This window comes from Leuresthes tenuis, unplaced genomic scaffold (assembly GCF_036924035.1).
Source record: "Leuresthes tenuis unplaced genomic scaffold, fLeuTen1.0.hap1 SCAF_13, whole genome shotgun sequence".
Classification (NCBI taxonomy): domain Eukaryota; kingdom Metazoa; phylum Chordata; class Actinopteri; order Atheriniformes; family Atherinopsidae; genus Leuresthes; species Leuresthes tenuis.
The window spans coordinates 12,335,100-12,407,188 of record NW_027325367.1 but is presented as its reverse complement, the minus strand read 5'-3'; the positions used below and the strand labels follow the sequence as shown (position 1 = coordinate 12,407,188).

General features: G+C 42.0%; 1 protein-coding gene and 1 long non-coding RNA gene across 3 annotated transcripts; one reads left to right on the top strand and one right to left on the bottom strand.

Annotated features, from left to right (window-relative positions):
- Window positions 1-35,168: 35,168 nt before the first annotated feature.
- Window positions 35,169-39,290, bottom strand: LOC140266728 (uncharacterized). Its single transcript, XR_011907168.1, has 2 exons — window positions 38,422-39,290; window positions 35,169-37,979 (listed from the first exon to the last, which is right to left on the bottom strand). It is a non-coding gene; the product is annotated as an uncharacterized lncRNA (long non-coding RNA).
- A 436-nt stretch (window positions 39,291-39,726) lies between these two features.
- LOC140266726 (prospero homeobox protein 1-like) lies at window positions 39,727-70,833 on the top strand. 2 transcript variants are annotated; one of them, XM_072361813.1, is made up of 5 exons: window positions 39,727-40,126; window positions 43,079-45,132; window positions 48,885-48,992; window positions 53,883-54,077; window positions 66,064-70,833. In XM_072361813.1, the coding sequence occupies exons 2-5, from the start codon at window positions 43,147-43,149 to the stop codon at window positions 66,247-66,249; spliced, it is 2,475 nt and encodes an 824-aa protein (XP_072217914.1). In that variant the 5' UTR covers window positions 39,727-40,126; window positions 43,079-43,146; the 3' UTR covers window positions 66,250-70,833. The 2 variants fall into 2 exon arrangements, with proteins under 2 accessions (XP_072217914.1, XP_072217915.1); XM_072361814.1 differs by lacking the exon at window positions 39,727-40,126 and adding an exon at window positions 40,325-40,416.
- The last annotated feature ends 1,256 nt before the right edge of the window (window positions 70,834-72,089 follow it).

Here is a 72,089-nt window from a genome sequence, read left to right as displayed (position 1 = left end):
GCGTTCGGAGTTTGTAGGCATCCTGAGAAATGAGAGGTGTATGCAAAATGCAATATGGAGGTGACCTGTAGAGGCAGTGTAGGGTCAGAAGGATACCAGATACATCATGTCTTTGATTTGGGGGCCCTAAATACCATTTACAACTCTGCAACATTAAAAAAAGAAGAAATAAAACGATTTTTTTTTAATAGATTTTATGAACATTTTTTTTTATATCGGACAGCTCTGAAAATTCTGTACAGTCTGAGTTTGAATGTATGCCCCCTGGAGAAATCCTTCAGTAAGCCGTGTATGCACAATTCCGCTGACAACTGAGACTGTTTCCATCGGTAGACATTTTTCTGTTAGAGATTCAACTGTGTCATCACACAAAAATTCCTACAATGAGGAGAAATTATTATACACCAGGACACACTAATGCATGTGTCAGTATATCTAGAGGATATAATACCCAGAGATTCCTTCAAGAAGTGTTTTAGAACTTGGTAAGTTTGACACATAATCACAAACTTCGTGACTGCAACAATAAAAAGTTGTACCTGATTTAAAATTTGACAAGATCATTTTCAAAGTTCAGTAATATGTACAGCACCCTCATTGCTCTGACCACACTTGTTATGCTTAATTAAACTGACACAACCATCCAGCTGAGGACCATTCTTGGGGACAAGATACACACACAGACACACATATATATGCAATCTAGTGACATAACAGCCATCAACATATGAGGGGCCAGCAGTTTTCAAAACCAAGGAAGGTACATCTTATTAGGATAACAATGAACAGCATCCTTGATACGTGGTCATATTCAAATCAGATATAGTATTTGCTCTTTCAGGTGTGAAGGTTTAAAAGCTAAGCTTCTATCCATTTACAATGCAAGAATAGTTACAGCAAAAACTGGACACACACTCTAGTAACTAGTGTGTCTGTGTGTGTCTGTGCTCTTGTGTGTGAAAGAAAGACAATGGTGTATCTCTGAGGGATCTGTTGTAGATGACGGCAGCTGGATCTGATCAATAATGAATGAGTGACACATGCCAACCACTGTATCCCTTCCACTCTGGAGAGACACAAGTGAGTCCAACGTGTGTGTGTATAAGAACAAAATGTGTGAAAGCAACAGAGAGACCCCTCTGAGACAATTCAAAGCAAAGTGAAAAAGAGAAAAGTAATAGAGAGATAGATCCTTTGACAGGCAGAAGGAAGGAGGGAGGGTGAGAGACAGGGATGGGGACGGGGGGTGCTTTTCCCATCAGGTGTGGAAGTCAAAGCCAACTCGTTTTGGTGTAGCAGAGACTGGAACAATGACTTCAAGAGCAGCACGCAGCAAAACCACATTAATTATTAGAGAGAAGCGATCAAAGCACAACTGTGACATGAAATAAATGAATTAAAGCTGGAAAAAAATATCGCCATCTGGATGAAGGGTTTCACCTCCCAAAAACAACTCACCGCTCAGATGCCTGCCTTTGTTTTGGTTTTTTTAGAAAAGAATTATTCAGTTTTTACTTGTTCATTGAAAATGTCTGCAGCATGTAGGCTAAACTAGATTCAACAATAGTATTTATTTCTCTCATTATTTAAAATGTTTTACTGCTTGTTACTTTCATAAATGAAATAGAATTGATGCATTTGAACAATGATCAGCTGTCAAACCGTTTGGTATATATTAGTTGAGCTTTAGATAAAATTATTAAAAATGATTCTGGACACTGCCAGCCAAGTATGGCATACAGAAAAGCAGGTGAAAACATGGTATTTACACAAATGTACAGATGTACAAATAAGAGTTTGGAATTTAATTTTTTTTTTTTTTTTTAAGAGAGGCAGTCAAGCCAGCTTTTGCTGATTCCAGTATTCCCACCACATGGAACTAAATCAGTCTTAATTCCAGGTTGATCCAATATTGCACTGACCAAAGGAATGAGCAGCTGTCTTCACTTCACTATTTTTCAATAACTAGAAATGGACTTTTCAAGGAAATTATCTTAAAGAGACAGGAGCTCAAATAGAGTTTTTAAGAAAAAAGATGGCTAAACCTTCTGAAACAAAGCACAATATAAGAACGATGTGTTATTTGAACAGCAGAGAAAGCATTTATTCATACTAGCAGACCACAAAAACTAAGATTTGAACCTGAACATAAGCACAATATAGGATCTTTAAGATCATGTACAGGAGGTAGCAGTGTAGCAGAGGCATGTCACTATAGATTGTATGTTTGGTAACATGGATGGCCCCTTTTTCTGTTTGTCTGCAGCTCTGGCAGCCTACACTGGTGTGATGTTTTCTTCCTGTTTCAGCTCCTCTACTTGATTCTGGCTTTTGTCCCTCGTCTATCTGTTTCCAACTATCTCACTCCCGTCCTGACTCTCTTTTCTCTCTGTGTGTCTTTCCAGTCCTCTCTCTGTCTCTCTCACTGACACTGGGCACTGCTTCCCTCCCTGACCATCTGGGCCTCTCCTCCACGAAAGTGTGTGTACGTGTGTTTGTGCGCACAAGCTGACAGGATGTGTGAAGCAGAGTTAGAGAGCAGTTTCTCCTCGAGAGGGCATATATGTGTATGTCTCTGTTAGTGTGTCTGTGTTTGCATGTGTGAGAGTGATCTGTTTGTGTGTCTATGTCAGTAGAAGGGTCTTCCTTCGCCAGGTGGACAGCTGCTACTTAGTAGCCTTACAGCCCAGCCAGCAAAGTCAGGGAGAGAGATGGTGCAGTTAACCCGTAATATGCCAATAGAATGCTTTACGTGGAAGACACACTGGCGTGCGTGTGTGCTCATGTGTTATTATTAAGCATACTGATGTGCCTTGTCAGTATTACTTTGGTCACTAATACTTCAAACTAGTAAATTAAGTGCTCAGAAAACAGCCAGAGTAACCAGCATTGTAAATCTCCATGTAATAACATTCAGGTGATTCTTTAAGTCCATCGAGTTCTCCTATCAAAATTATTAAATTGGTTGTTTGTTGATTAAATACAAGCCATAATGGCGTCCTCTAAAGTATCCTTCTTTACAATAGGCAGGAGGGAAATATGGCTTGTGAGCATTTCCTCATCCGAGCAAATGTCATTTTCAAAATGCATTATTTTTACAACGTGACTGCCATCCTCATGGGCGCCATTTTGCTGGTTGTCTTCAAAACACATCTACACAACAACACCATAGGACAAAACTTTGTCACTTCTAGGTTGGGTTTAGGCAATAACATCACATGGTTAGGGTTAGAAATCAAAACTACTTGGAGGTAAGAGCTAAATTCAAATATTTTACAACCCATTCATCACCCTCAGGGACGCCATTTTTACATTTCACATGCATTTGCCGTCATCACCACAAGAGGTCCCATAGTCTTTGAACATCATTGTAGGTCATTGTGGTCTACATGAGTGAATGATTACAAGTTATTTTTTGGCAGGAGGACAGTCTGATTCAGTTGATTTTTATTTCTCCACAATATAAGTCATGACAGGGCACTTGACACAGAAGGATCAAGACATTACAATATCATGGAAAGAAACCCAGGAATTCAATTTGATGAAACAAAAGATAAACTCCCATTTAACAAGAAGGAACTGGGCTCAGAAAGAGCAGCCATCTGTTTCGAGTAGTCGACATACACGTTGTACAATCACTGACTGGCTGTGTGTGAGTATATAGATTGTGTATGATCTACATCTGTGTGTTTCTAAGCCTGGCAGTCAGATTTAATACTCTTATCCATCCCCACGGTCCTGCCTTTGTCTCGTCCTTAAATGGAGGTTAAGTCTCTCCAGCGCAGGCCTGGCTGGATGAGCTTAATCAAACCATTAGGGTCCTGAGCTCTGAGGAGCATCTCACCACCTCCTACTGAGATCTGCTTTAAGACTTGGTGGCAGTAGCAAACACTCAAACCACTGGATTAGATAAGCTCTCAACGACTTAGTGGCGTCCCTCTTGCTTCATCTCCTTTCTGCGCTCTCTGTCAAGCTTTATCTGTCTGTCGAACTAAAAGCACTTTCTTTAGAGGCGTTTTAAAAGTCTTAGAGTAAATGCAAGCAAACAACTCCAAAGTGCAAACATAGACTTACAGCACTGGACAGCTCCAGTTATTACTGGTAAAAACAGTTTTTTACAGAATAAATACTGAACCTTTGAATCACTTATGATACCAACTCTTCCCATGACTAAACTGGACTAAAATGTAGCCAAATTTAAAGGTGAGGGATGTATAATGGACAACTTGTTGTGTTGTAATGGCCTCCAAAAAAAACTTCTGCCGTGTCCTTGAATGTTCAAAATCCCTCACTCCAAAAATGTGGAAGTCGTTTATGGTCATCGAACACAGAGTCTCCCTCAGAGTGGCACTTTACTCTGGTTTTCCATAGGCTCCATCCTTAATTGATTTCACATATGACATACAACAGTGGATTGTCGCTCCGAAATGTTTCTCTAAGGCCACTGTGCAAATGATGAGCAGTGACAATGCTTGCTTTGTCCCTGGCCTCTTTTCTTGGCTGCTTGTGTGTCATTGCTCCTGCTTTGATAAGCAGTATCGGAACACATTCCTTCTTGCCCTCAGAGGATGATGGGTATTAGTGTTTTCTGATGAGTCTGGAGTCCACTTCCTTCTCATCCTAGGGAAACAAGCGTATCAAAAATACTTCCCCTTAGTCCGACTGATACTTCATGTTAGGAGATTAGAAACAGTGGCTTAATTTGAAGGGAGAGCTTTGGTAATATCAAGAAGAGGCCACCCTCCCCTGTGTTCTCTTGTAGGAAGTGGATGGAGATATCCTCCATTGTAATTCTTTCACTGTGACATTTGTTTGGGAAAAAAAAGGGAACGGGAGAAAGAAGGAAATAGGACATATTCTAAAGCCTTTCTGTTTTGCAGGAATTAAGCAAACGCAAAAAAGGGATAAAATCGGCTTAGACTGTTGAGACAAGTGCATCTAAGAGAATGCACAAAAGGAGGGGTGTAAACGGCGGATTCTTCCCAGCTAAAAACTTATCAAGCACAGGCTTTGTGCTCAATCCATTTAAGTGAGTCTCTAACACGCCCCTATTGTATGCCTTTAATGGTCGAAAAGTGACTTGTGCAGGGCTATCGCCTCTTCATGGGGATTACAGCTAAGTGCTTAAGTTGTAGTGAAACCCGGATTTACTGATGGCAAAGAGAGAAGGGTGAGGGAGGGAGGGCGGAAAAAGGACCCTTACCAAGGATTTGTGTCAGGATCGCACTGTTCCCCTCATCTGCCTATGGCAGCAGAGGACAACTGGCATTCACACACAAGCCAGCACACAGACACACACACAAAGGAAACTTTTGCACAACATCCTTTTATAGTGAGTGTTTGTATTTCCTTGTCATCCCTTTCCTTGTATCCCTCTATCTCTGTCTCGCCCCTGTCTCTTTCTCTTCTGCCCTCTCTCACTCTCATCCCATTTTAATTAATTTCTAGCTGTGCTGCCGTATGAGACTTGGCCCTAGAAGTGTCTGCTCCTGCAATTTTATCCCTCATATCCCGCAGCTGTGAGAAAATGACTCAATGCTCCTTGCATTTTAAGAAGAGGGGGTTGAAGGCCATAGAAAAAAACAAACAAACAATGTTAATCGCTAAACTGTGCACAATAATTTGATAAGATTGCTTTTGGCTTATTCGTCTTGCTTGACCATCATCAACTGCTCAGAAACTGTCTCAATGCCCTCATTCAGTTTAAAGAGTTTTAGTTTTTGTGTCCATTAAGTTGGGGGATTTGTAAAGGTAGAGATATGGAATGCTTGAACCAGAAAAGAAAATGCAATTTTTTTGTCTGACACATGTCTAGTGACTAAAGTGAAAGATGTTCTGAACGGACCTATCTCAACGCAAGCAAAAACGACACGTGACATGTTTTCTACACTTATAGTGTTGCTCTTTCAGACAATTTGCCAAACCAAAATCTTGATAGTTGAGATTTTTTTGCAAATGTTATTGTTGGTTGGTTTCTTTGTTTTGCTTTTTAAATTATCTTCTGTCTAGAAAACCCCAGAAGGAAGACGTGCACATCAACTTGTCCATTGGACTGGGTCCTGGACTAAATAAACAGTGAATAGAAAGAAAATGGATCGATCCACAAAGATTTTGTTAGCTGTCGTTCATGACATTTCGAGTTCCGGTCCCTTCTTCAGACTCTTGCTGTTCATATCCCACCTTATGCACAGTGGTATAAGATAACATCAAGTTTCAGATATATGCATACTGTATATTTTCTTTCTGCATGTTGCTATTTATATGGATCTTGAACTATAGTCTAGTTGCTGTTACTAACAACAAGAACTTGATGTTAGACTGATATAATTATTTTGATTTGTTTCTATTTTCTATTACATACAACTATGGTTGTCAACATTTGCATATGGCCTTACTTAATATATGTAATGTGTGGGGGTGTTGAAAGGATACATCTGTAAAGAAGGGTTCTGCTGATGCAGATTGCTCAGACCAGGCTCAAATAATTTGTTTCTCAGATCAGTTCTATTTGCTCACAAAGGCATTTTCCTCTTTCCAAGCACAAAAAAAATTGAATATTCTTAAACATTAGAAAGTTCTGTCCGGACCAAGTGAAGACAATTGTGTCAAAATTAGTCTTGAAATTCAAACCAGCAACTCTCACTTTAAATGTTGAATCAAATAAGCTGATTTAATCGGGGAGCATGGTGCGCTCTATGTGCATCAACACAGGAAGTGGATGCTTGTCATCAGTGGAAAGCTGTGAAAGCACTAGCACTTCCAGACGTGTGCAACATGATACACATTAATTTCAAAATTAATACATCATGATGCCACAGATGACAGACTGGTGTACAAGTGTCATAGAGAATGCGCTTCTCCTTGAGCGTTGTGTGTTTGTATGTCTTTTCTCTAAGCTAACAAACTGCACGAAGGTAAACTCAGGAGCACCTGCTCCTTTTGTCATGCTCTCACCCACCCACACTAGCACACCTTTCCCTTCAGCATACAACACCCAATACTGAGTAAAGATGAAGAAAGGGGCCAAGCCCTGCGTGAAGCAAAGGCTATCTATTCATATAAAGACAGTAAACCTTCTGTCTTTTCTCTCACTAAGCCTTGATATGTTCCTCAAAGCCACTGAGGCCCATTGTGTGCCTCTACCTTTGTTGTCTTGTGTTTAAGCAGGCTGATTATAAAGATGACGATGATGGTAATGATGACGGCGATGGCAGTGGCTTAAGGAGAAGCAGCTGCTGAGGGGTTGAGAGAAGCCCAGACAATCGGTCTGTTTACTCAAGAAAAGGTACACTTCGGATCATCAAAGTGGCGGCTGCTGAATGGTGATTGACTTGCGTGTGCATGTGTATGTGTGAGCGTCTTTGTGTCCATCTTACAGTTTTTAATTATAGCTTAAGGCTGATTTCTTTACTCATGTATGGTTGAACAATAATAGAAAAAATAATTATATCACAACAACTTAATAACACAAAGGGGGTTATTTAGATGTGTTAATACATTTATGTATAAAGTTCCCAGGGTATCAGGCGTTTAACTATGCTGTGGTGAGATGTCTAATTGTTTATTTACACGCTCATCAAGGATGGAGCAATATTCGGATTCTTTTAGGTTTGCAAGACTCCCAAACCCAGATTTCGCCCTGGACCTGTACAGGTTGGGTCCCGTTCCATTACCACATATTTCTGTTCATATTTCTGTTTATTATATGCAATGCATGACATATCATGTATATGTTACTTTTTGTTGTCAGAAGCCTTAAAATATGTAAGGCTGATGTTTATGGAGACATAACAACTATAAGATCCTGTAGTTTAGTTGTTTTTCTATTTTTTTCAAAGCAAAGGTTCATGCCGACTAAAACGTTAATCAGCCTGCTGTGTCTGCTACTTCCTCATCGCATGACCTGCTCCCCCATCTTGTAGCCTGTTTCCAGGATTTGCTGTCCATTCGCGGAGGCATCAGTGATATTTTTGCCCTACTTAAGCTCCAGATGCTGAGAAGCTCCTTCTACTGGCACTGCTACAAGAGGGCCAGAAAGGTTAATGCACCCGGGAAGGGAGAAGCAACCAGCTGTTGGCCTTCTAATGTTTGAAACATGTGCTCCTTCCATTCATCCTATTCTTTCTCCCTCCCTCCACCCCTCAAAGAAAGTAAGCGAGGGCAATACAAGTACTCAAACAGTGAAACATCTGCTGGCAGCATTTCAGTACAGCCAAGACCGTCTTAAGTCCTCCTGAGCAACAATACAAGGCCATTCGCTGTGAAGGGGTGACAGGGACTTAGAAAGAGATAAGAGGAGATAATAGCTGGAGGATGACTTTGAGGCTGCAAATGCACAATCAGGAGGTCTGCACGGAGATGGGGATAGGAAGGGAGGGATGGGGGAGAGAGGAGGCGGGAGGAGGAGGATCTAGGAGGCCAGGGGAAAGTGGTTTGGTAAACAATGGCTTTGCATTAGCATGATAATCTGAAACATGCCTTTATTTAGATAAAGATGTAGGTTATACTGGGGGAGGAGTACATGCAGGAGGGAACGCATGTATGTTTGATTGTAAGTATGAGTATGCATGTTAAAGACATGAGAAATGTAAAACAATGTGCAAAGGGGTTCTTGTTCATGGATGTATGGACATGCGATCACAACATAGTAAGTCTGCTTACGTCATGTTATTACAGCCTTTTTCAGTGCTTTACAGTAAAACATTTATGAACAGACTGATTTAAAGTGTCCACAGGGTGAGTTAAAAAACAGGATTTGTGAGATGACAAGTGTGGGAGAGACCTACAAACAACCTTCTTTGTATAAGGACCCCACATTTTAGCTATAACATTGTTTTCTAAGATAAACTAATGATTTCATTGCAAATGTAATACCTGACATACACAAACAAAACTCTACCAAGAGACGTCTTTTTTGGAGTCTCTGTTGACTCTCCTTAGAAGTCGTCTGTCTGATGCAGATTTTATGGTAACATGGTGAAATGTTAGGGCATAGTTTTACTGTCATGAAAGAATCATTGTCCTTAATGTTAAAGTTAGACACACAAGTGCTGTTTGAAAATTTGTGAAACTTGTAGAATGATCTATATCTCTGCATATATATGCCTTAAAACATCACTGATTTTTTTACATCGTAAAGGCTGATGAAGAGAAGACCAATAAATGAGACAAAAATATAATTTACAGGTTAATGTAAATTAACCTGTTGGATTAGCAATGGATTTTACGGTGAAATTCAGGTGTTTTCAAGTAAAACCTGTGGGACATGTAATCACATATTGTGCATCAGATCTTAATGGGTTGAAGCAGTCCATTTTTTGTTTTCAACTGTTCTTTAGTTGGATGTGTTCTTGGGGCTGATGTCTTGCTGAAAAAAACATGAATGTAGTTTCTATGACACTGGGTAGCACATTTTGCTCAAAAATGCCTCGGTGACCTTCTGACTTCGGCATTCTTTTGAAACATTTATTGCCTCCAGCATCAAAGAGAGTAAAACAGCCCCACAGCATGAAAGCTCCTCCGCCATGCTTTTCCTTATGAGCTTCATTCCAACTGTAAAAAAAACTCTCTTGTTTTCATGACCATATAAATGCAATTGGGAATAATCGTTGTTTATTGTGTAGGAAAACCAAATTTATCGATTAATTCAGGTCATGTTGAAACTGCAAATTAAGCACAAGGGAGTCTTTGTTTATTTTGACCAAAAAAAGTATGAACTTTTCAGCAATCTAGTGATAAATATGAAGTTAATGTATGATGAATTAGTACCTTGATCATTTCAGGTTCATTCCACAAAATTTGCAATAAATATCAAAACGACTGTATCTTTAAAAATATATAAAGTCGCAAAAGCAAAAGAATGTCATAAGCTCAGACAGAGGAGCAAAAGTAGCAAAGACGCAATTACACTGGTTGTACTGTTCATTAAAATGCTTCAAGAGGACACACTCATGCACTGCTGTTGTATGTCCTCATCACATGCTCTTGTCATGTTCACTGAAAATGATAAGGAGCAACAGCTGGGTTCCCCACTGCAACTGGACAAGACCTGGAGGTGAGAGTTTGTGTGAGCTGTTGCTGGTCGGCTTTCTTTTATGATAATATCTTAGACATCTACTTACACGCCTGTACAGTGCATATGTGAGTGGGTGTACTGTATGTGTAGATAGATTCTAATTTAAAGCATTTGCTTCACATGTGAATGTGTGAGCAGTGCGAAACACACTCGTGCACATGTCTAGGCGCCACTCGCCCTGATAAAAGCCCTTTGACACTCAGCTGTTTAACAGCTCAAACAGTCTTTGCACAGTGGATTAATCACACATGCACACTGACACACACACAGCTTCAGTGACCTCCACGGCACCTCCGATACACCCCTCCCCAATTTAACAAAGAATAACTCGTGAGTATGAGTGTTCACATGTGTTTATATGTGGGTGTACGAATAGAAGCATTTCCACACATGTCCAGTGGCCTGCTGAGGGCGTCCTTCTCCATACGGCCCTTCTCCTCTGCATTTTAACACTGCTGCGACAGGTGGTGGTCCAACAGACAATAGAGCTACTCCAGAGCTGGCAGCCAGCTCACCAGAGAGACACAGAAACAGAAGAGGGTTTGGTAATTGTGTGCAAAAGTGAAGAAAAAGAGAGATTTTTTAAATCTATTATTCTCCCCAGTTTGGCCTGAATTCAAAGGTGAGAGTAAGAGGTTTTTCAAAAAAAAGTGAGAAAGGAGTTTAAGATATTGTCAAGATGAGAAATGGAGTAAGTGAATATGAGAGCCACAAAGAAAAGGAGGGTTACATATAAAAGGAGCGTGAAAGACATGGAGCTACACCCTGCTCACAGTTCTTTCAGCTCAAAAGGAGACTAAAAGAACTGTTGAAAGTTTTCAGCAAGTCTTTGATTCCACCAGTTTGCAATGTGACTCCTAAAGAGCACAAAAAGGAGATGTCAGATCTTTTTTCTTTCTTTTTTTTATTTTCACGCACCAGCCACACAATACAAACCCCTGCTGCCAAAATGGATTTGGTACAACATGTTTGATGGTTTCTGTCACTATATTTTTAGAAAGCGTGTAATGTACTTTATGTTTCCTGGGTGAGAGCATACACAAATAAAAAGATTCATCTGGCCTGTGCTCTGCTTCTGAATAAAGTTCAGAGATATAAACAGCCCCTTCCAAATTCTTAGAAAGCATTACAAATGTACTGGAGTCGCTTAATGAGTGTATTTGTTAGTGTGTGTGCGTGCGCCAGATTTTGATTCCCACAGGGTTTAGTAATCATATTAACATTTCCCAACACTGATAACGGTTTTTTAAGTTCAGTATCACTCTCTTTAAGAGGGCTACTTTAACTTCTTACACCACCTGCATCCTCTGACCTTAATTCACCACCAGCTATTTTAAATCTCCCAAAAGCCAGCAGCTAAACTTATTTTTACAAACCTCACCCTAGAACTCAGATATACAACATATATTATTTACCTTTATCAAGTTTCTCATTACTTTTAAAACTTCATTAACTCACAAAAAAGTGTCGCTTCAGTTTTTGCAGATTTGCAGATGTCAATTTGACAAACAATGTCTGAAATCACTTCACACCCACAGACAAACACCACTGAAAATGGAGGTGTGTCTTACAATTTTTGCAAGTTTCATGTTACCATTTCCTGCAGTTTTTCTTCAGTTGCTGGCAACCGATTTGTCAGCAGTTGATTAGTAATTAATTAATTAAGGATACCAATATACAAGATTCAGTGGAAGGCTGCTAAGTGGCTCACTCGCTAAAAAAGTTTTCCAAGCTTTCACCTTGAGATATCCAATGATCCATAGGCCCTTGTACATTGGGGCACAGAAAACATGCACATTAACCACAAAGGTGCCTGTATCATTTTAAGAGCCAGGGGGTTAAAAACTAAGTAAATAAAAAAAAGACCAAGATCAGGAATCCTACTTTGAATCTTCAAGTTATGGGGCGATATTTCAGCTTTACGCAATTTGTATTTAGTGTAAAACATTTTTATGTGGCATGCTATGACATGAAAGTTATGTTTTTTGTTGGTTAATGATGTAGAAACTATGGCCAGTAATTAAAAATATATACATATATATATACAGCTTGTCCATTGTGGTATTTCATTGGTCTCAAAAGCCAAGTATAGAACAAATGTGTGAGCACAGGGCATGGACATGCACACCCTCTATCCTGCCTTTGCACTTGCTACTGCTTAATGCTACTTAAAGCTTGAGCTTGTCTTTAGACTTTAAACATTCTTTTGGTAGTAACACCTGCAGTAACTTTAATATAATGTGTTCTATAAGTTATTGCATGCTAATTCAGTAGTGGTAGCAATAGTAGTATCAGTATTTTGACCTGTGGTTGTAACAGTGCTCAGTAATAGTATAGAAGCTGTTAATGTAGTTAATTTAGTAGTTAAAAAAGTTTTAGTACTATTTGCAACAGCAGCAGCCATAGCGGTGTTGGTAATATTAGTTCACTCTAAAGTCTTAAACGTCAATCTGACAAATGAGTGGCTGAAGTGCAAACTTGAGCATTCTTTTATGCTTCCAGATACTACTCTCTGGGATGGTATGCTATGTACACACCTGTTTTTTATGTGTGTGTGTTTTGAGAAAAATAAAATGCCTCAGTTACACAAACAGGTTAAAAAAAAGAAAGAAACAGATTCACATAACATTTTTTAATTACATAAACCAGTTAACTCTTAAATAGTCTTCTCGTTCAATAATCAGCTCTGTTTGACATAGAGTGAAATGGCAACCCATGCCTAAAAGAATGTTGGCCCGGGGTGTAAACTAGCAAATGGCTTCTTGTCCCTCTACTTTTGGTGCCCTTGATTAATGGCATTAATAAAATGGGACCTACATCGAGCCCATGCAGAGCACATGTGGCTGGACTCTCAAGTTACTTTCACAGGCTTAAGTGAAATAATAATACAGCTGTTCTTGACTTGCTATCATACTGGAAAAATTCTGTTAATAAAAAAAGGGGGATTTCATGGAGTTTATAAAGCTCAGATAAAAAAATTAAATCCACTGCTTTACAGCCACCAGCTTGATGTGATTATTTCAGAGGTGATAGTAACAGAGGAATGCTTAAATTAAGTGATAAATTTGATTAGTCTTTCCAGAAAATTCAAAAGAAAATATTCTTAAATTTCAGACCGGTACAATAAAATAAAAAATAATCAAATGTCTTATGTTTACACTTTCCAAATCAAAAGTTCAAATTCAAAAGTAAAAAAAAAAAATTTGTTTAATCTATTAAAGTGTCATATGTCGAGTGTTTGATGTTTGGGCTCATCTTGTGATGTTGAATAAGGTTTGTATGAGTGTCCGTTTGGGGTGGGTACCAAAATGTGTGCTTGGCATATCAAAGGGGCCAGGTGGAAGGCTGGGTCATAATCACGAGCATGGGTTCTGCTCAGGATAAACAAGGTCTCTTTCTTATCTCTCCAGGGGCCACTGTTTCCTGGTACTCTTTGTAATGGGAGGAACACGACATATCAACAACAGAGAGGATCAAACAGTGTTCGTTCGCTGAGTCAGGATTAAGAAATACCACCGGTCGATTAAAAAAAATGCGTGACTAAGGAGGGTTATTCAGCAGCACAAGTTGTTAGAAGAGGGCAGCAAATCACTCTACTTTAAACACCTGGTTTAGTTAATTTCCTTAGTTTTGAACAAATGCTGTCCAAACAGTTTAGACATTTTTTTAATTCCAATAAATTTACTTATTCTAGGTGTTCTTTTGCAACTGCACCCCTCAAAAACATTGTCATTGATTTACTGGCCTCCCTTTCATTATCTGTTTAACCATCTAACATGAAAAGTCTTTATTTTTTTTCTCTTCAGAATTCCCCCTTCAGCCTGTGATAACTTGCCGTCCATCCCCAATCCCCCCCCCCCTCCCGCTGCCTGGTGGGGCAGGAAGTGGAGCAGCTCAGACGTACTGTATGGTCCCTCGCGTCTGGGCCGGAACCAGGATGTGTTGCTAGGCGCAGGGATGATTGTGTCAGCACTTGCTGGCCGCTTCGTTTCCTTACAGGTGATCTCCTGAATGGACAATGACAGATATACATTTCCTGCTATTTTTCAATTCTGCAGGAGGGGATCAGAAAAACACAGGACTCTGTGACCACAGGGCCACCTCGGCAAGCAAGAAAGCAGGCTCCTAAAGTTAGCAGAACTTCGGAACGGGTGAGACAAAGACACAATCAGCTGGTCAGACACAAGAACTCACAGTGACCCTCTGACTTCAGATTGGAGGTGGATGTGGGGTTTAGACAGTGGTGGCTTCAAATCCGGTAGATGGAGGGTGGATGATGAGGAAATATTGAGGAAGCTACTCTTGATTTCTGACGCGTTTGATGAACTCTGACGGGTAGAAGGTCGAGGAGGATGAAGGGTAGGGGACGGGGTGAGGAGTGGAGGGAGGGATGGCGTGTGGCAGGATAGCTGAGGTCATTTGTTAGATTTATGATTTTTCAACTTTTTTTTTTTTTTTTTTTAAACAGGGGAGACGGCAAAGTATATGCATGGTAGGGAAAAGGTAGGTGCAAAGGAGGGCTGCGGTGGGGCATTGAAGTGAAGAGATGGTCATGCTCTTCTGATTTATGACTGAGGTGATTAATGCCCAAGGATATTACCCCTTGGAAAAAGTGCTGCCCCTTGACTGAAGCTGTGTTTTGCTACATGTCTGGCAGACGAGTGATTTGGCCTCCTTTTGTTTTTTGTTTGAAGAGGGGTCAGCTTGTGTTCATAAGGCAGGAAATATACTTTTTTTGTGCAAACTACAAGAAGTTTAAAATGATCAAAATCACTTCTTTGTACAGCAAGGCATCCATCATTACTTGGTTGTGATCTGTGATAAGATAGTACTAGATTTTATTTTAAAAGCAAATTACATCACACTTCAAGTGATGTCATATCTCTGAATGACAACCTGCTCCTTAAGATTAGCACAAGTCACTAAAATTACATTAAATGTACACAGCTAAACCAAAAGGATTCTCTATATATAAACAGTTTCCCCTCATTCATACTGCTGCCCTCTGAGCCAGACAGTCAGTCTGGTGTCTGTAAAACAAAACAAAGCAACAAATTTCAGCATTTCTTGGCTGATTACGATAACTGTTGAGGGTATTTTTCTATCTTGTGGTAAAACTTTATTACAGCTGGCCCTTTTCTACCATTCAGGACACATGTAAATCATATATCAACCTTTATGTTCTTGAAGTATGTCTGTGTGTCCTTATCCACCTCAGAGCGACATACACTTGGACATATGAAAAGGTGACGGGAAACACTGAGGTCAACCATGGTCTGGGACCTTTGCTCAGCCATCTCGTTTTGAGAGAACATAAATCATATGAAATCCACTGGTTCCTCTCTTCTTCAAAGGCCTTTGTTTTACAGCCTCGGCACAGAGGTTATCAGCAGGGCAGCAGCAATAGTGTGTATAATAGACCTACTTATGCTGCCTGATAAGATACACCGAGAGTCTGACTCTCACTTTAGGCTGTCAATAAAACAAGGGAATCAGGGGTGTTTTTTCAGGCTTTGAATTATGTCCCATCAATGTGACAGCAGCACCATTTTTCAACATGTCTGCCAGTGAAAACAGTGGAAGAATTGTTTGGGTTCCTGTCTGTGGGTTTCTACGACTGACCCTGTCTGGGTGATTGAATGGCTCTGTGCAGCAGGTTTCAGTGCCATCATCCCTGGCTGGATCAGAAGGTTATACATGCAGCCGAGTACAGTAGATATTGATGTTGTCAATAAAAGTGTCTTGGAGTTATGTCGGCTGACTAGACGCTCCAAGGTTAAGCGGTGTTAAGCAAACCTTCTCATCCTCGTTAGACTCTGTTTGCCTCAGTGTCAATCACACCATATGTCAACCTCTTTTATGTTTGCTTGTTCACTCGCAGTGACAACTTTTCTTGCTCCTATCCCTGTACCCCCTCCTCCTCAGTAAAACACAAACATCTAATCGTAGGTCACCCTCACGGTTCTGCATGTGTTGAACCAAGAAGCGCTGATGGGGAGGAGGGGTTTGGTTCAGGGCATCAGCTATCGCTAATCACTAACACTATGGCTAACGGTAGCCCTGTGGAAGCAGTAGCCTAGCAGCCGTGTGATCTCCAGCTAACCTTGCCCACGGGCCTCTTTTGTCTGCACGCTGCACACGGCTGGCTCCATCCTCTCTGTTATTGAGCGGGTTGTTGGAGGGGGGGCTAAATCAATGGCAAATCACTGGCACTGTTCTCAGGACAGTGACCGGAGCCCAGTCTGTTGGCCCCCTTTGCCTCCCTTCCCTTCCTCCTGTATCCCTCAACCGGTCCTCCACCCCTCAGTCACCCCTCCAACCCCTCCTGCCTGATTGACACTTGAAAGGTGGCCGAGGACGGGGCCGGAGGCGATGTTCCACGCTCTGGAACCCTCCGTGCAGGGGAACAGCTGGTGACATCTGCAAAGAGGCCCACAAAAGGCAGTTGAAAGCGTGCAATCGCGCCCCCTCCTTCTCTTCTTCCCTTGTTTTGCTCACTCTCTTCTTCTCTGTCTCACTCTCTGTCTCCCTAACCCTCCTCACCCTCCTCGTTCTTTCTCTTTCATTCTCTCTGCCCTCGTCTCCCCCACTTTTTCTCTCTGCCTCAGATGTCCTCTCCATCTCCTAAGAGCTGGCCCTTTTGTCTGAAGCGGTGATACAGGCACCCGAGCGCCTTTGAATCGTATGCTTTAAACTTGAAGAGCGAACGCTGGAGCATGTGTGTCTGAGCAAAGAGAAAGAACGGAGAAAGAGGAGAAAAAGGAAAAACAGTACGGACAGAGGGAGAGGATGTATGTATGTTCTACAACAGCAAAACAAAAACACAATTTCCTCTTTAATACAAACTCCCTCTGGTCATTTTATTTATTTATCTGCTTCTTCACTGAAAAATTCACCCACTGTCTCTGTGTTTGATCTTCTTACATGGAAAGCTATCGGCTTTATTGATATCCACGAGCACACGTCTAGTTAAAAGCTGCCTTTTAAGAGGTCCCATTGTCCCCATTCAATGGCATTACCCAGGCTCAGCTCACACTGAGTGCTTGGGAAGCGGAAGGGGGTATCGACTCCCGTTAAAAGAATCCAAACGCGTTAACTGACGAGACACACATTGCCCACAGGAATGTCAAACTTCCGCCCCCCCCTCCCTATCCATCTTTCTCTCTCATCATTCCATCCTATACAGTCGAAGGCCAGCTACATGCTATCTGTCCTCGACTGAGTGTTTTTAAGACTCTTCTGATGAAGGCAGGCAATCATTTAAGAATGAATGCAGAAACTTTCCAGACTAAAGTCATGCACATCATGACAAAACAATCTCAAACTCGCGTACCTTAAGAAAAAACAATTCCCTGAAAAGCTGCCTTTTTCGTCGCTCCTTCTCCTTCCTCCATCTCTGTTACCTTTGCTCCTCCTCTAAGAATGCAAAAGGGAGGTCAAAAGGTCAGTGTGCTGCAGGTGCCCTCCTGGCATCAATATTTCAGAGCTGTGTGAATCCCTCCTTTCAGGGAGCCAGTCTTGCTGACTGAAGGTATCTTCAGGACCCAGGGGAAAGCTGACGGACAAGCACAAAGCACCCATCAAGCTCCAAGCAGCGCATACTGTCCGTGTTATGTGTGCGTTTGTGTGCATGTGAACTTGCTGTGTATGTGTGTGTGTGTAAGCGGAAGGCTTGGGCAGCTCCCCTGCGGTCTCCTTTGTTGGGCTAACCTGCCGTTTCAATGGAGTGGGAGCTGTGAGTGACAGAGGAAAGTGTAGCTGGCGGTAAAGTGAGATATTGACCTCTCAATCGCCATGGAGGGTGAGTGGGGGAAGTTAAGCGGTCAAAACTTACGTGTGAATGTACAGCTAACCTATAAATAACAAACATTAATAGTCAAGGGGGTAAACTTTAAAGTGAAGATTTGTTTGAGCATGCCTTTGTGCCCACACATAAAACTTGTTTGAGTTTTTAAAAGTGAATCGTTTCTGTTGGATAAAGTGGCAGCTAGCTGTCCTGCTAGCTGGGTGCACAGTAACATGAAACAAGATTCCCCCCAATGATAATATTCAGTTTCAACTCTGCCAGCGCGTCCTGTCTGCCCCTGTCCAGAGCCCCTCCAAGACAAAGGGGAAGGAGCCTGGCGAGGGAACAGTAGCTTCTTGTTATTATGACATGTGGTAACATGAACTCCTCAGAAGACTTCTCCTGTCATCCCGACCTGAGGTCCTCTTTATTCCACAGGCAGGGGATGTGGAGGTCACAACCTCCCGGACAGATTATGCTGGAACATGCTGTGTTGAAACTGACTGGAATAAATTTATTGGCTCAGTCGGTGACGATTCTTTGTGTGAAATCCCTCAGGAGGCTGAATACAGATTAGTCCATGGATTGACTATTCATATCAGATTGTACTTAGCCTGACATCAGCCGTCTCAGTTTCTTTTCTTTAGCTTTTTCATTCAAATCAAAGGATGGCATGAAGTCAAATGCCATTTGCAAAAGTGACTTCTATATTCCAATCTTTTCTATTTCAAATTTAAAAGGACATCCCTGTGTCAAGTTTAATCTTAACTTTGAAAAGGTGCCGTATGTAATTATCTTATTTTGACTAAGCAGTTGCTGCAAACCAAGCCCCTTCCATGTCTGGCCTTTATAAATCGGCAGGTCAGCCTGGTCCTCCACCTCACCATGTCGTCACCATATTGGACTACAGCTGGTGACAGTAGTCGTTGCTCTGCCCTGAATCCTCTATGAGCTTTGCATAACAGCACACGAACCAGCTTTCCACATGCTGTTGATTCTGTTTGGAGTGAGCCATAGACCAATAAAAAAAATTTAAAAAAAAGAACTACCATCTTCTCTTATGTTCAAAGAAAGTGGAGTGAGAATCCTTCCACAGGACATAATTCTCACTGGAGTGGCAGCTAAATGACAAGGAAGCATGAGACAGGACAGACCAGTGACTGTTGCTTAAACAGAAGCTGAATTTTCAAAATTAAATTCTTGCGCAAGCATCTTTAATAAAACTGAAAAATAAACTAAGCAAACAATCTTTTTGAGGATAACGCCGACAGTGAGAGACTGTTGGAAAGCCAACAAACAGATCCTCAGAAAAAGTTAACATCCTAACTTTATGTTGCAGAAGAAATGTTCGAATTTGTCCAAATATGTATATATCTCGGAAGTTCATACACATCTTTTCATTTGTAATGTTAATCTTTTTTTTTTCAGGTTATAGGCTGTCTAAAGTCTAGCAGAAACTTTAACTTGAGAGGGATTTTGAAAATTGGAACACTTCGGAAGTAGGAAGCAAAGGGAAAATGCTCTCTGCTGGCATGCTCATCCCTTTAGGCGATACCTAGTAAATCAGACGGGCCCCAAACCAGTTAACAGCTGGACCAAAACCATTTAGTATGTATGATTTGGTGATAAATAAGAGGAATCGGTTTAGATGTGTACATTAGTTAATAGTTTCTTACTGACTGATTCTTTAGTTCTTAAAGTTGTGTCATAAAACATGTACATGACCCCCAACAGGTCAGTCAGCAGGACAAAAAGCATCAGTGACACTTGGCCTCTGACAGAACCAAGTTATTTTTGAAGTTATGTTTGCTGCACTATTAATATTCTTACACTGTAGATCGTGGCAGGGTTCAAAGGCGGACGCCACGGTGTAGGAGATGACAAGTCTGCTGTGGCACCAAGCGAGCCAGAAAACTGACAGCAACGTGGCCGCTCTCTCTTGTTAACGAAATAAATAAATGTGCTCTGAAAAGCCAATAAGCGGTGGGCGGGAAGCAGAGCCAAGGATCGCTGCGTCAAAAACAACCGCTCCAGCCATTAATCTCTCTAACTCTCTTTGCCCCCCTTCTCACTTTCTCCCCCTCTCGCTCTCTCCTCTGAGAGAATTACTGCCATAGATGTATAATTCACGGTGGTTTGGCTTTAGAAGGCAGCGGTTCTGTTGGAAAACACGGTGACAGCCAAGTTAGCGCACCCTCTCATTCAACTCAGCCACCTGTTCACAGGGGAGGGGGCGTAGAGGGACACTATATTTCATCTTTCCTCCCAGTCTAATGACTTTGTTGCACACTCAGGACTGGAAATTGTCTCATGTATTAAAGTTGACAACTTAAAGGAATCCTAAAGCCCTGACATGATTGAGCACTTCGGCACACAGTTTTGGTTGTAGTTTAGATAGCTTATGTCAAGTTTAACTTGTCAGCGTTCTAATTCCCAAGACAGCTCGTCACTTTAAGCCAAATAACTGTCATCAAGTTTAAAAAAAGTGTGTATGGAAATATTTGTGCATTTATATGTACAAAACAATCTCTCTCGGTCTCTCTACTAATAGCTGCTTTTATTCAACAATTAACTCATCCTCCTCCTTCAGAAACCTTGGGAGATATTTTGTAGTAAAATTAGGTTTACTGTATGGCTTTCTGCTTGCATATATACTTGAGGCAGTGCATCTGTTTACATGCATGCCCGTGTCAGTGCCATTTATTAGCGTGGCTTCATTTTTAGAGGTGAGGAGGCATAACAAGTTAGAGCTTTGGCAGCCGTTTGCTCTCGCCCATCTGCGCAGCCCCTGCATCAGTCTCAGGGTTTCCTCGCCGATGATGAGGGCTGTCAGGGGCTTTTTAACCTCCTAACTGCTGCTCCCCACTGGCCCTAATCACACATTAATGGCATCAGGAGGACCCCAGGGCTGGCCACGTTGCTGCCTGCGCAGACAGAGTACTGATGAAGAGGGCAATTACCGACCAGAAAATAGCATAACCTCCACTGATCTGTACAGGGGTTATGGGCTATTAGCGCACAGGTTATGCTCACAAGATACAGCAGAGGTTTAGGGAAGGATCTGGTGCTGAGACTAATTGGGGAGGTGTGTGTCTGTGTGTGGATTTGCGCTTGTAAGAAGAGTTTTTTTATGAGTTGGGGAGGAGGTTTCATCATTCTTGTTTGGTTATTATTTCCATTGAGGAAATGTCGCCAGCCTTCACACAAAATAACTTCGTGATAACTGATTAATATGCACAAGCAGCCTATCAGTGAAGCACCTCTGATAGGGAAAACTATTCATATTTCATCAAAAAGTCTTTGATTTTTCCCAGACACATGCACACACTTGCCCCTTCACACACACACACACACACACTCGCGCTGCGCTCTCACTCATGTCTGTTTTCTCGCTCAGAGATGAGTGAGAGTGTTTGTATGAAAAATTAACAGGCCATTTGCTCCTCTGTTTGAGAGCTGGATGTTGGCCCCGTGTCTCTAGTTCCTCTTTGAGGCCATCTGCTGGGTACGGGCACCAGGGAGGTTTCCAGGAGGGAGCCCTGTCACCCAGGCAGGCCAACCCAGAAAGTAGCACCGCCCTGGGGATCGATACACCCGACCTGCTGGGTGACAGAGCATCAAAGCTCTGCAACCTGCCAAATCACTGTACACACCACAAGGGCCACTGATATGTAAACGCTGCTGCTTACCATCGGACCCTTGGGGATTGCCTTATTCTTTGTGACACTTCTGAGGGGGGTGTTTTCATTGCAGTTTATGTGCTATTTAAGTTTGCCTTTGTAGAATGGCAGTTTGGTCTCAGAGGCCTTGACAAAGTGCCCAGGATCCCTTTGGAGAGGTTTGCTTTTCCTTTAAAGGCTGCTTCCCTATTTTGAAAAACCTCTTGAAAGACCTGCTCTCTCCCAATTATATTTCTAAGAATGGTGTTAGAATTACAAAGTTAGTATGAAATTACAGCATAATAAGAGTCAAACTAAAGATGTCTGTATCTTTAACAATCAAGCATCCTGTAAGAAAAACAGCTGTCCAAGTGGAAACTTATCACAAAGTGTGTTTTCTCTTGTAGTTTTACTTTTCTATATCCTGCGATTGTAGACACTTTCCTTTCATGGCATCAATCAAATAAAAGTTGGATCAAATTTATACAACTGTGGGTGCTCACAGACATTTGATATCATTGTTTTGAATAATGGATTTGTCAATGGTAGCAGGAGGGGTTGGGCCAGAGCTGGTCTTATGAGGCCCCTGGGTTAAGGAGGCTGCATTAGCTCACTTCTCAGTGATTACTGATCAGACAGCTGGCATGTGCACACACAAACAAACACAGACGTACCAGCAGGCATACATTCAGTATGTCCACCACATGCACGCACATTCACATGCACATAAAACTGCGTTGTTACTGTAATAAAACGGTCCATAAATTAAAAGGCTCCAATCTAAAAGGTCACAAATAAATTATGACATTTTATGAGTCCTTAAGAAGCTCCTTTGTTATTCTCATTTCATCTAGCAGTGTTGATTAAGTAGATAACCCTGCAGTTTGTCGTATTGATTTCCTTATTTTATCAGGTATCAAGCTCAGTGCAGGACCTAAATTGAGTCCATGCGAAAAGCCTTAAGGAGAATATACAGAAAAATAAAGATTTGTATGTTTAAGAGATATGGTCAAATTATGTTAATCTTCTGTCCACATCAACACTGGCCTTATTTTGGGCAGAAAAGTCCCCCATACTACCACTTGTTTTGCTCCGTGTAGTATGCACACATATATACATGTACATCTACACACACCATGTCAGGCTCACATATCTTGGCTCTTCTCTCGTTGGCCAGTGTGTGTGCCATGGCACTGGTGCCATGCGTGTTCATGTGTGACACTGGCAACACCTGGGGCCTCAATAAAAATACAGCCATCAGCAGAGGTCTTATTCACAGACCAGTTACCTCTCAAACACACAGAGGCACCAAGTATGATCCATTGACCACAATCTACGAATTTAAACAGCATTTTACTGGTGCTTTACTGTTACTAAAACGGCTTTTAATGACTTTTCTGCCGTGAAAAATTAGGCTTTGCTTAAACACAATGTACTTTTCTATTATGGATAAATACCTTTATATCTAAAGTCAAACAGCCTATGCTTTGGCCTTTTATGAGCAAGGATTTCAAAAGCTAAACATGAAGGCAGCATCCTATTACTCCAAACTACATTAAAAAGGCTGCAAAGCCAAAGCACTAAAGCCACAAATGGCTCATGGAACTGTGACACAATGGAGAGGAATAGAAGTGATAGTGTGTTAATGGATGATTTCAGTGTCAGATTACACCCCGTGGGAGCAACTATACTATGCAGTGTATGCTGACAGTAAGACACAAGGGTACCTGCTTGCACATATACACAGATATGTTTTGACTACTGAAAAACTGGAGTGTAATCTATAACATTTGGATAGAATCTAAGTCCTAAAATATTTAGATTTGTATATGGCAGGTTTTGTATCGTTGAGAGGGAGGGGCAAAAACTAAAATTGTGCCTATCTATCTATACGTGTACATTCGTGTGTCTGTGCAGAAGAGAGCAAGAGTGAGTGTATGCAGTGGTTAAATATGGCAGATTGAGGTGTTAACATCATTATTGCACATTTCCTCCCATGAAATAAAGCATTGTTTCCTCTGTTGCTGTCCCGATGGGAATGGCATAATCCCAGATTAAAAAGGATGGGTTAGCGGACACACAGCTACACACAATGAGCCTTTTGTGTTTGCGTGTGTGTGTGTATCTATGTGTGCTAAAGCGTTTTTGTTTACTGTACAGCTTAAACACCTGCGTGAGGGAGAGAAATGTTCTCATGCGTGCACTTCAGCAATGTGCAGCCCGCTATTCAGCGCCAACGGCACACGCAGATGCGAATATATGCTCACAACACAGTAACAGATTTCCTAAAATGATTTGTGACTGTACAGAGCAGGAAGTTTTCACAGTGTTCCAACAATCTGTAACTGCCCTTCAGATTTTCTGAAAAATACCCAATGAGCAGATTCATCGGATTTAGTATTATCTGTTTGCCTCATATGATAGAATTTGTACTTATCCACATCCATATGGGGTGTTCCTGGTCGTAAGCAGGGGCTATGTCCCCTTCTAAAACTCTCATAGTTCTTGGTCAGTCATGCAAGAGAATCTGTGGGTCACACAGCAGGCTGGAAAAAAGCAGCTCACAAGTTGCTCCCTGCGACAGATGTCCTCTGGAAGATTTCTACATCTTTTTCTGCACCCTCCCACCCAGTTATCCACCTCCGTCACCCATCCCTCCCGCCCTGGGAGGGAGCACTGAGAGGTGATCCCGGCCTGCTTAACCTACTTCCCAAGACCTGGCTTTGAAAATGGGTGCGAGTGTGTCTATGTTGATGCATTGGGATAACCTCGCAACAAATGCCATTCCTTTACTTTCATGGAACTGTGACAGTCACTTTAGTTTGAAGTTGCATAATGTAAGTGATGGAAATTAACCCAAAGTTTATGCTCAACCTTTTTCAAGATACCTTTATTGGTTTCTGCGGCTGCTAAAAAAAACCAAACAATTCTCATAGCTTTTTCTCTCCAAAATCTCCATTTTGAATTTTATGAATTTTACAGTTTATTGATGTAGTCAGATGATACTTACAACTGAAATAGTTAGTTGATTAGTCAAGTTGATTGACAAAGATTTTCCCTTTGGATTGGATAATCTATCAGACATATCAACAACACCCTGGTTCTAGCTCTTCAGTTGTGAGGATTTACTGATTGCCTTGTCTTTTGTTTAGACAAATTACATTTCTTTGGGGTTTTGGACCATTTGGACTGAGGTCTACATGACTGATAAAAGATAATAAGGTACCTTACTAACTTCTCACATTTTACCAATCAATTAATCAGTTGATGAAAAACATTTACCAGTAATAAAAAATACTAATTAGTTTCAGCCTTAGTCAATTCACATTACTTACGAATAAATAATATTTTAAAAATTTTAACAGGCCAAAATAAGAAAAATACATTTTCAATAACTTATGTTACCATTTGTGATATATGAAAGGTATTTCTCTATGGATACCTTTAGGATTTCAATTGTAGCTGCGCAGTATCTCCTAAAAACTTCAATTACAGTGAGAGGTGGGTAAACTTAATCAAAGTGCATATGTTCATCATTCAGTACACTTTTATAAATTCAATATGTTATAAATCTAAACAAAGAGTTATAAGTGAATAATCAAAAGGGAGGAATTGTAATCAGTAAAATATATTGTTTATTGTTATTCATAGTATGATAATGGATTCATTATATAAAGCTAAGGTTGCTCTGGCTGCACCCAAACAGCATTGGGTTTGGTACCTTCCAGTGCACAACTCTTCGATGTTATTTGCAGTGAGACAAAGATCAATCAGTGAGATGAAGGGAGGAAGTCTTCAGCTAAAGAGAAATTAAACAGAGGGAGGGAGCAACAAAGGGAGGAGGGAGTCTCTTAAATAAAGAGAAATTAAACAGATGAAGGGGATGGTGTCTTTAAATACCGCTCAGCACACTGTACGGCTTCCCTCATCCTTTAATGTAATGAGAAGAGGCGGAATAAAAAGGCTTGGCCCTAGGATGAAAAGGTGATGGCGTTTTTGTTCTTCTTTTTTTCCCCAGAGAGGTAAAAGCCTTATACTAATGTAGATTAGATGTTAAATCTGACACACAGAAGGGTGATGCTTTGGTTAGAGTCTGTTCACCTCATTTTGCTTGGCCTGGCCAAAGTTAGGAAACAACAGTGACCTGATCAGGTAAAAGAAGATAAAAGAAAAACTATTTCACCTTCCGATAAAACCCTTGACACTCAAAGAGAAGCAAAAGTAATTATTTTGTGTCTTCTGAGTCTGGGCCAAACATGGCACACTCCACTCCTTGCCATGTGTACTTTAATGTGTATCTCAATGTCTGTCTACTGCACTGAAATTCAGGATAAATACCATTTGTTGGTCAAGCAGGTCATTACTGAGTGGCAGAGAAGAAAAAAAAAAACTGAAATCTGTGTGTGTGCGTGCATGTGTGCATTTTCTCTGTAATAATAATCCCTATGAAATCCAGATTTCTCAATCCAGTAGCTCAAGCTGACACTTTAAATAAAATCATTCTAATCCCACACATGGTAAGAGAAATGAAAATGAGGAGATTAACGTGGTGGTGATGGTGGAGGGGGTAACACCCTCCTTCTCCTCCGCTGCTCTTGCACTCTACTCATCCTTGAACCCCTACTGCTTCCTCCGGTTAGAGTAACAGTTTCCTCATCACGATTATCAAGAGAAAGTTGCTTATGGTGATTGAATTCATTTCTGTCCTCTGGAATATGTGTGTTCATGGGAACAGGCACACCCTACCATCTACCAAGGGAATTCAATAACTGGTCTCTGGCAAAACCACTGATCCAATCAAAAGATGGTGAATGAGCTCTGTTTCTCTCTCCTTCAGTGTCCCGTCGTCTACTGGACAACATACAGCCAGCCATCACATCAAATAAGGTGGAGTCACAAAAGCAAAGTGGAAATTTTCAGTCACGAATCTAAATCTATTTTAGTCGCGCTGATAGGCACAAACTGTTGCTAGAAAAGTTGACTAAATTGTTCATCGTAAACCTTTTTCTTTTTTGCATGGTAGGGTTTTAACTTACTTGTGGATGCAACAACAAACAGTACAACAAACAAAGCAATAGTGCCTGAGGGCCTCAAGTTTCCACTCCGTTTTCAGTCTTATCCGTAGCATACCTGTTAAACTTACCAGTTTAAACTTACCTGTTAAACTTACCAGCACAGTCTTTCAGTGAGATATGAACCTATCCCCATCTTTAATCTGTCAGACTTTTACACGTAATCATTCTGCTGACCCATTTCCAGTTAACCTGTAGTTAGTTATACTGTTGAAATTGTGTCCCACCAGAAATGGTGGTTGAGGCTCCTGGTTCAAACCTTGGCTCAGGTCCTTCTGCATCAAGCTTACGCATGACAGATCAATAGGTGCTTCTAAAGATTATGTCATAGGTATGAATGTGAGCGTACATGGTTGTCTGTCTCTGTGTTAGTCCTGTGATGGACTGATGACCTGTCCAGGATGTGCCCAGAGGCATCTGGAATAGGCTCCAGCTCCTTGTGGATGATGATCCACTGGCTGTTTTGACTGCATTACACTAAATCCCCTGACTTTTAAGGCTTTTCTGAAAATGTGTTGCTAGCATCGTAATTCAAATTGAGCTATATATTTCTTAAAAACTTTATTTATTGGTTATTTACACAGATAAGTATTCTGTCTTTGTACTGTTTTCAAGAAGATAGAGGGTTAACAATCATGCCTTTTACATCATGTTCCAGCAGTTTTGGGAAAGGTGTAGTAATATACAGCTGTATGTGGCATTATAGCCAATTGTGCTGGTTTTAAGTCTACAACTTGTTTGTTCTGATGGAACGCGCTCAACCTACATTTTTAGAAGTGCTAAAAAAAAAAAAAATTATAAAAAAACTTTTTAGTTGAGCATATAGCAGCCAGATAGATGACAAAGTAACTTAGAGGGGATTTTCTTCTTTTACCAAAGTCTGGAAGCCATCCCTCCACAAATTTTTGATGAATTGTACACCTGCTGCTGGTAGCAACAAACCTCTTCGCACGAACTCACTGTCTGTTTTTGGTTTTTAGTTTATGATATAATCCGTCATTGTTAAACTTCAAGCAAAACACAATGAGAGCAGGTTTGAATAAAGTTGGGTTTTTTTTGCTCCTCCTGTTTTTTGCTCCATCCTTTAATGTCACCATGACCAAAGAGAACAGATAAATAAAAACTTTAAATACTATGAAAAGATTACCTAAATTAAATAAGTTCATATTCTTTAACTGAAAAACCCAATACACAGATTGTAGACAGAAACTGTAAAGACAGAAACTTATAAATAAGTCTAGATAGAAACATTTAATTAATGTTCATTCTGTGTAAGAATAAGATCCTACTCTGGGTTACAGTGTTAATGTGTAACAAAAGTTGGCTTAGAGACCCCGATACCCAAAAAAAGCATTCAAAACTGTTCAATTTGGCTGGTGAACACTTCACAGTCACTGCTTTTACAGTTTAATCCAGCTCTTGTCCTCATCCTTCCTGCTTCCTCATTACTTTATCTCTCCATCTCTGCCTCTCTGTGTCAACTTTCCTCTGCTCTTTCTGGCTCAGTCACCTCACCTCAATCTCAGCTTTTCATTTGGACATGTCCATCCATGCCACTTTTCTCTCCTCGCTTTTTTGTTAACCCTCTCCCACACACACTTTATTTCCATATGATTCATTTGCCCTCTCTTTATATCTCTGACTGTCCTCACAAGCTCTCCCTCCATCCGCCCCCTCTATATCCATCTCTTAAGCACATCCTTTTTTCTCCTTCTCTCCTCCATCTCCACCACCATCCCTTCCTTTTAAAGGATAATCTTCAGCTAAGTGGACAGCACTTCACTCTCTCTCGTTCTCTCTTAAGAGACCATCCGATAATCTCAGGACTCACGGTCAAGCACCCTGCATAGAAGGGAGGGGGGAGGATAGATCAGAAAGCCCAGAATGGAAGCCCTGAACTGGGTCAAGACAAGGCCAGTGCCTGGGTCCTGTGGGGCTGATTGGACCATAGTGGGTTGGAGAAAAGGCCAATGCCAGACAAAGTTGGAGAGAGATCATCACAGCAGATGGACATAATCTTTCCATCCTTCTATCTATCTATTTGTTCCCTCTATTCAAGGCTGAATGACCTCAACTTTGAGATGGAAAGACAAAAAACAAATTCTAATAAATATGAGCCATTCTGTTGTTTAGAGCTTAGATGAAAGGGCATCACTTGGACACACAAAACAGGCCACACAGAGGAACTAAGGATGCATTGATGTTGGCAGGGTCAGTTAAAGGACGTGACATGTACACATGACACACACATGTGCTGAAGTTGTGCTGATCACACAAGAATCATGTTGCATCCTTACTGGAGAGAAAAGAAAGCCTTAGTCAGGTTGCACACATTTACAGACACACACACTTGTCTGTTTTTTTTCTTCCTCTATCCTTTTTACAGGTCAGCGGGTGAATAAAGCTGCTGTCACTTTCCTTTGGGAAGCGTCAGTGACAGGCAGGCTGATCACAATAAACTTCCGTACAGGAAGAGGAGATTCCTGCAAGGAAAAGGCCAGGAAGATCAGGAATGGCCCCAGGCAGCACTTGTCCTCTGGCTTAACTAAAGACTCTAGAAACAGCAGTGTAAGTGTGTGCGTGGGGGTGTGCGCGGAGATGTGCGCTTGTGTGTATATGTAGGAGGGAAGTTGGGTTTGGGGATGAGTAATTCAATCATCACTCTGACACTTAAAAAGAACGACCTGAAGAGCTTAAATGTGGATAATTAAGCTTAATCTGTTTAAGGTTGCCTCGTAACATCAGTCGAACAGGATGATCTCAGTGCTACCCAAAATGCCAAAAGCACATCCAAGCATAAAATCCTTACGCAAGTTTAACAAGGGACTAGATTAATAAATCTAATCTTAGAAAGACAAAACAAACAAAAAAAAATAATAAAAAAAACATACAACACTTTTGCGGCATGACAAACACATGACATAACACACTGCAGTGGTGGGAGCGTCCACCGATATTGTCTGTTTGTAGACCTGCAGAATAACCAAAAAAGAACAACTGATCAAGATATAGGGTTAAGCTGTAGCATATAATGGCCGGGAGCAGCTCAGACACTTAAAAGTTGTGCACCTTCTGTACTTTGCATTCAGATTCACTGAGAGTGACTGACATCAAGTGACACAAGTGCACAGTTTTGACTGTATATATGATCAAACTAAAAGGCCACAGAAATTCAAACTTGTTTCCAAATAGAGTGATTGACATTACTAATTCCAAAAAGAACAGTGCGACTGCATGCAGGTTTTGACCCAATTACACCATAGGTGATGAATCAGCCATGATTTCAATTTGGACGCTGTATAAAATATAAATACCAAACTGTTACTGGTACAAATAATTTAAAGCCTGTGCTGAATTTAAAAAAAAAGACAATATATCAAATGTTTAGTTTTTGATGAGAAATGGAACACCTTGAATTTAAATAAATGACATGCAAAGGAGTTTCCCAATCCATGAAGGACTGTGAGGCAATAAATCAGCATTTGAGAACTGAAAACCCTCAATGTAAAGTCACAAATGAGACTCATAGAATCTGTAAAAATATTTAGTTGAATAGCACTGTTCTTCTGGCCCTCAGGTGGCACTGCCCTACAAACAGATTGTGTGGGCTAAGGACCAACTCCAAAAACTACTGTGAAAACTATGTCCTCTGTGCTGAAGAAAAGAGGGGCCATTCAGAGCAGAGTTTAAAAGCCAGCACACATGATGTTAAAGAGTTCAGTTGCAAACATATCATTCTTACCTTTGTGAAGGTAACAATAAAGCTGATTGTCAAACATTTTGGAGCAACGTATACTGCCTGCTGCTGTCTTTTTCGAGAAAGGCCTTGTTTATTTTAGCGAGACAATGCCAAATCATTCTGCAGGTATTACAACAGCATGTGTTAGAAGTAAACTAGTTGCTGGAGCCAACATCAAACTTAAATGAGCACAAAGCTTTCAAAAGACAAAGAATAAAACCTTGTTTTGTAAAAATCACTGCATTCTGGTTTTATAGACACCTTTAAAAAAAAATCATTCCATTTTTCTTGGGGAACGGTGAATTAAGCATGTTTTATTGCTCTTTAAAAAATTCTGTACAAATCAAACCCATTCACCACGTACTCTCTGCTGTATGAAACATAAGCTCCAGGTCAAGACAAACATAACGCATCTCAGGGCTCTAACAGGTCAGAGAAGGAGACATTATTCTTAGAACTATTCATACCAACAGATCAAAAGAGACAGCATCCTTTTATGGGACTTTCCTCTGTCCTAACAATTGGATCTCTACCAGTACATGTGCCACTGCAGCTCATTTATAGTCAGGTTAGGCCATGGTGAAGGCATGGAGCTGTGGTGTGGCAGTCACACAAAGTGTCTGTGTGTGTGTGGGCAAGAGTTTCTAATCTTGCATCAATGGGTGGAAATTTGAATTTTCCATGATTGTACCTAATTTTCCTGACAAATAGGGGTTGGTATACACATTTGCCCTTCACTGTATGTTACGGTAATGAATGTAGTGCAAGACTGCTCATACATTTTTGTGTGTGGGAAACAGTGTGTGTGAGCATTTCAGTGTGATCTTTTATGTGTGTGACAATGATGCCACAAATAGGCACATGCCTCACTATTCTTATCCTCTTCTCTGCTGTATGTACACAGGCATACGCTGTAAGGAGCCAGGAAGAGACAAAGATCTATGTGAACGTGTGCACATCCTCATGCAAATGCTTGTTTGCGTTCGCTCATGCATCTATGTAAATGTGTTTTGTACTTGACTAAACAAGCAGTTGTGTTGCAAAATTCAAATCCTGGCATCCAAAACATGTAGTTCCATCCTCTCACGAAATAGCATCTTAAAAAATGCACTGGACTTCCAAAGATTAAATACCTGGAAATTAGTTTTCAGAGGGAGTAATCTAGTGAGTGGACCTGTGCCAAATAACTCACAGCAAAGATTTTCTTTTCCAAAGTGGGTTTTGTTCATGTTCATTTGGAATGCCCATAACCAACCACTGTGTGGACTGTTTGCTTAGCTTCTCCCTGTGTAATTGTAAAAGTCAAGGGAAATAATCAGCAGAAAACTCACCACATCACCCCTTCTTTGTTCTATTATAAGCTTCAACACTTGGCTTGTCTGACCTGCTTTTAAAACCCTTTCCTTCTTTCCAGAAACATTCTACCTCCTCCTGAGAGGGTCATCAAGGAAAGGTGTGCCTCCTCAGCCAAATTCGACACACCCTGAGGTAAATGGAACAGAGGGAGCTGATTGGCCCACAACACCTGTGCCAAGCAGGCACACGACAGGATGAGGGTGTCGGCATCCTCCTGGTAACCACTTGCTTCCTGCTGTTTTGCTGTTCTATCTCCTTCTTCCATTATTTCTTTCACTCTCTTGTCCCTCTCTTAGAGCAGGAAGTCATTTCAATGGAAAAATGTGTAAATTGCTCCAAAAAAATTAGATCCCTGTGCAAAACGCCACTGCAGCCGCCAAAATTCCTAAAGATAGATGTTCGACTGAAGAGGAGAAGGAACAATGATATAGATGGAGTGAGCAGGAGGAGGGCAGGTCTTCTCTAGGGTCATGCTCAGAGGGCGTCGGGCAGCACGAGAGGCAGGATGTTATGGTTTATTCAGCCCAGGAGTGGGGGCGACGTGGACAAGGTGCGCCTTGCCCTCAGCACCATCCTCAATGTGATTTATAGCATCGCTGGCAGACGCCTCTGTCCATGGGGAAGTCTTTGAAAGTGCCGGGAGTGTGTGTACGTGTGTGCACATTTGCATTAATGTAGGCCTGCGCATATGCACAATACAAACTTGTGTGAAGACTTTTCGTGTGTGTGCATCCATTTGAGCTCTTTATAGGCTGCTGGTTTTTAACCTGTAGTTGGAGCTTTTTCATGCATGGCCCATTAGAGGACAGATTGTGTAGTTACCCTGATTAATTACAAGCTATACAAATACATTTTATACCTCCCAAAAGTAATGTACATGAGTCTAACTAAAGTAATGAAAACTTCCACTCTGTCTCTGATAAAGTTGGGCTGCTGAATAAAAAGTTAAGAAAAACAACAAGTTAAATGAAGACATATTTACAAGGACGAGATATCGCACGTTCAAACTGATCAATTTCATTGCCTCTTAAAACATATACTTTCAAATTGAATTTGATGAAAACAACATATTTCAAAACTGTTGGGACAGGGGCTCCGCCACCTAATCTTATCACAACACTGTATAACAGACTAAAAAGAGCAACTGCTTAAGTTTTGAATGTGAAATGTTTTCCTATTCTTTCCCGATATAACGTTTCAGCTGTTTAACAATTGTTAAATGAATAATATACCAAATGTTTTCAGTGGGGGACGGGTGTGGCAGTACTGGAGTAGCACTCAAACTCTTTTATCTCAAAGCCATGCTGTTGTAATAAACACACACAGATTGTCGTTTGGCATTGTCTTGTTGAAATAAGCAATACCATCCCTGAGAAAGAAAACTGTCTGCATTGTAGCATGTGTGGCTCCAAAACCTGTAGTATTAAGGTTTAACGGGCCTTCACAGACGTACCCCGGGCTACGTGCACTAATACAGCCCCATATCATCAGAGTTTCTGGCTTTTTGAACTCTGTCCTCACTTTTCTTCATTAGTTTGAAGGAATTTTAACTTGTTCCTAAGCTCATGCAACCCCATCTCATGAAAGAATGCAATGTAATAAATACACTGGTCTACAGCGCAAAACATTACAGATTCAGTTCAAAACTTATGTAATTACTACATATCTGCACTCAGGTCTGTTCCATTCACAGATACAGCTAATGTTTTTGATTCATCAGCATGTTGATGTCCTACATCTTCGTAGGTGCTCCTATGTGATGACATCCACTTTTCAAGTCGAGCTCGTATTGATTCGGTCACAAAAGCTTATAAGGAGGAAACCTTTCTGAACACCTTTGTGAAAGTGATCTCTGGTTCAACACTCATCCTCCACAAGTTTTTAACAGTCATTGTACTTTTCTACTTCCCTCTCCTGATTAAACTACATGTTTGGGGGAAGAATTCATGTATACGGTTAGGTCTACATGTTACAGGACACATGCTTAGACACTTAGAGAATTTTATGCTGAGATATGTAATAGTGAGCCTCTCCCCACCTTTAACTCTGAAAAACCTATCATCCCCAGTTGACCAAATTGATTGTAAGATGTCCCATCTGATGATTTCTGTTTAATACTATGCACCTTTTTCAGTCTTTGTTGCCCGTCACAAATTTAGTAAAACGTGCTGCTGGCACTGAATTCAACCATTTCATCATTTTTCAAACAACTGCAAAATATGAATATTTAAAACATTGTTGTTCAGTTATTTTCTGATGAATATAAAGTTTGAATTATTTGCAAATCATTACATTCTGTTTTTTTTTACAGTGTCCCAAAGAAACATATGGAAGCAAAATTAAAAATGTATCAAACAATTATTGACAATTATGGATATATCTGGGTAAAGACAAAAGACTCAATTTTAGTCTCTTTATTGTGCAGTTTAAACAACAATAAGGCATCATATTCTATAAACTAATCATCTAAAATCCTAATCTGCAAATTGAGCTGTCAGACAAACGTCTCAGAGTGAAAAATATACAACTTCCACAGCTGAGTAATTTTGTTTCAGCTTCATACAGTAGAAACATAATGAATAGGTTTCAGTTTAACAGATGCAGTTTTGAGTAACAAGTGACAGGGAATCAACACACTCCTCAATCTGGATGTCTGTGTTTTCTGTCTGTGTGTGTTTAGGGGCCAATTATAACTCTTAACCTCCTCCTGAACTCCCCTGAGGCAGCCGATCTTCTCTGGTGTGAAAGGTCAGCGACATGTCACCAGAGAAAGGCTGCTCTGCTGTGGAGGGCCTGCTGGGTGCAGCAGGCCAAACATCCACAAGGAGGTCAGAGGTTACACAGATACATAAAGAAGACAAGAGGGTGCCAACAGGTACAAGAAGTGTGAATGTCCACTGCTGTAACAGGAGAGCAGGACTGTTGCAGGGAGCTAAACTTATAACCGGAGACTAATGTGTGTGTTGAGAGAAGCACTTTAAAGCTACTTAGACTTGTTCATGTCACTTCATACACTATAGATGCCTATCTCTGTAGTATTTGAGGAGGCGCAGCGCAGAGGCACAGGTAACCGATCACTAATTAATTCTAAATGCCTTATAGAGAGAGCTTTCCGTGTGTCAGAGTGAGTGTATGTGCGCCTGTTAACCATCCGTGCAGTCGTATGAGCTATCATAAACTCATTAACCTGCGTTTTATTTGAAGCCTCTTGCCCTTGTCCATCACAGCCTTAATCTGTTTTCCCGTCCAGATTTAATTTAGCCCCTCTTTGATTTTACGACTCGCCTCTGTTATTGTAGGATATCTTCTCCTTTCCTTGTAATTTTATTTTATGACATGGAGTGAGTCGAGTACAATACGCCCCCCGGGGAGGACCACTTACCTCCACGCCAACAAATATAATTACCGCTGATCAGAGGAGTGAAAACAGACCGCCGCTTATCTGCTGCAGCCCTTGCCCTTTTTTTTTCATCACTACATCAGACTGGAGGTTGATGACAATGGAAATCTAAAGAGGTAGAGGACATGCTGACAATAGAAAACTCGAAAGTTTAAGGTCGAACACGTTTATTCAATAGTCAGTTTGATAAAGTAAACACAGCTGCTGGATGCCGTGCGCACTTGTCAGAAAAATAATTCCAAGTTTCTTAAAAAAAAAATCATCCTGCGAAAGAGCCTCCGCCTCAAAACGTCCACATCATTGAACGAAGATCGCTGTGGGTTTAACCTCGCCTAAAAGCATTCACAGCAGCAGGGAGAAGGCTGGTTGTGTGACCACGGCCTTGCAGTGAATGAAACAGGCGAAGTCACCGCCAGAAGTAAACAGCTAAAGTCCTTTCATGTTTACCAAGTAAAGTCCTCTGCTCCATGTTGACAGGTGAGAGTTCATAGGAGCAAAGTTGGTCCTCTCCCAACGGAGCTGCGAGCCTGAGTGTGCAACCCCCAAGAAATGGTGAGTGTGTGTGTTTGTGTGTGTCTGACAGAGGGAGAGATAAACAGGGAGAGTTGCTGAGGGGGCTCTTTGACTTTGAGCGCATAAGCCCTTATTTCATGGTGCCATTGTTTGTTTTAAGGACGTCAGGCTTAATACAGTTCCAGGCGATTTCCCAGCATGTCTGTCCGCCCAAGCACCTCCAAGGCGCTGCGTGTGCGCGCACGTGTCTGCGCGTGTGAGCGTGCCGTTCGTTCTAGTTGACTTTGGCCTAACTCTTATCATAAGAATAGATTTGAATACTTCCATGCTGTTTCTAAGACAAGCTACGCTATTTTCAGCCAGTGATAAATCAAATAGGCTTTAATTCAAGGGTTTTACACATGGAATGGCTTAGACTAATTATGATGTTTAGTACCATATACATACATGTGCTTTTAATGAGTTAGACTGCAGCCACATTCCCATCAGCCTCACTGAGCACTATTCTTTTAATTGCCCATTATTTCCAGAAAAGCCTTTACGTATTTAATGTTTGAGCAAACAGGTTTTTTTGTATTATTCAAATGTTAAATCAGGTTTCTTGATGTGTAGAGAGGTGTTGCAATTGTGTGTTTTATCAGAGTTTGTATGAGTCAGCGAGGCAAAGCAGAGAAGATCTGAATATCTTTGTATAAACGCAGAAAATTAAAGTAGGCTACAGTAATGCTTCTGACATAAATGTTTTCCTTTTCCATGTTATTGTTATTAATTGTTTGCCACTCATTAAGGTGCTCAGGGTTTGTTTTGGACATGCTCTCATATTTCAGTGTTAGGTTGTCTTTAGATCATACATTTGCTTCTGCAGCAATGGCCAATACCCATTCATGCAAATAAAGCATATTTGAATTTGAGTGTGTGTGTGTTCATTCAATAGACTGCCATAAAACAGGCCACAGAGGATACCCCCCACTCCTCCTCTCTGTCTCTAAAAAACACACAAACATACACACACAAGCACAGCCTCCATAATCACTACTTGTAGCCTAGAAAGAGGGATGTGGGTCATGGGGGGCCACACTGTGCCAGTTATCACAGCCCTGGTAGCCAGGAGGTAATATCACTAATAATAACATACATGTAAATCACTGTTATTTTACTGCATCACTGAGACATAATACGCGTTCCTTATATTACGTCCAGGCGCCGCAGGCTTCTTTTTTTTTTTTTAAACGGGTTTTTATCTTCAACACAAAAACAAGTGCTCCTCTTCCACATCATCCTCATCTCTGTTATGGATAAGGACAGCTGAATACATTAAGTCCTGGACACGAGGCCCAGCAAGGACTTCAGACTCCTACTCACTTATTACACTTAAATCCTCTCCTCTTCTCTGTCCTGTCTCCTAAACCTTTTTATTCAGGGACCCGGGGACCTCTCCGAAACAAAACAGCTTTTAGCGCTAAAATCTCTGTGCGTGCATGTGTGTCCGCCTGTCTTTCTCTTGCTCACTCGCTCTCATTTCTCCGAAAACTGTCTCTCTGAAAAGAAATGGAGCTGCTGTAGAAGCTCATCAAGTCATTATCTGATTAAGGTCATTTTATAACTGCTGCTGCTGAAGAGATTGCTTCCTCTTCTGTTTGCTCACACATGTTGATTTCACTGTATTCAATTCACTCTCACAATGGTAACATAACAACAATATTACTAATATTACTACTATACTTATAATAATAACAACAATAATTATAATAATAATAACAAGACATGTTTAGCAAAACTGAGGGGAAAATACACGGTTCTCTCCAGCATAACATCACTGCATGCACGCGCTTATTGCCACTCAGAATGGGATTTTTTTTTTAAGTTAACAACACCTCTGGGAGAAATGCTGTTTTCACGGCCTCCCATGTATTTGGACACTGTTCTAATAAATACGTCAATAAATTTAGCCATCAGTGCGCAACGTCAAAGCGCATTATCAGTCTTGGGCATCGAGGTGTGTCGCGCTGGACCCAAACGAAGGGGGGAAAGAGAGTGTGAAATAAATACACAGGTTGATCCACCTGGAATGGGCCGCGATAAGAGCAGCCAGTGTTAACCGACACGTTTCCTCTTCACCTCACCCGAGTCTTCCGTTTCCAAACACGCGTTTCTTTAATGTCCCGGCCTGTTTTTCCAGCCTGTGTGCGCATCGACGGCACCCAGGGGAGCCGAGGCCAAATCAAGCCACGGGCCAGTTTAGGGAGCAGGGGGCCGGGACACCTGCTTTGGAAAAGCCACTCCAGACACTAAACTTTGCTGACTTCGTTGCAATTCGTTCGTCGTAAAAAACACTTGCTTGCGACATGGAAAAGAGACTCGCCTTTTCCTTTCTGGCACCTGACAGAGGGGCATATGGAAAAGAAGATTTCTCGTTAAGTGCTTTAGGATCCTGTTTGTGCAGAGGATAAAAAAAGAAGATTATGGCGGCAACAAATGAAAAGGGAGAGCTGCACATCGGTTGAAACTGATTACCACCGTTAAAAAAAAACTTTTCCTTAAATCAATTAAATGTAACTAAAAAAATTACATGATTTATTTAGCTCTAAATATTGATCATACTAATACTAACAATACTGCTACAACTAAAATTAATCATAATAAACAGTCTTATCAAATATCTTTCTCTAAAATGGTTTATTTCTCTTGTTTTCTCTAAATGAATGAAACCATTAAAATGGACGTGACCACGATAAAAGTGTCGATTTAAAAGGGGAAAAAACTCTCCAGCATAAAGAAACATTTTAAACGCATCAAAATCCGCAGCTACTAAGGATATCACCTGTTGTCAACGTCGAAACACTTGTTTTACTGCGCGCACAAGCCCAAATGTAATTATGAGCATCCAATTTGTACGACTGAAAGAGGACTGAAAGACAGCAGCCGTCATCATTTCATAAATCCGAAGCGTTGCATTGTTTTTTCTTGTGGAAAGGATCAAATGTCACCGTCCGCGGAATTCAGAGTTACAGGTGGAGAGGAGAGGAAAATCTAGCAATTCATTTGAAATCACTTGCAAACATACACGTGGATTTTCGTTATCAGGTTGTCTAATTAAGCACTTTTGATGACAGTTGCAGTCTTTACGCGCGCGGGGAATTTCGGTTGCAGCAGGCTGCGGATCCGACTGACACACGTTTCCTGACGATATTCAGCTGTTAACTGAGCATTTCATAAAGAGACACTTTGCTGCCCTCAGATATTGGCTCCTCTGGGTTAATCCGAATTCCAAAGCGGAGCTGTGAGCCCCGATGCAGCTCTGCTTGTTCATTAATCAGACCTTTGCTGCAACCAATGAGAAAAGCCAGTGCGTAAAATATCTCTACATGCCACTTTGAACCTCCAATACTCAAGCGACCCATAACTCTCTGTCCCTTTGAGAATCTGTGAACTAAATATGCACCAGCTGTCTTTGTAAAGAAAAAAATTAAAACTAAATATCTGCATCTTTAGTTCGACAAAAAAAAATGTACATGGCTTGAAGTTTTTAAGTTCTAAAAAAGTCTCATAAGCACAATGGAAACATGGATTCACACAAGCGTTGAAGTCGTTAGGAGTGTAAAGCAGACTTTTAATATGTAATTTTGCTGCAACAAATATACTTAAAGATAGCTGGAAACATTGCACGGAAACGGTATAAAAGTGCATGTATTAATAAGTATTTTAAGGTGGATGAAGAAAAATGTAATCAATCAAAAAGGCTGCCAATGTAAATCAGTTTTATAGGCTGCATTTATTAACATTTATTATTGTTCTGACTGTTTTCTTTCTTTATACCAAGCAGCGCTGACACTTTAACAGTTATTATAGAAAGGATCTATTTTAAGATCCAAATATGAGAGAAAACTGTTTACTATGTCATCTCTGTGGTTTGTTGCTGCTTAAGAAGTGAAATGTCAAAGTGCGTAACGATTCTTACTCGCGTGGTCGGTGATTTGAGAAGAAAGAGATTAGTAAGAGTGGTATTTCCTTTTTTCCCCTCTCCCTCACTGCGGCTGTATGATCAAGTCCCGTTCTCTGGTCAAGTTCAGTGCGTTGTTCTCTGGCCCGCACGGACGCTTCTTATTGGTAGGTTGCAACAGTTACATCACGCCGCTCATGACGCGCACGTCTTCCTGTTTCCTTCAGCCGCGTCTTAAAGTGAATCTTAGTGGCTGAGGAGCGCTCCAGCATCCAGTCCTCTGCATCCAGTGCGCCTCGGAGACTCACACGCGCAGCCTCTCTCTCTCTCCCTCTCCAGTACTCTCTATGTCTCTCACTCTTTCAGTCACAGCAGAGGATAGAAGGAGAGACCGAAGCGCAAGAGCTCTTTTCATCTTCTATATTTCCCCTGTTTTGCTCCTTTCGCTCTTGTCCCTGACTTTATTCCAGCTCTTCCTTCACTGAAAAGGCTCTTCTATCCGTGTATCCAGCGACCCGCGGTGCCCTGCGTGTTTTCTCTTTTTTTCCCCGTAGGAGTTCAGGTTGTCCCCCTCTTCATCTAAAGGGTAAGTAACCTTGTCCTCGGATATACCTCCCTCTCTTGCTCTCGTTCTGCCTCGCCGGCGCGAGGTGGGCGGAAAAATAAAACTAATCAAACATCGTTAAGGGGGGAATTTATCTTGATGATCTCGAGCTAATTGTGCAGGTACGACTTTACTTGTTATATTTCGTCCTCTCATCTTGATATGTGGTGAGAGTTGCATGAGCAGCCCGGGTTTTAGTAAGGATGATTTGCGAACGGTAGCCCAGCCTTCCTCATCAAAGCAGAGATCAAGTTGATTTGCCACTTTGCGCAGTAAGTTTGGGAAGCGTACTTTTTTCACTACCAATGTGATGTAGGCTATGACATGAATTGGTTGTGGACAGAAACTTTCAGATTTAGCTTTCTTCTGTTTTGCTGAAAACCGGGAATTTGTCTCGACTTTGTCTCGGCTTTGTCCCGTGGACTAAATATGCTTGTCATGTTTCATTCCCTGCATTTCCATTTAAATCAGTTATGGGGCTTATAAGTATTTCTGGTTTGTATTTGGTGTCTGTCTTCTTCGCCACCTCTTTGGGACAGTTGAGATTAAGCGCTGCCGCTTTGGTTTAACTGCGTCCGCAACTCGCGTCTCTTGTGTTTTGATGGCTCAGTCTGTCCGCTGGCAACCAAATGTGCAAGACGCCAGCAGATCATAGTTTTCTCTCTCTCAAAGAAATACTGGATCGTTTGTTTAACTCATAACGCCTAAGCTGTTTTAAGTTAGATCATCTTTTAAACCTGAACTATCGTTTCCTTTTTGTTTAAATCTTTCATTTTAATCTAAGGTTTTAAATCAGAATGTGAGGTTTGCAGCGAAGAAAGGGGGTTTCAGTATAGGTTGAAGAACATAAAGTAAATATTATTCAGTGTGTTTCATGGCTGCTTTTCATGGCTGCTTGAAAGTTTAGTGTTTTCTTTATGAGAGCGACTGAAAGGGGCAGAGATAGTGCGCATGAGCAATGTGGGACAGGTGCGCCTTCGCAGAAAAGACAGGTGCTGGTGACTATTTTCAGCTCTTTGTTGAGATCCTGAGGCGATCGAGTCAAGTTAACCCTAGTAGATGTACTGCATATTGTTTCAACTGCTGGGAAATGGCTATTCGATTTATCAAAGAGTTTCATTTAGAGCGCTTGCTAAAGGAGAAGACATCATTCTTCCACCAAATCTGGACTCTTTTAGTCTTCACGTTCTGCAATGTGTCATTTTACTAAATGACTTAAGAGAAAATAACCTACCATTGCACATCACTTGTGTCAATGTGCAACAAAACCAACAGCAGTGAGCATGTATGTGTGTGTGTGTGTGTGTGTGTGTGTTTATGTGATATGATTGTATGAGGCTCAGTAACAGGAGAGAAGTATTTTAAAGAGCATTGATAATTTAAAGTTAAATCAATTAGAGCAAATAGACACAGAGAGTATTTTGTAAATCTCCCTGAATTTAAATTTCTTGTGCTGTTTGCGCCAACTTACTCAGGCATGTCTATGATATTAATATCTTTAAATGACATTACCTCAAAACTACTTATGTCTAAATGTTTAATTTTGTATTTCAGATCCACAGCTTGTATTGCAAGTTTGCAGATTTATCGCAAAGTTAACAGGAATCAGTGTAACAACTGACGATATTTTTGCAAGCCGTAAATTTTGTAGTCTTTCTTACTGTTTGAACTGAGCCACTGTGAGTCATAAAAAAGGGCTGGTGTTTTTCTGAAGAGTATAAAATTATCACACACTGATAAATTATTGTTTTATTACTTTATTGCTGTTAATTTTATAAAAAAGATTGATGAAACACTACCATCCATACATTTACAAATTTTGAATTGCTCCCAGGGGGTCAAACGCATTTAATTGCATCTGATAATGTCTCTTCATTTGACACTGGGAGCGTCCGATGTGGCTCTGACTAAGACACTGCCACTGATGCTTACATAGCATTACTGATGCAGCCCTGTACTGACAAAACGTTTTGCTTTCAGAGGGGCATTAGGGTTTTTGTAAGAGCGCTTTAAGTTGCTCTTTGCCAGAGTTGACCCTTGTGACCCATTCATTTGAGCAGAATTAACTGCCCTTGCCAGATGAAAAGACAAACAAAAAACACAGAAGTGAGCTCACGCTGGCACCAAAATCAATAGGTCTATTTTGTGTTTCTTTTTTGTGTCACTCTCCCTATTGAGTAAGATATGATGGCCATATTGATCAAAGTGATTGCAGGACTTGAATTTTAAAAATGCACAATATGCAAACATGGTTTGAAGCATTTTCAAATATTTTGTTCGAGCTGACCAAGCTCATTAGTATGTAATGATGTGTAAAATGTTAATTGTGTTCTCCTTTATGCCATTTAGAAAAAAAAAAAAATCTGAACGTTTTTTATTTTAAATATGATTTTGTGATCTTGTAGTTCCTATGTGGGCTCACACTGCACAATCATGAAAATGGGGACAAGTACTTAAGTAATTATCATAATTTTATGCAGCTTTGTGTTCCGTGGGAACTGGTTCAGTGTCGCGCGGCATTTAACAGGGGACAGGATAAAATGTAGGACTTTGCCCTGGAATGTCGAGCCAAGGCCTAATTCCGACCCCATCTCGCCTGTTCTCTTTACCCCGTGTCACCGGTCTTCACTGCCTTAATGTAATCATAGAGGTTCCTATCCCTGTAGATGCAAATGAAATAAGAATTACCTGATGAATCGAGATAAGAATTTTAAGTAAATATCTGCTGATGCATTTCTGTAAATGTTTACTGTATTTTGATTGTTTTAGATTTGTTTATGTTCAGTTTGGTTTTGTTTAGTATTTTTCTGTGCAATGCCAATAAGGTGCTGATATTTAAGTAATAGAGAACAAACCTATAATGAGTGAGTTCAATTCTGAAAAAAAAAATTATTTGGTGAGTCATGCATCTGTAAATTTGTTTCCCCCTCACAGACACTCAGAGGCTTTGACCCTATAGAGGACTGGGTTTGTGGGATATGGCCCAATAGCAGCAGCCCGTGATGCCGGACCATGACAGCGACTCCCTCCTGAACAGACAGACCAAGCGAAGACGTGTGGACATTGGTGTTAAGAGGACCGTGGGCAGCACAGCTTCCTCCACAGCAGCAGCCACAATTGCAAACACTGATAATATTGCTCGCGCCAAAGCAGCCATTTTCAGTGCCATGAACTCTCTGAGCTCCCATTCTCACCACGGATCAGACAACGACTCCATGGAGTGCTCTGTAGTGCAGTCGCATGGTGGGCCTGGTGTTGTATCAGCCAGCGACAGTGAGTCCAAGTCAAACGTGCTCCGAAAGCTCCTGAAGAGGGCCAACTCATATGAGGACACCATGATGCCCTTCCCTGGCACCACCATTATCTCTCAGCTTCTCAAGAATAACATAGCTAAAAATGGAGGAGGCCCTGAGAGGGGCGAAAGGGGGGACAGAGGTGATAGAGGGGAAACTGGCTTCCCTGGATCAGGGCTCTCCAATGCAAGTTCAGATGCCCCGCAGGAGGATGCCTGCAGTAACTCCTCCCAGGACAGCACCCCTCAAGAGTGCTTGTCACCATTTGGCCGCCCACCTGGCCTAGCCTCCTTTGACATTGAACGCCTCAATGACGAACACCTGCGTGCAAAACGAGCCCGTGTAGAGAATATTATACGAGGTATGAGCCATTCACCAAGTGTGGTGTTGCCAGCCTCTTCCCGTCTTGAGCGAGACCATGAGATAGATGGAGAACGGGAGATGGAGCTGGATTGCCAACCTCCTCAGTCTCAGCAGGCCCCCAACAGCCCACGGGGAGGGGAGGTGTGTAGCAGCAGCAGCCGAGAAAACAAGCGGAAACAGCGGCTGCCTCAGCAGCAGCAGCAGAGCTTCACCCAGCTGGTTTGCCAGAGAAAGGAGCAGAAGCAGGAGGAGAGGCGGCAACTCAAGCTACAGCTGGAGGACATGCAGAAACAACTACGGCAGCTGCAGGAGAAGTTCTTTCAGATCTATGACTCAGCTGATGACTCAGAACACAACGACCTCCACAATGACATAGGAAACATGTCAGAGGACAGCCCAGCCAGGTCTGACACCGGTGGTGATGACAGGGGTGGAGATGACTTGCGTTCTGACAACGAGATGTCTGATCTGGATCCCGGCCATTTCCTAAACAGGGCGCGGGCTTTGCTTCAGGAGCAGGTACTACTGGCCGCTGGAGAGAAGCCACGAAGAGAGGGGCTTAGCCGAAGCAAAGGACAGGGAGGTCCTGGCTCCTCTATGCATGCTGAAGGTAAACAGCTAGCAGAAACACTGAAGCAGGAACTCAATTCAGCCATGACACAGGTGGTGGACACAGTGGTCAAGGTGTTTGCCAAGCCTCCGCGCCCTACTCCTCAGCAGGCCTTCCCTCCACTTTCCATTCCCCCTGAAAGATTTCCTACTGCTGTCAATGGAGACAACCCAAATTTCCACACCGCCAACCAGAGGCTGCAATGCTTTGGTGATGTCATCATTCCCAATACACTGGACTCATTTGCCAGCATGCCAGGGATCCCAGGCTCCACCAACGACCAAACCGAGGCCCTGCCCTTAGTAGTGAGGAAGACACCCAGTGAGCACCACCACCAGTCCTCAGCTGTGGGTGCCCATGGTGGTCATCACCACCCAGCCCTTCACCCTTCCTCACTCTCCACCATGGGTTTCAGCCCTCCATCCTTTAGGCACCCCTTTCCACTGCCGCTCATGGGGTACCCTTTCCAGACTCCCCTCGGTGCACCCACAGGCAGTTACACAGGTAAGGACCGTTCCTCACCAGACTCCATGGACCTGTCCCGGGAGACCACCAGCCTGAGGACCAAGATGGCATCAGGTCATCACCTGGGGCACCACCATCGCTCTTGTTCACCAGCACACCCTGGCAACACAGCTGAGGGGCTCTCCTTGTCCCTAATCAAGTCTGAATGCAGTGATCTTCAGGACATGGCTGACATCTCACCTTACTCTGGCAGCAATGTATCCTTTTAAAAATCAAAAATCAAATTGAGATGTGTGTGTTGAGAGGCCTGAAAAGCAAGGATTAATTAACTTTAATGTTTAATACATGTGTTGTACAGTTCAAAACAGGTTATGCTTGCGTTATCCAAGAAAAATCTGATCTCAGGTGGTAATACTCCTCAGAGACATATGCGAAACAATGCATCTGAACAACAAACAGTTAAAAATCAAATCTTTTTGAGTCTGTTTGAAACTAGCCTAAGAAACTGAGAAATTGTTGATGAATCACTTTCCCTCCCACTGCTGTTCTCTTCTCCATTGTTGCATTTATTTTTATACCCGTACCTCTTCCTTCTCACAGCACCATACAACCCTTTCTTCCATCTTCAAAACTTTCCTTTAAAAGCTTTCTTGTCATATATCACTTACTAGCAAATATTCGGTCTCCCTAACAAATACTGACCCAATTATTTTATCTATGTATTGTATCCATTTTTTTTAATTAAAAAAAAAAAAATCCTGAAAGGACAAGAACGGATACAGCAAACTTAGAACACAGCAGTGTAATATAGACTTCCATATAAATTAACCTCAGCATGCCCCAACCATGCCCTGTGGATAAAGAGGCTATCCCCTGTGAGAGGCTCAAACTGGATCCCCTAGGGAAAATAGGACTAATAGCTTAAACAGTTACATTCATCCCCTTCTCTGTCTCGCTTATACCTCCTTACTACCATTCAGCATCCCCCAACCCTTATTAAAGTTTGATTTGCGTCCCAAGGCTGCTCTGGGAAACTTTTGTCTTCAAGTCATTAACATTCATTATATGCTTAAGAAATTAATCCTACAGCGTTTTACCTGTTGTGGATACATTAGTTAAGTGAACATCTTGTTTTATTCTTTTGTGTGCACCTGAGTGCAAAGGCTTTTTGTGTGTCTTTTCTGTGTGTGCGTGTCACAAAAGGTTTGCCTGAGGACTCAGGGAAAGATGTATATTTATGATTGCTTGTGTTTTCTCTTGTGTTCCTCTTATCATCCATCGCTGTTGTAAAGCCCACAATCATTGTCGTTTCTTCTTTTTTTTATTTTTTTTATTTCATAAAGATCTGTCAACAGCCCGGGGGGCCCTTTGGCTGTTGCTTGGCAGCCAAATACTTCTTTTTTTGTTTTCCCTCCCTGCAAACCCCCCTCCTCTCCGTCTTTTCTTTGAAGCGGACGTTAACAGGTGTTTGCAGCGAGCTGTTTATCTTTCATTACCTCGCCTTGTCTTGTCTTCTGACCCAAGGGTGAACGCTTTCCAGAGATCCATAATCCTTTGCTTCTACGGACTCCCGATGGAGGGATGAAAAGAGAAAAGGGAGAGAGAGAAACACAGAGACTGAGAGAAAGTAGAAAAATAATCAAACAATAACCACATATGCCAGATGCTGTGTCTTTCATTGTAGCATTTATAAATTCAAGGCATTAGTGGAGGTATTCTCCTAAATAGAGAGAATAGATAGAGCAACATGTCCACATGAGCTGTTTGTTTTCTTTGAGCTTTTATTTTTTGATCTCCACAATCTATTCTGCAAGATTTTGCTTGTTAAAGTTATTGTGACATTTCTTAATCAGTTTAGCTGGTAATACCATGCCTTTACAACAATGTTTCTGTAGCTTAAGTTATTTGTTTAAAAAATTTGTTTTTGGGCCTCCAAAGTCAGAGACAGCATTTTGCGACGTGAGTTCAAGTTCACCGACTCACGCAGCATCATGGAGCAGATGGCTGCTATCAATTTCCTCATTTGTTCACGGTCCGACTCCAGATTTTCTTGTCCTTACACCTGGAATTAGGAAGTGGAGCAGCTATTTTCCTCTCATGACTTTGGGCTTTGGGGAAGTGTTGTGAGAATGATGATGTCTTGTCAGATGTGGCAGGCGAACAGTGGGCCAGCTGGTGTGAGTGCACCATCACGACAAAATAATAGCCTTGCACGCCACCCCTAAGTCCAATCACAATTACATTTGCAAGCTGTGAGTGAATTGGAGATGAAAATGTCTCATCAGGAAATATGAGGCTTTTTAATTGGTGGCTGAAGGGAGGCAATATTGTGTTTAAAGCTATGGAGCTGAAACCTAAATGTCTTTGTGTTAAAATTATTCTTAATTTCAGAGATGGAATGAACTGCTGATCCTTAATGAAAAAGGAAAAACAAATTAAGCTGGGTGTAAGCACACAGTTTACACAACAGACAAACCTCACCTTGGCTTAAAGAAAAAGCTCTCTTTTACTCCATGTCTCTTTCTTGCGCTTTCTGAGAATCCATTGTATCCCCTCCACTTGGAGCAGATGGTGTGGTGTGGAAAGTGAAGTGCTGCTCTTTTGGCCGAGCCTGACAGAGTAACACCAGTCTGCCAGGGTTTCCCCCACAAGACCCTCGCTGCGTATACTCTCCCTCTCCCTCTCCCTTACTGAATCAGACAAAGTAGACAGGGTCTTTAAGGAGCCAACCCAGCGTGGTTCAGCATTTGCTGGCTCTGCTGTGTAACCCGGAGGCCAAGGGCAATCCAATCTCGCAGCTGATGCCTTCTTCCCACTCTATAGTTACAGCTACATCTGGACACTTGACTGATTTTAACGGTCACACTCATCCCTGTCCATCATAAATAATGTCAAGCGATGTATTTTATCCATTCAAATGTAAACAGTGTCCCTGAAAACTTAATGTTGATCATTCTGTGTCATTTTAATCCCTGTTTTGCCTGAGGTTTTACCATACACCCCACCCCCACCCTGGCTCCCTTTTCAATGTCTTATCCTCCAGATTGATATTATCAGATGCATAGGGCAGTTAATTCACCATGGAAATGGCTAGGGCCATTCAGGGGCGCAGATGTGTTTCAGTCTTCCCATCACTGGCCGAGTCCAAAGCCTCGCTGCTCTTCTCCTTCTCCTCCTCCTTCTTTTGCTCCTCCAAGGGTTTGGCAGTGGCTGTGAGGCTTGGGGGTAGGGGTGGAGCAGTGGGAGTAGGAGGGGGATGTAATTGAAGGCTGGAACCATGCTATCCCTCAAGGTGCCCCCACCAGCCCATCTCCATCCTCTATACCGTTCAATCCAGGCGATCCATTAAGAAGACAAGGCCTCCGACATGTATTTGAATATAGCCTATGTGAGTGTGAGAAGGTTTTTCAAGTTGCTTGGCCCCGTGTTTGAGTTCTGCAAGACCTTGTTTCGTCACTGATATGAAGCCAGCATCAGACAGTCATACTCAGGCTTGGCATGTGCTGTCGCCAAGCCATTAGGCCTTCTTGCCCGTCACTGGCGTTAACTGCTGTCTTTGTCTGTGATATGCAAATGTCTCCTTTTTTCTTCCTCCTTTTTTGGGTGGAGGTTAGCACAGGGTGTAGGCAAAGGCGTTTGCTTACTTTGACTGTGAAATGAGCCTCCTTATGTAAAAGAATCGGCTGTACTGCTGGCCAGCGTTTTATTTACCGTGACACTCTCACACCTGATACGGACGATGCTAATTGCAAGCAAATGGTTTTTGCTTTGGTGCACTGTCTTTGCCCCCCCCCCCTCAAAAAAAACCACCCACCCCCACAGCAACCCTGCCTTCATGCCTAAAAGCAAATTTGATTACCCATCATCCAAATGACTATTTCTTGCCAAACTTACTCCCAGTCATTAGCCAGTGCACACAGTAATTGTAAAATACCTATGTTTGCTTGATGTAGCAGAGGATGTTTGCATCCAAACAACTGTTAGTGTCCTTAATGGCAACTGTTTTCAGATCCAAGAAGGTCTCTCCCCCAATCATCTGAAGAAGGCGAAGCTCATGTTTTTCTATACCCGTTACCCCAGCTCTAATATGCTCAAGATGTTTTTCTCTGATGTCAAGGTGAGTCCAAACATGCTTTTGATATTCATACCTACTTTTGTTTTAAAAACTTTCCAAATTGTTCATTTGTTCTTGTGGACAGACGTCACTATAACTTTCTGCTTTGGCATTTTCAAATTGATTTACTACTAATAATAATATTGCTTTCATTGTGTGTCACACATGTACGGATTGACACACTCTTGCCTCTGCTGTTGCTGTTACTCCGTCTTTTGCCTAATTTCCTCTTTGTATTTTATCAACACACCTGCTCTAAAAAGGGAAGTCTGATTAATAAATTGTGTTGTGCCAGCTTCAGTTGCGGTGACCACTGTATACTTGTCTGTCTTGAAATTAGGTCCTTTTACTAGCTAAGTTATGGTTTTATGCAAAAGATGAAAGAAGAGGAAGTTGAATTGGTTGACACGAGGGAGCTGGAGAGCCTGCTGGAGAGAGGGATGAGTAATGCAGGGTTAGAGAGGGCAGAGAGGGCAGAGAGGAGGATGGGGCCTGGAGATGGAGGAGTGGCTCTCCAACCAGGTGTAGGAAGGATGGGTTTGATAAAGGGAGGAGTGAATGGTAAGAAGCTTGTTTAGAGAATATGGCAAGGATGAATGTAGCTCCACTGGGGATTTAATGAAGGAAAATTTGGAAAACAAAGAACAATACATAAGCTACACAGAAAAACAAGAACAACAATACAATGGCTGCTCTGCGTATGATCGAGTTTGTTCATGTTGGGGTTTTTTTTTTTTGGGGGGGGGGGGGGGGGGGGGTGCATGCATGTGTGCCTCTTTTGGACCATACAAGGAGTAAATACTGTGACAGATCCAGGCCATCTTATTCAAATCAGAAGATAAAGGTTCCCTTTTCTAACAGCTGCCCCCTCTTGTATGCCATCACCAACAACCATGACTCTGGGCAGACATGATGTTCACTGAGGATTTTCATTGGATCGGTTGAAAAAGAGGCACATGTTGGCAAAGCAGTGGGCAACTGTAAATGTTGATTACATTTTATGAAAGCTCTCTCTGACATAGCATCCTTCTGATTTTAAGTTTTGATTAAAAATATGATTAAGTTTACAGATTTGCTACACTGATTAATCAGTCACAAGGAGATGACATAATCATAATCAGACATAATCAGAAACTTAAATAAGGTCAAGATATAGGGAATTAAGGGTAACATTAGTTTGTTTTTGTTCTTAGTAGACAACAATGGACACAGGCTTAAAATTAGTGTATGGGAATGAGACTATCTAATTAGATTCAGGCAGCACAACCTCTTAGCAAGTGCATGTCTTCAAACAAAAGTCTTTAAGGTTAATCAGGTCTTGAATAATCAGGTCTGGACCATCAAGAACCTAATGAACATGTGAAGTGGGTTGCCCTAACAACTGTGGGACACTGTAGCTATTGTTCCCATTGGTTGAGCTTCTTGTAAGAAGATTGAGGCTGTTAGTATTGCCAATAACAGCCTATATCGCCTTTAAAATATCTCATTATTATTCAAGATGATGTTTTAACGAAAGGCTCAGCAGATCAATGAGCAGATTGGAAAAATCAACATATTAAATCAGAAAATAGTTATCTAAAGTTATCTAAAGTTTCTGCCTTTGTAATGAGAAGTGCACACGTTTTTTAAAAAAGTTTGCTTTATTTTAAACATTTTCTTTTCATTTTTCCAGCAAGCAACTACAAACTGACAGACACTGCTTGCTTTTTCTCTCTCTCTCTCTCTCTCTCTTAGTGGCTTTTAGCAACAAGCCTCAATATCAAGGCCAGTCATGTGCTATGGAGTAGAGGAGGTCAGGAGGGTTTTCTCTTTTCTATATGTCATTCCTTCTCTTTTCTTTTTTTCGCTGATGGTGTGGCATGGTATGTGTGCCTCTGCGGGGCCGGGGAGAAAGAAAAGCCAGCGGCTGGATTTTGAGTCGCCGCAGCAACAAAAGCCCGCTTTCCAGGGCCGCTTTTTGTGTGTAGTCAGCCAATAAGCAGCCAGAGATTATCTCCCACAATTCACTCCTGCGAAAACAGGAAACGATGGAAAGCCCTGATGACTGTGAAGGGGCTTATGACAGAGAGAGGGGGAGAAAGAGAAAGAGACATAGAGGGAGGCCTGTGCAGGCTTCTGTGTCTTTCTGCTCTCCTCTCCGGTTGTTCTGGATGTAGCTGAGCACTCTGAGGTCATCTGTGTGCTTTCTGCTCCATTGTCGACAACTACGTTAGAGAAAGCGTTGGCTCGAGACACAGTGTGGCTTTTCATCCAAATGCCTTTCAGCTAAACATCCCAGCCAACCAAAAGACAAAACTGAAAAAACAATTTCACCAAACATGATAATCTGATGTGTGTGCGGGTGTTTTGGACTGAACACCTGAATATTTTCTCCAGGCGACTAATATAGTTTAGACTAAGGATACTTCAGCATTCTCCTATTCTGGACTTAAGTGCGTGTGCATGAGCGGAACATGTGTGTGTGCCACTTTCTATCTTGTGCTGTTAACACTAAGCGCTGACCTTTCACAGGCTCTTGAGCGTGAGTGTGAGAAACACGCTTTCACTGTCTCTCTCATCTGCCTCTCAGCCAGCCGCGCACACATACACACACACACCCTTAAACACACTTCTTAGCTCAAACACTGTGTGTCCGCTCAAACACACACATTCTTCTCATTGCGTCTCATGTCTGTGCTGGCTGACCCCTGCCAGCTCTGATTAAGGAGCTGCAGTGATGTGCTCCTTTGAACCGATTCCCTCCTTTTACACTGAACACACTCGTCCTTCGCTGCTATCAGGGGGTCTCTGTGCCCCACCAGCAACTTAATGAACCAAGACTGCTGGAAGCTGTAGGAGGGCTTGCCAAAATTGAATCCCTGTGTGTGTTGAGTGCTGTTAATGCGCATATAATGTAGTGTATTTACCCGCACGTACAGTAAATATCTTTTTTGTGCGGCTGGTGTTGTGATTGAGCCATAACACAGTTCCACAGGCCCCAATACGTCTTTTCCCAAGCTGTCGGCATAATAAAGTAATCTTTGTCCAAAGTGACAAATGTATCCGTCACTCAGCTGCAGTGACACCAAAGGTCTCCTACGTGAGCGATGGCAACACTTTCACTGACTTTAATCTCAGGATGCGTCTCTCAGACTAGCACGCACTCAGATGCATGTAAGCACACACGCTTGCACGAATGAACACCAATTTTCTAATGTCTCAAATTCACACCCAATAGGAGTCGATCTTGCAAACAAGAGGAAAGGTTTGAGCTGCACTGTCAACTGAAGTGAAACAGTGTGTTTGTGCTCTGTCACACTCCAACTGTCTGCCACATTGTGAGTGTGTTTAAGAATAGCTCGGTGCAGGCAACGTATTTGTAAGTGTCAGTAGTTTGTTTGTTTGACACTCTGATGTCACGACCCCAGCTTGCTGACTGCTCACGTTCCGGCCACCTACCCTGCCCCCCCCCCCTCCCTGTGCTCCGCCGCCGCCGCCGCCACCACCACCAGCGAAACACCATTGTCCAACGGCACTGACCTGCACCCATCCTCCTCCCCCTCTTTTCCCCTTTTATGCTCACCCTGCACTTTAGGACAGCCACACACACACACACACACACACATTCTCCCAAACCCCTGCCAAACAATGTCAGGCGGACTTATTCTTTTCCACTCTGCCATTATGTCATCTGCTGATGGTTCCAGAAAGGCCACTCCTTTAGTCCTGTCCCACCTTGCCTTTCCTCTGATTCGTCAACTTTTCTCCCCGTTCTGTTCTACCAACACCCCCCCATCTTCATGAGCTTGTGTGTGTTTGACTGCCATCCCAGATCACGAATAGTGCGTGTGTCTGTGTTGTCGAACAATAGCCAGGGTCTAATCTCCATGTCAAAACCGCTCTGCCTCCCTAGTGAGCAGTCCGCTCAGCATTTAGTAGCATTTTGTCCCCCCTTTCTTCCAGCACCACAGAAAGACCGGAGGGGAGGGAGGAACGAAGGGCCATATGTGTGTGTGTGTGAACAAGGATGTGGATGGTTGTTGGACACAAGCTTTCAGAGGTCAAAGTGAGCATAGAATTTTAGGAGTTTGATCCAAACTTTTAATACAACATTTTTACTATTCTGAGCACCTCATTTTTTTTTTGGATTAATGGTGGATGTTTCGTGAGACGAGGAGAAAAAAAAAAACAGAGGCTTCTAATGGGTTTACCTCCTATTAAATCCCCACCAGCGGCACAGATCAGATAGCTGTAGCCTTCTATGCTGCGCTTATCATCTCTGTCTTCTTATTTTGCTCTTTTTCTTTTCCTTTCTCCCTGTGTGGGAGGTGTAGGGAGGGGAGGAGGATCAGGGTGTAATTGGTGAACGGGGTTAAGTACATGTTTGAGCCCCCTGCGGGCCAGGGCGCTTCAGATGATGACTTAATCGTTTTTCTGGTCAATTATGTGTTTGCGGTCTCACCCCCTCTCTTCCACCTCTCCCTCCACTCTCAGGGTTATGATAGGGGGGAGGTCTGCTCCCAGTGGGGAAGATGAACCACACACACTCTCTCCCACTCTTTCTCCCCCCCCCCCCCTTGCTTGCTGTCTTACTTAATATCTCTATTATCGTCCCTCACTCAACAACCTGTGTTCTCTCTTCTGCTCATCTTTTATCTCTCTCGTTTTCCTCCCACCTTCCCTCACGCCTCGGCTCCCTGATATAAAATGCCATTCATTCATGCTCAAATCCAGTAGCTAAATAAGGATCAGAGATGACAGCCTTCTTGACGTAATGTTTGTATGAAACACAGTGACAGTTCGTGTTTACTCATTCAAAATGTCTTAATTACAGGTGATAATTGAGAATAAAAGTACAGATGGACAGCATAAGTAGCTCTAACATTTCCTCCCTGCCTTGTTCTCTCAATCCAGTTTAACCGCTGCATAACCTCCCAGCTGATCAAGTGGTTCAGCAACTTCAGGGAGTTCTACTACATCCAGATGGAAAAGTTTGCCCGCCAGGCGATCAATGACGGAGCCACAGGGGTAGAGGAGTTGAGCGTCAGCCGGGACTGCGAGCTCTTCCGGGCCCTCAACATGCACTACAATAAGGCCAATGACTTTGAGGTAACTGTTTCAGCAAGTCACCACAGACTCAAGTCTGAAAGCTCTAGGTGCTCTTTAAGAAGAGGAGCCGAGAGCAAATGGGGCCCATTTGAAAAAAATGAAAATTTCACCTGATACTCTGTGATGCAGACGGGTAGTGTGACACTCACTGTGTCTCACTGTGTCCTCTCTGCTCTGACTCTCTGTGACTGTTGTCAATGCTGAGTTCACGTCTCCTGTACATCCTGTGACACTGTACTATAAGGTATCACAATTTTTTAGCTTTGTGACGCTGCATTTCTTCAGAAATACCCAAGGATTTTTTTAAATAAGGCACATACAGGAACATTTAAGCAATGGTAGACAAAAAAGTTTAAATTGAAACTTGGAAATTCATGTTTCAGTGTGGTTATAAAGATGTAAGGAACTCTCACTTATTGCTGAAGAAGCCTATAGACACATCACTTATTTCACCTCTTCCTCTCTGTTAGTTTCCTCTCGACGATTCTTAGTACCAGCTATGTGTGTGCGTGGGTGTTTTTTGAAAAACTACCTTTTACTTCCCCATCCTCATTTACCTATCATCAGCAGTGTGATGTTCATGTCTTTCACTGTATTGTAATCATAAATTCTCAGCAGGCAACTTCACCTTTAATATGTTTCATCTTTCACACTTCTCCTTTTGCCACCTTGCGTGTGTGTGTGTGTGTCAGTGTGTGTTAAATGTTTCAGGATCACCTATACACACACTTTGTCTCTCAATGTCAGCTGACAAAAGACCTTTAAAGGGCTTGTGTTAAGAAGGACCAGGAGAGAGCTGGATTTATGTGTGTGTATGAGTGAGGGTTTGTTAGCGAGATCGAGTCTATGCGCGTTCGTGTATGCGTGTGTTTGTGTGAGTGTTTTGTTGTTGCTGCATTTCCCGGTGTCCTGTTCACCTCGAAGGGTACAGCCGTCCCTTGGACCGGCCTGGCATGCTGGCAAAGCACTTCTCCAGAGTGTGTACGTGTGTGTGTGTGTGTGTGTGTGTCACTTTGAGGGGGGAAAAAATCTCACTGTTATCAAGGTTAAGCGTCCTACTGTTTTAGTGAGAGGAAGGGGAGAGAAACAGGGGGAGGAGGGAGATGGATAGATAGGGGACGGAGGGTGAGGGCTTGGACACAAAGGAGAGAGCGATGAAGAGAGAAGGGGAAAAGGGGAATTGAGGGGGATTGGAAAGGGGAGAAAGAAGGGCAGAAGGAAAGAAAGGGGGAAAGAGAGATGACGTGCAGGAGCGAAGTGCCCTTGCGAGCAGTGGGACTTTTGCAAGCTCTCACATTTAAAGTGCTTCACTCTCCTTCTCTACGTTTCCTTCTGTCTCTTTCCATCATTACTTGTCCACTGGGGCTGCTCTGTGTGCACCCAAACACACACTCACACACACACACACATACACTTCCCTACATCCATCTTCAAACCTCTTAAGGGAGGCTTTGAAAGACTCTGGCAAGCAGAGGCACTTGTACATATGAGGTCTCAATCAGCTGAAAGTCCATCAGAGTGAAGTAAAATTTCTTCTATTTAGCTGATACGATAAGTGCAGGAATTATTATCTGTTACAGGAAAAAAGTTTAAGACAAACACAAAGACTTGTACTTTATATTAAAAGAAAGCCCTTAAATATAGGCAGTCAGATCCACCGGTAAGCTAATAAAGACAACATTGTTAAAGGATGTTACTTCCCTGCATATGTTTTTGATTTTGTTCTCATCTGTGAGATTTCATTTTGCCCAATCTGGAAATGCACACTTCACACTTGTTTGTGATGTTGTCATTTTATGTTTCCTATGTGCATACCTTATCCTGCACGTGCCTTAAAGGTTTGGCTTCTTTATTAAATACATTTCAATGCATGCGTGGTTGGGTTTAGGAACCAGAAGAACCATTAATGTCGGGAAAGGCTCTCATTCCTCACAGAGTATTACCGTGTGTTGAGGAAGGATTGGCTCAGAAATGTGGAGATTATATGTGCCTATGATATCTAGAAATGTAAAATGGCAACGTTTGGCCCTGATGAATCAGTTGGGGAAAACGCTTGACACACTTAACAGGAAAAGTAAGTTTCTATTCAGCAATTCAATCCTAAAAACATAGGGTACCAAAAATCTGATTGATATAAATGGAAATGGGGCCTTTTCTGTCGAATTGACTTTGAAGTATAGACTACTTTCACTCATTCAGCACCTTTCATTAGGAGCATTAAGATGGAGATCAAACCTTTAAATATCTGATTATTTGACAATCTGCTCAACTTTTTTAGCACAGCTGCCTCTGCATCTTCATATGCAGGCTGACACTGTTAACCAGACATTTAAGAGCCCTCCAATACAGAGTTGTAAAATGTAAAAATATTCTGGTTAGATTGTGGAAATGTGATGCAGAACAGACGGAGAAAACGAGAAACGGAGAAAATTAAAGCTGTAGATGAATACATCTAGTAAAGCTATAACTTTGGAACCGTATCACAGAATGACCACATTTTACAGATCTACCATATTTTATGCGTGGCGTGTGGCAACCTCTGGGAAGAGACTTTGCAAATGCTAACAAAAACAACTGTCACAACTGCCTAAACAGAAGTAACATCTTGTCTCCTCTGACAAACCCTTCTTTCTGAGGCATAATTTTTCCGTAACACCTCAAACAAGACTATTATTCTTCGCCAGGGAACCAGGAACTTACTGTTGAAACAGGCTTAAGGGGAACAGTCTATTTGCATACATAAATGTAAAAATTTGCAAGAAGACAGACAGAGAGGAAAAGAGTTAGCGAGGCCAGGTGAATAAGTCTTCTGTTGGCCGAGGAGCTGCAGCAGTGGAGGAGGGTGGGAAGGTGTTTTGCATATTAAGGTTTTTTCTTGCTGGGCAGGTGTCTGAGAGATACAGGAGCTGATTAGAGTTTAGCACAAGGAAAATTTGCCCAGCCATGCAAATTCTAACCCCCCTGACGAACCAACCGCCTTGGTGAGCACGAAGACTCTGCATGTAAGTGTTTGTGTGTGGCTTTCGGTGTGTGTGTGGGTGTTATTTATGATCGTGTGTTTTTGCGAGTGCGTGGGTTGTGTGTTTTTTGCCATTTGATGTTTGTGTGGGAATGATGTGTTTGTGTGTATTACATATGAGCGCGGACACACTTGTTATGTTTTTCCATCTTAAACTTGTGTGTGTATGTGTGTGTGTGTGTGTGAGTCATAGAGGTAATGTGGAGATGGAAATGTACTGGATGTGTATCAGGATGCCCCCAAGGCCTTTTTCTGTGGATCTCTCCCCTTTCTCCTCCACCTCCTCCTCTTCCTCCCCTACCTGCCTGCACCACCACTTGAAACAGGAGCCTACGCAGATTCAGCAAGCACACACACACACACACACACACACACACACATTGAGTTTTCCCTTTGCCAAATTCTGCATCATCAAAGTTCCATCCACCTTGGTGGCGTCTTTGGAATGAATATGTCCTCTGTTTCAGTGATCACACACACGCTGACACACACACACACACACACACACACACACGTCTGTGGCCTTTCTTGTTTGATGCTAATCTGCTCTGTCACTGTGCTGGCCTAATACGCTCCCCATCTCCCTCCCAGCTTCTCTTTTGTCGCGATTGTTTCCCCTTTTTTCCTTTCATATCCCTCCTCCCTCATTCCCTCGCGTCATCTTCTCTTCCTTCTGTTCCCTCCCTCCTTTCATTCTTTCATCCTCCTTTTTTGCATGTCTTCTGTTATTCCCTCCCTCCTCCCCCTTGCTTTTCCCCCCATTAGAAAGTTTTAATGGCATAATTGTCACATTCCTTCTGGCACAATGAACACCAGCAGTAATTAAAAAGCTTGCCGTTAATTACCTAGACCCCAGCTCTACTTTCCTCTTTTCTCAGCAAACCCCCTCTCTTCTGATCCCCTTTCTTCTTCTCTTTCTTCTCCGCCTCTCATTCACTTCATCCATCGTCATCAAAGTCTTCCGAAACATACCCGGCCTCCCAAAGCCTTGACTTTGAGCGAGGAGCACTTTCATGTGAGGACTCAAGTGAAAATTCTCACTTAGCGTCCTTTTCTTTTTACTCCAAGGCCCCCTCTGTCTGTCTTTGAAACCCCAATGACAACACACATCATCTTTCATAAGACAGGAATGTGTGTGAGTTGGTAATGGGTTAGAGACAGAGAGGTGGGGTCTCATAAAGAGCCAGTTTTTATGATGGCTCTGGGAAACTCTCAGATTTCCATAAGACAGACTAGGCCAAGTTTTCTCTGTCAGTGACCACTCCGCCCACTCGCATACACACATCTTGGCACTTAAAGAGGAAGTCCCTATGATCTCTATGCAAGAGGGAGGTACCGTGAAAAGCGGTGAGAAGTATCATGTGTCCTCCCTTATCAGCTGTTCTTTCTCCTATTGCAAAGATGTGTCACTGCTTTTGTCTCTTTCTTTTTTGGCTGTTCATCCGTCTGTCATCCCTGTGTTTTGAAATCATAACATCCCTCTACTGACATTATTCTCTGTGTTTTTATTTTTCACCTAAAGTGAAAACTTTCTAAAGTTTGTCGTCTTCTCACCACTACATTCTCTCCTATTATGGCTTCTTCCTTTTTCCAACGTTTCCTCCCTCTGTCTCCCTCTTTCCCTTGCTCTCGGTGTCTCTCTACCTCTCCATCCATTACCAGAACCACAGAGAGCTGAGAGCAGATGCTGTCTGTCCAACTGCCGTGCCCCATAGTATTGTGTGCTTCACCTCTCCTTCCCCCCTCTTTCCCTCGTTCCTCCTCTTCACGTCCCTCTCGGGGCTCCATTTGTTCTCCACCCAAAGAGGCTAATGTCTGTTTTCTCCTCCTCCTTCCCTGCCTGCTGCTGCTTTCCCCTCCCTGTCTTCTATTCCCTCATTCCAGGTCTTTTTGATTGTCTCACTACACAGGGCATGGTGTGTATCTGTGTGTATGTGTGACAGTGTGTATGGGGGGTGTCTTTGACCGGGGTTCGACCTCTGAGAATTTAGGGTGAGAAGGTCAGAGCCATTTCACAAGAAGCCAAGCAAAGACACAGATACATATAAGTATAAAGATACATATGTACATAAAAAAAAAACTAACTTGCACACAGGTGCATCACTTTCACTGAACGGCTTTAGGGTTCTCTTTGAAGAGTGATTGAAGACAAAAAGAGGTAGAAGATAGAAGGAGTGATATAAAAAGCTGGCAGTATAGATTTAGCAGATTCAGACCTGCCAAAAATACAACCAAGACAATTTGCCAGTGGGTTTATTTCACCAGTGTACACACACACCTCCCCCGTCTTCAACCCCCTCATATCTACAGTATCGTATGTCATTTTTAAGTCCCTCCCATTAAGATCTTAGAACAACATAGTCTCCAACAGTGCATTCATTGATCATGCATGCATACGGACACAGCATGTACTGCTATAAAAAAGTCAAAGTATGCACTTTACAGGTCACTCTACAGGTCAGCTGATCTCAACAGACACATTAGAAAACAAGACCCCCTAGTACAGTTATTGCTGCATTTCACAATTTTAACAAAGGTGACCCCAACCTGCAACAGTATTTGGTGTGTTCTTCCGTCGCTCATGCTCCATCTTTCTGCAAAGTTTCATGAAATTTGATAGTTCTTGCATCATCCTTAACAATCACATAACCTTGTTGACAGAGGTAAAAGCAACTCGCAAAAAAAATCCTACTGGCATTTAATCAAAAACTTAAACAGTAGAAAGAGCTGAATCAGAACAACTTGACCATCACATGACATGAATACATGTGATAACAACAAAGTGCAAGTATTTGTGTGACACAAGTATTTATGTGACTCAAGTAGTTGTTTTGCTAGTGGAAAAAGTAGTGATCCTAAAGAATAGTAAATAACTCAGCAGGAAATATACCTAAAATCCAGCATGTTCTTGCCAACTTTTCTGCCTTCCTGATGCCTTCTTTTTGCTAACCTACACTTCACTTACAACAGAAAATTCACAATACACAAAGTCACTCAGATAAAGGCAAATAAAACCAAACCCCACTCACATTAAACCTGAAAAGCAACTAATTTCTTCACATACAGTTTCTGTGATTCCAGTTCATTTGTATGATTCATATGTTACATTTCATTAAAAGCACTTCCAAACAATGAGACAGTCCTTCTAAAAAGTCCTAGAGTCTTGGAGGGGTACCTTGCCTAGCAGGGGCAAGATATAACTAAAGAGAGGTGAGGACATCGACAACATTAGTTGCCATGATGGTACCTACTGACAGAAGCAAATGTATTTACAAAAGATCTAATATGAAATATTCTACAGACATTACCCTGGTTCTTTCTTGAGCCATGAGTTTAAACTTGACTTTTTAATTCTTCTTAGAGAAAGAAAAGAATAGTGTGTGTGATCATCTGCTTCTCAGTGAATAGCTCAGGGCTATTAAGGACCCCAGTTTGACGTGAAGTGACAGGTCTTTTCTCCGCTGTGCAGTGTGTGCTCACACGTGTATGCATGTGAGATTTAGAGATTCATTCTGTGTGCTGATTAAATGACCAGAGCAGTGTGTAGAGCCTGAGGCAATAGGGGTAGCAAGGAATCACTTAAACATAAAGAACTACACGATCCCTTCGCTTCTTTTCTCACCTGCTCACACACAAATACTCATTACGCTAGCTTGTGCTTGATTTTCTTCTCCCCTCTCCCCCCTCCGTCTTCCCCTCCTCCTTCTGTCCCTGGTCACCTTGTGAGGGGCAGCCTGCTCTGTGGCACAGCTGCTGATTATGTCATTATTTCTGGACCATTTTGGTCTCCGTCCGTGTGTGTGTGAGACTAATGAAGCGTGGCAAAGGGACGCATGCCAAAATGACCAGGGCGTGCATCAACGCTGCAGATGTGTCAAAGCAATTCCCCCATTCTCCCCCTGCTGATGCCAAACTCTCCCTCCTTCAATCCAATCTGCAGTTTATTATTTTTCCTTTCTTCCCCTGCCATCTTGATCCTTCACTTGCCCTTGTGTTCCATCTCCTTCCATCCATCCATCCATCCATCCATCCATCCATCCATCCATCCATCCATCCATCCATCCATCCATCCATCCATCTTCCATCCTTCTTCCTCCACTGCAGCTCCTTACTCTCCATCCGTTATTGTTTGCTCACCCGCCCACACTCACCCTCCTTCATCCTACAGTTCCATTCTTCCTCTTCCTCCCTCCCCCGTTCTCCTCCTCTCCAGATGTCCTGTTCCTATCTTCCAGACTCCCTTGCTCCTTTCTTTCCCTGCTGCCTCCTGCGCTCAAAGCTGAGCTGACTTCCTGACCTCTAGAGGCCCCATTACAGCGCTTCATGACCCCCCCCCCCCCATCATTTAGATTTTTGGTCCGTCTCAGCCTGTGACAGTCATATAAGCCCTTGCAATGAATTTCTAAGTCTCTAAACAAGGGCTGAACTGATATTTCTGGTATACAGATTAGCTTTACCACAACCTACAGTATGCATAAACTGTGGAAAGGGAGGTCTAAAGAAGCTCTGATTAAAAAAAATAACTTTCAAATTTTATGTATCCAAAGGTGGGGGTTCAGGCAAGAAGGAAAACAACCTCATCAGTGTCTTTGACCCTGTCCTGTCCTTGACTTCCTGGTGGAGGAGCACCTTGAGAAAAGTACCATGTGACGCTATTGCTCCTACATACACAGAGTCACCAGACAGCTAGATATACACACACGCACACGTATACATGGCAGCCCCTCAAGGCTCCATGTTCTCAAGGCTATCAGTGGAGTGAGGGTGGCTGATGTTTGCTCAGCTTTGAGGCCCATTTCCCGTCCCAGCAGTCTCCGAAGCACAGGCCTCACAAAAGAGAGATCTGAGAAACTGAAAGGTATCATAGAAATACAGAAGGTTGTTAAAATGAAGATTATTAAGCTCTTGAGAAAGTAATGATTTAACTGAGGCTCCACTGTGACTTTTCCATTTCTTTCATTTAGTTGGTCAGAGTCTTCAGCCGTGGTACAGTCTTATCAGTGGGAGCAGGGCTGGGGACAAAAGTGGTGAGGGGTAGAAAGAGAGGGGACATGGGTTGTGTTTGCTTAAAGTGACAGTGTGGGCCAAGGGCTTATCAAGGCCTTTGTAGATTATTGATTGGAGCAGATACATGAGGCACAGGGGCCTGTGTGTGAGAGTGTGTGTTCGAGGTTCGGAGAGCTCTGGATTTACTCACTGAAAATGTCAATGGCCTGCTGAAGTTCAGTTTCAGCTCTTATTTTTAAGCTAAAGCCTCATTGTCAGGTTGGTATATTCTTGTGATACAAGTAGCTAAACATGACATAAAGCTTTGAGTGCATTACAAAATGTGGAACTTCGCTGTCTCTCACACATAAACACAAATACAGTGACCGAGAAGCATGGGAAGTGTTGGTATTCCCAGGCTGGGTTAGGGTTAGGAATTAACCTGGCTAGCAGAGGGGGGCTTATGTTGTGTCCTGTATTTCATCCTTCAAGGCAACAGCTTGCTAGCACACACACTCACTTGCACACACAGCCTTATCTTCCAGGGTCTTGTCTTGTTTGGCTAACACTGTGTAAATAGAAGGTGCAATACATCTCCTGACAGTTCCCAAAAGCAAAGGGGAGAAACACGTTGGTCAAACAAACAGCCAACCCTGAGTCACCAAGAGAGAAGAGATTTCTCAGGCTTTACTGAAACACATGCAAAGACACACACATATACACTTACATGCACAGTGTGTATAACAGGAGCCTTTATTTAAGGGCTTGGGCCTCTGGCTACCTTTTAAACATTTGTCTCAGCAGTCTTAAGACGGGGGCTGCTGCTGGAGTGAATAGCTCCCAGCAAGCCGGCCACAGGCTCCTATTGTCCTCCATCATATTTTATTATCTCATCAAAAAGCAGGAAATCCGATTCCCTCTCTGTGAAAAAGAGCTTATCCTTCTGTCTCAAAGCAACCTGTCACAAGAGAGAGAGATGGAGAAAAAGGGGGAAGAGTTGTTGGGGAGAAGGGGAGTCAGTGAAAAGGAGTGATTAACTGCCTCATCGCAATAAGACCCTCTTTCTTTTTTTTCTTGCTTTCATCCTTTCTTCTTGATTGGTATTTATCCAACACAGCGCAATGTAAAGGTTAGGGAAGTGCAGATTTATCTCTTTTGTTGATTCTTTTCAGTTTTCTGAAACAGTAATATCCCTTTTCCTGAAAGCATTGTTTTTTTTTTAATTCTCCTGCCACACTTCTGTCCTCCATCTTTTTTACACCAGACTTTCCAGCTCAATCTCATTGTGGATTGTGAAAGAGTCAAGAAATAGATCTGTGTCCTCACATTGGGAGGCACGTATTGTTAAGATTATTTTCATGACATCCAGCTTTCATTTCACTTGTAGATGGGAGCAACATCACCACCCTGGTTAACCAGAAACAAAAAAATTCTATCTAGATAATGTCGCCTTGATTCTCTGAACATTGTTCAGAAAAGTCTCACATCTTGAAGCACCGGTGCCAAGGTAGAAAGTGCTTAATGAAGTTCATATTTTGGTCACCAACAATAATTTGGAGTCAGGCCTTACCAACATGAGTTCCTGAATCACGTCATCTATCATGCACTAAATTACCAGACATCTTTGCTTTTGGATGTTTGTACCTTTCTGTTTTAGCTCCAGTCACATAATAAAAGAAAAACAGTATATTTTCAAATTCAGGCTGCTAATGGTGGATGCACTCACAGTCACCTTGTTTGATTTTTTTTTCTGGGCGTCACTCCCCACACACACACACACATATATATATATTTACAACCACACACAAAACTGTCTGTCCTTCCCTCTCTCCTCCCCTCTTTGTACATCTGTGTTTTAATTTTGGGCTCTGCTGAGAAGTTGTTAAAAAGCCCTATGAAATATGTATGAAGGATTGTGAGCCACGCGATTGGCCCCATTTACCGGACAGCAGAGCGAATGAACGACCACACTGGATAATCCCCCACAATGCCTCTGGAACAAAGGCCCAACAGCTGACCCCAGAGAGAAAGATGGGGGGGTTAGAGTGGTGGTGGGAGGGATGGCAGAATGGGACATGGGAGGGGGTGCAAGCAGTAAAGGCTCACTGCTGGTCAGGGGGCAGCTCGCTCACAAACACAACTTACACGTTGTGGCAAAACAAAGGCTTGTGGGACAGGAATAACTCCCTTCGTTCTGTTGGTCCACAGTCTCTCCTTAGACTCTTCTCAGCCCCTCCTTCTCTCGCCATCTCTCCCTCCCTCCCTCCCATTCTCCCTCTCCCTCTCGCAGTCAAGAGGATCTGAAATACCAATACCCTTTTCTCCTTGACATTGCTTTCTCCTTGCAGTCAGCGTTTTGCTGTCCTTTTATAGTCAAAACGTCAGGAGAAATTCCATGCAGGAATATTCTTAGTAATGCAGCACTCCCTGCATCTAACGGCTAGGGCGCTGCGCTCCTTTCGACCATCAGCGGAGCCTTTTGGGAAAAGCGCACGCATGCAGTCACACACACTCACTCGACAACACACACACACAAAGTTGCCCTCATGCCAGGGTTATTGTGCCAGTATTTCAGAAGCGACAAGCAGCCCAAACAATGAATTATATCCAGTTGTATTCCACCGGATGGGGATTCAATATTTGGGGAATTGGGTTATACCTTATGTTTTTCCTCTCTCTCACACACACACACACGCGCACAGTGGACAAGCTCCTTATTCACAACTCACCTTTTCACTCCTACACAGACACACACACATACACACACACAAGCATCTTAGTGTCCATTCATCACCCTGAGGGGGGTAGTGGGCTGTCCCATGTGTGTAGAAGTGTGTATGTGTGTGTGAAGAGCCCTGCATGTGTGTGTGGTGGTGTCCATCGTGTGTGCGTGTGTTCCAGTGGCCACTAACCTTGCTGTGTCCTGACACTCCTGATGAGTATCTGCAGGACACTGGAGGAGAGGAGAGGAGCGGTGTGCGCACTGTCAGGCATTTGGGCAAGCTGCTGCCGTATATATGAGTGTGTGTGGCAATGTGTGTTTGTGTGAGCATCAAGGGAGGCGGGCAGGGAGACAGTCAGCATTATCCAAGCAGGTGACCCCTGAAGGCTGCGTCGCCCTGGAGCTCTGAGACGAGGAAAGAGACAGAGCCAAAATACGCCAGGGTAGCTGAGGTGTGTGTGCATGTATACAGCAAGCAATATGTAGAGCTCTGTCACCGTACAGGATGTGTCATCTCCTTGGCACAAGGAGGTGTGCGCGCTGGTGTGTGTGCTCACGCCTGCAGAAGCGTGTGTGTGTGACAGAGTGTTGGCTTGGGGGAAGGTGTCACAGATCTTTGCCAGACTAATCATCTCCATGGTGTCGGTGAGCGCTGCTGTCAGGGACACTAAAGAGGCGGCGTGTCTCCCCGTTCCCAAAGCATTTAGTACTTCCTCTTTCGCCAGCACCTCTCTGTCGCTCTTCAGTCAGCTCCGCTCTCTCGTTTGGTCGCAGATTTGCAGTGGGAATCATAAACATGTCACAAGCGGCATGTTGCCGGGAGGGAAGTGGGAGGTGTGAGAAACCTGAGAATTCACAAGAAGCAGCTTTTCTCAGGCCAACACCTCGACTGGCTTTTTAGGAAGTTGACATTCAAGAGACAGGTGATATATGGTTTTAAATCCACTGTGAAAATATCAACATATTCTACAACTGAGGAGTAGACATCGTTGAGACTGAAGCAAAAAGTACCACGACAAGTTGTAAAATGCAGTAAAACTGTGATGTGGGAATGGTTATCCCAAGAGATGGGTTGGAATTTAGATGTCAAGATAATGATCAGAGCACAGTTGATATTTTCAAATGATCTAACAGCGTGTTACAGATTCTTCCCTCTCAAATAATGAAGAGAAAGTGTGGCAAAGTTTCTTCAAGTGATTAACCACTGATGAAACATGACTGGAAAATTAAACATTTCCTCCCTGTCTGTGTCCATGAAGGTCCCTGATCGCTTCCTAGAGGTGGCAGAGATCACACTAAGAGAGTTCTTCAATGCCATTGTGGCCGGCAAAGACGTGGACCCGTCCTGGAAGAAGGCCATCTACAAGGTCATCTGCAAACTGGACAGTGAGGTCCCTGAGATCTTCAAGTCCCCTAACTGTCTCCAAGAGCTTCTACATGAGTAAATTTCTCCTCCTTCTCCCCACTCACCTATTTGCGCTTTTTTGTTTGTTTGTTTGTTTATTTTCTCTGATTTCATAGAATTGCAAAGTGATTTTTCTTTTTTTTTCTTTTCTCAAACTTAACTTTTGATTATTTTTATTTATTTTTTTCTTTTTTGAATGTATGAAAGTTATGGAGTAGCATTCCCAATCTAAAGCCTCTGTGGCAGTTCCTAAATGACCTAGCTATTGTGTTGTTGTTCTTATATTATTATGGTTATTATATGTTTTGTTTTTCTATAAATCTGATTTGAAGAGACTCTAATTTTTGGGTGTTTTTGGACCGGGTGAACCTTCATCCGTTTGGCCTGCTTCACAATCAACACAACCTACACTATAACCAACACAGGCAGGGTTCCTGAAAGACTGTACACGTGGCACCCATGGGTGCCCTTCTAGTTCTGGGGTTATCCTAACGAACTGTCCCTGCTTAGTGCAAAGTGGGTAAGATTTCCCTAACAGGACAGAGATACACACACATACACACAAAAACAAGGCCTAGTAGGGTTACTGACTGGACTAAAACTGGACTTGTGGTACTGGTCTGCACTGGTCTGTGGGACTTGGACCGGTGTCTAATAGCTACAGAGCTCTACCATTTTTTGAAGTGTGTTTTCCCTGCAAGTAGGGCATTGTGTTTATTGGGTGTACACTATTATTTTGATTACTATTCTTATTGTTGTTGTTTATGATCATTATTTGTCATTACTGCTTGCTGAAGGTTGCCACTTCAAGATTTGTTTGTCCCTTGATGCCCTTGCAGAAAAAAATAAATTATTGCTATTAATGTTATTCCAAAAGGTTTTAGATTGTGGAATATTTTCTCCTCATTCCCCATCCTCATCCCTACTAACGCGCTTTAGTTTGTCCATCACTGAGGCAGACTCTGCTTTTGTTTTGCTTGTTTTGTTTTTGATGGTTGGAACCTCGGGCAACTTTGCTGGAATTGGGTTTTAATAATCAGAGTGAGATTTTCTTTCCACCTGTAGTGACAAACTCGCCTTACAGTAATGATGTTCTGGATAAAAGGCTGCTGAAAAACATCAAGTAGATAATGCAGAAATCTAGAAGTAAACAAATTAAGTTTTTTTTCTTCATCACAGCCATCTCTTAAACGGTCACATTTAGCTGTAGCTGCTCCATCTTCCTATTGACTTGCTCATCTGTCAGCAAAAAAAAAAAAAAAAACCTGTTTATCTGTTCAGGATGATCAAGAATATAAGATATTAACTTCAGAATTTTTCATCCTTTTCATAGCACTGTTTACTTAACAGCTTGTGTGAGATGAAGGCAGCCTGTTTACTCTTTCGGCTTTTAGTACGATAAGTCTATACATGGTGTAAATTACATTATGAAGTTTCTTGATTGCAGTTAATACTTGAATACATGAGAATATTATGGTAACTTAAAATACAGTGTTGAAGAAGCAATAGAAAATTACACGCATACGAGTAGAAAAAGTCAGAGAGGAAGGGAACTAAAAGAAGGAAAAAAGTACATGCACATAAGCTGAAACACAGCCGTTCATTACTTCTGCTTCAAACAGAACTTCCCACACAAACGACACAGACATTGCTCCTTCCCTCCATGTTCACCGGCCTTTGAGTGTCAGCTCCTCTCTCAAAGCAACAATTTGAGGTCAGAGGTGAGCACTCACCCCAGGGGTAGATGGAGAAGCTCTCAGCACTACAAAGAGCAGGGACAAAGGCACAGAGCAAGGAGCAGCACACACCTGAAGCCCTACGCTCGGTCCTACCGTCCCACACTGGCAGCTTTTCAGACCCAAAGTGTGATTCTTTTAAAGCCACGGTGCCCAGATCGCTAAACGGCATTCCTTTCAGCTTAACCTGAGATTATGATCCCAGATTTTCCACTTGAGCTGCACATGTATATCTAGTGTTTTTTTTAAAGACCTCTCAGGCTTTTAAGATTTTAAAAAGCAGTTTAGTTTTAGCTGTCCTTTTTGATGAGGTAAGTCTAAAGCAATGAGTCAGCTTGAAGACTTTCAAGTGTGCGTGCGAGCTAGCTGTTGATCTCACCTTGGCGACATTATCTTACAGCGCGTCTGTGTGCGTGTTACAAAAGATCAAAAGGGCCAGGTTGCTTAACCTGCTGACTCGTCTAAGCGAGACAAAGCGCCTGACAAAAGGACGCAGAGAGAGACAGAGACCTACTCCCTTCATTATGTCCCCCTCCTTCTCCTCCCCGCACAGTTTTCTTCTTAAGATCGGGAGCCCTGAGAGAGAAACCCGGACACATTTCTCACTGAAGGATGGGCCAGGCCCTCCATGTCTCAGAGTCTCAAAGCACCAGCCAAGGGCTCTAAAGCACCGCAGACAAAAGGAGAAGGGAAAGGACACTTTTATCTGATGCACAGATTATTATCGTTCCCCACCCTGCCCCTTCCTGCAGCTCCACCCTAAAGTTAAAGAGTGTCTGCACCTGAAAGATTCATTCAGAATTCTGAAAATGTACGCACTAAAAGAAAAAAAAGGAGAAAAGAAAAAAGACCTTCATACCATGTTGAAAATATTTTTGTCAAGATTTCCATTTCTGGGCTCATTTGATATTTAGGATAACATTATTAAAATACATATATAGGCTTTTTTAATAACTGTACAATATAAATCTATGGGAAAATATATATACAGTAATGGAGGGTCTTTGAAAGGCACTGTAAGAAACCATTTCAGAAAAGAAATCTAGGAGGTATTTTTTGTGACGGTTTTGTTTAAATCTGTGCTCTGAATAAATGAGTTGTTGGTAGATTAGTAACGGTAGGTCCTTGCAGGTTTTGTGAGCAGTTTTCTTTATTTGTTTCTTGACCTTATTTGTATTGTGTTGAAAGGCGCTCGACTTGAGATCAGAAGAAATAAAACTTAGAAGACATTTTCTAAGTTTGAAATGCTGTTATGGCAACTGTAAATTTGTAAGGATTGAAACCATGAATAGCTGTACAGTTTTTTTTTTTTTGCTATTATCAAACAGAGAACTAGAGAAGAGCGAGAGGGATTTAAAAGAAAAGAAAAGAAAAAAAAGGGTGAACCACTCTCCCCACTGGACTCTCGTGCTGGACTCTTCCAAAAACCAACAGAAGAGTTTCCCCCACCCCCCGACATGCCTTTAACGGGAGTCCGTCTCTCATCGGCAGTGCCCTTGAAGTTGCACCAGCATCAGTTTCTTAAAGTTTTGGACAGAAAGATGCATTTGACTAGCATTGGCGTGATGATGTCACAGAGTGGCCCGTTGGCAGTCTGTGGACCCTGTCTTGTAAAAAAAAAAAAAACAACAAAAAAAAAAAACGAGGGCAATACTGCCGCCATCGTAGCTCTAGATTCAATCTGGGAAACAGACAGGAATTCATTGTCATCAGAGGACAACAGTAGTGCCATGGAGGGGGAACATGTACAGTTACATTTTAATAAAAAGAGACTGCAGAGAGAGAAAAAATGTGATTTATACCCTTTTTTTACCAGGTTTAAACAGATGGGTAAAGTTTGTGGACTTTCTGTAAGCCCTGCATTATGTGCTTGTGTGTGTACATGTACTGAAGATGAGTGTGTGTCTGTATGAGAGAAAAGACCGATTATGAGAACCTGTGAACCAGTGAGTGACACAATTCTCAACACTGTGGCCCCTCCCCCACCCCTGGGAGTACCATCCTGACATGTAAATGATTCTCATTAAGCGTTGGCAACATGTGTTTGGTGTGTGCGCGTGTGTTGTGATAATTTCCTCTGATCTGTTTTCTGACCTGTTTGAAAGAGGTTTTTGTTTCTCGATGCTTTCAGTAGTAATTCCTTTTTTATCATTATTACATTGCTCCTTTTATTGTAAATATCAATGACGTGGACTTACGGTGATAAATACTGCCTTTGTATAACTTAGCAATATGTTATGTAAATAGTGTTTTGTTGATGCTTTTTGTATGACATTATTATTCAATTCTAGAGCAGTAATTCCAACTGGAACAGCCATGTTTCTAATACAGTCTGAATAGTTCCACAGGTTGTAAAATAAACTCATGACATGGCTGCTTTTTTTCTGTTACTGGTGTCTATTTGTCTTGCAGATTTTGTGTAATTTATTTGTTTAATTTATCCTAATTTATTTGATGTTGTTTTACTTTGTTTTTCAAACAGGGAAGGCTGCACTGCATTTAAATACATAGAACCAACTAAAAGATTTCCTCCTTATCTATTCAAAAGTGAATTTTAAAAAATTTGGAATTCCAGTATGTTTGTTCGATTTGACAGTAATAATAAGTGGAGATCTTGGCAGCTAAATGGAACTGGACGGTTTAATAAAAGGTGTAAGAGGGCAAAGGGCGGACTAGAAAGCTGAAACTAGTTTGGAGAAGTTTTGTATTTTTCTTGAGATTTTTTCCCCCCTGTATTGCTTTGGCCCAGCCCAAAAACAACCAGTAGTCAAATTGCCTTTTGTGCCTTCACCCTCTATGAACTGAATGTATGTGCAGTATATATGCAAGCTTGTGCAAAATGAATAAAAAATTTAAATAAAAATGAAAAAGAGAGTGGAAAATCACAACTGTTTGTGGTTTATTCATATCAACTTATATAAGACACACACACACAAACACACACACGTGTAGTTCTGATGTGGCAGATCATCACTGAAAAAGAAAAGAGTTTACTTTATTCCAGGATTATATTATCTTGATATCTCCCATCTTCTTTTCCAACTTTTTCAACTGCTCGTGATTGAAGCATTGAACTTATGAGCGCCATCCTCTGCAGGCTGAACTGATGACTGCTTATGCATCATCGGGCTAAAAGCAACCATCTTAAGGCTCAGGGAATCCTAATGTGGATATACACACATGATGAAAAAATATCTGCAAACTACAACAATGCAATAATAATAAAGAAATCCTCCAAGAAGGTGGGAGAGTATTTGCAATGTGCAAATTACAAAATCTTTTACATGTGGGAAAGATCTGAAATGAAACACAGTAAACGTTTTGAAAAAGGTTTAAAGAGCTGCTTAAAGACTGAGAGGCTACAAGTTAGTTGGTTGTTTTCATTATTAATCTCTGTGGGATTATTTTCTCTTTAAATCATTTGTCTGTTCAATCTAAAACATCAAACAGAAAGCCTGTGACAGTTCCCAACAGCAAATAAGAGCCAAACCAACCACCCAAAATCTGAAGAGGCTCTTTACAACCACATATGATAGCGAGGTATCAAACATTTACATGTGAGAAAGTCAGAAAATATTTTGTGTTTTTATTCGGAACATATTCAATAATTAAGGATTATTAATCATTTGTTGATAAGGTAATAAGTTAATCACCTTATCAATGAAATTATGTGTGTGTGGGTGTTGTTTAAATGATAAAAATGTGATAACATGGGTACACAGATCACAAATAATAATACACTATTAGCTGTTAAAAAGTTGTATTTTTCTTTTAAAAGAAAATGCTCAACATTTATTCAGGCATTTCATATTTTCTGTAGTTTGGGAGTCGTTTAGGAAAAACACAAGACTATTTTAGAAAGGTATAGTGTGTTCTCTGCGTCATTTTGTTCCTCTGTTATCATGACCTCTGTTGTACTTTCCAGCATGCCTGCCCGTTGCTCTGTTCCTTTTTCTTTCTTTGTTCTAGCCTGACTGCTTTTCTCTCTTTTTGCTTTGATGCTCATTTTTGGAGTTGCTTCTTTTGTGTCTTTCTTGCTTGCTTTTATTCTTTTTTTTTCCCCTCTCCCGTGTTCGTTTTCCCTCTCGTCCTCCGCCTGCCTCCCTCCACTTGACTTAACCGGAGGCTACAGCTCCTTAGGTTG

Bases quoted from the DNA above. Each gene is read 5' to 3' on its own strand.
- LOC140266726 (XM_072361813.1), top strand. From the start codon at position 43,147: ATGCCGGACCATGACAGCGACTCCCTCCTGAACAGACAGACCAAGCGA. The intron at 45,133-48,884 runs GTATCCTTTTAA...AACTGTTTTCAG, and splicing joins CACCTTACTCTGGCAGCAAT to ATCCAAGAAGGTCTCTCCCC. The intron at 48,993-53,882 runs GTGAGTCCAAAC...CTCTCAATCCAG, and splicing joins TGTTTTTCTCTGATGTCAAG to TTTAACCGCTGCATAACCTC.